A 72089-nucleotide genomic window follows, 5' to 3' on the forward strand; every position below is an offset into this window, starting at 1 on the left:
CATATCAGTTTTGGCTGACAGAAAAGAAATTGACTTAGCAGGGTTTGGAACTTTTCATGAAGACTAATAACAGTTATAATAGAGCATTAAAACTACAGCTTGAACATAATTGTTTCTACTTTATTCAGGCTCCTAGGAAGGAAAATCATGCAAAAGAACTGAAATAAAAAAAATGTGAAATAAATAATTCTATAGTAAAATAGAAATGTCAAATCATAGTTTTAATAAAAGAAAATAGTGAGTCTGTATTGAATATGAAATTAATTTGATCGAAAAAGCAATACAGAATTTTTTTTATCAATGATTAAAAGCATGTCAAAAGCAGAAAGTCCTTTTTAAGTCAGTATTATAATGACAAACTATAATTTAGAAGTATAGTTAATCCAAAATTTCTACTGTAGACTTACTTATATTACTAAATTTCTATAAAGTAAATATGATAGTTGAAATTTTATGATACACAAATAATAAAAAAATTCCTGTTAAGCAATCATTTTTTTTAACAAAATCTGACAGTGGAATTTATTTATATAGACTGTATTAAGTGGATTGATTTTTGTGTGTGTGTGTGGACTGTACTTAACCTTGAAGTCAAGGTAAAGTTACTCTCACTATAACTTAAAAATATGCCTTCGAATGTCTTATGTGACTTTGTTTCTGATACATAATAGTATAACTAGGCAAAAATATGTTAAGTATGATCTTATTCAATGAAGTGAAATGAAGAGATTTTCAGTGAAAACCAGCAAATCAATATGAAGGTAGTAATTATCCTAACTTATTTCCTAGAGAAGTTTTTTCCCTCATTCTATGCCTAGCACAAAATCCAAGCAAATTATTTCAAGATTGGAGACATGTATATGTGCAAGGAGAATAGCATGGAATACGCTCTTTCATTTTTATGCAGGTTAAAAGATCAGATAAAGCATTACCTTTGTGTTTGCTTCTCAACATGAAATCTAGAAGGATAGAATAAATCAGAAAAATTAAAAACATAGATATGCTTATATTGAGTAAACTAATACTAAAATTAAAAATTAAGAAGTTGATGCTAAATTTAACCAAAATACATGAATATGGTTTAGTAGTAAGACTGGAAATCCAGTTTCGAGTAGTCATAAACTATATGTAATCTGTATTTTTAAAACTTATTCCATACTACTTGATTTCAATAGTCATTTCTAGAGATAGACAAATATTAGTTACTTTGCAACTGAATCCAATAGACCCAAGAGTTTAAAGTGGTGGGGCAAATTAAAGATGTAATAAGAACAAAAATTTTACATTTCCACCATTCTTGTATCCCAAGCTTTGATTCATAATATTAAAAATGTTATAGATATATGTTAGATTCATTGTTCACCCAATTTCAAATCATTAGATAGCTAGTCAGACACGAGCGACAAGGGAAACAATGGAATAGGGGCCTGGCCTAGAGACCACCCAAAGATCACTCCAATGGTAGTAGAATTCTGGGTACGTGCATGCACACTAGGCAGAGTTATATAACAGTCAGATGTCAATAAAAATGACCTTATCTTTCCTTACCTAGAATGACTTTGGAACCACCCATCATGGCCCAAGTATGAGGCAAATATTCTAACTTCTAGGCTCATTTTTGTCTTCTTATTTTGTGGTTGTTATTACAGCATTCTGTTGCAGCTCTCATCACAGGGACCATGTGCCTCCTTGGGGCATGCTTTAGCTTTCTAAAATATATTTTTTAAAAAATTATTGAATGGAAGAACTGAAGGATCATCCTAACTACACTTTTGTACAGCCATTATCCCTCTCCCTCCCGCCTGCCATTGGGGTAACCCCGAACTCAGATCGGCCCCAACAGGTGACAAAATTATAAAGTTATCTCAGGTATTTATAATGATCATCAGTAGAAGAGAACAGGAATAAGCATTTACTCTTTTTTTTTTCTCCCTCTGGCAGTTGAATAAATGTATGTGCATGTACACTTGGGTATACACATATGAAAATATGCACACACACACACCACTATCCTATAGCCTTTATGCAATTTTGAAAGGGGTGATCTCTACTAGTGGTTATAGCCTTGCAAAAGCATGCCTAGTGAATAGATGAACGCTTTTTGCAAAGAAAATGTCCTGCATTCACATAGTGTCACAGTACATGTCTGCCCTTAATCATTCCCTCAGCTGGGTACCTTTGTAGAGTGCACAAATTGCACTATTATAGGTAGATGCACAGATGCAATAGTATGAAGATAAGTCAGTTCCTTTTTTCAGGGTTAGTGATATCATATTAAATTTAACGAAAGGACAAGATGGGGTAAGGAACTGGAAAGTCAGGACATTTTCTAGTCCAGCAAACTTGTACTAGCACAGGAGCAAATTACTACTTAGGCATTAGCAGTATTCCCAAATATATGTTCCCACAGTTAGCAGAAAGGTATTGGCTGTGCTAGCAATTCCACTCCCCCTGTCCTCCTGACTTGACAGTGAGACTCTGTCTTTGCTAATTGTCCTTGTATTGCTTTTCCCCTCACTATCATTCCCCATCTTAATTCCTCGACTTTTTAAAATGTTCTGTTTTCTGCATGAGGAAAAGGAGGGGGCTTTAGATTCTCATGATGGAAAAGAGGAGATGGGCCATCTGCATTCAAACTGACCATTTGCTTCTTATTTAAGACATAGATAGAGCTGTAGTTATTCATATAGCTCCATTTACATACACAGACATATTCTACTCAAAGAATTTGAAATATTAAAAATTTAATTTTCCAGGTGCCAGCTTTATTATGGTAAAAAAAAAGTCTTCTTAAACTTGTGTTTTACAATAATGGTCTTTTTAATAGCCTTCAGAGGAACTATACAGAATTTCCTCTTTTTAATTCTCATTTGCTTACTTTGGAGGTGAAACATGACTTCACTTTTCTAATGGATTCCTTGACTACTTTCAGAGACAGGTGCCTGTGTAAGCCAGTTCTACTGTGTGTTGCATTAACAAGGGCACTAACTAGCCACAGGAAAAATAGTCTAATTAGGATACTAGCCAGTCATACGATAAATAAGATAATTGACTGTCCACTGTTCTCTACATGAACCTACTATGCTTTTCCACTTCAAAAACAGTGCTAAGTCTGATTAAGGAAAATAGAGAATGCAAATGACCAGTTAGATTATAGTGCAGACATTACTATTAACCTAAAGAAATTAAACGGATTATTAGATATAGTTGTCAATAATTTTATGTTAACAAATTAGATAGCTTATATGAAACAGACTACTTGTTAGAAACACAAAATTATCACCGTGACTCAAGAAGAAATGGAAAATGTCAACAGACCTAAAACAAGCAAATAAATTGAATCAGTACTGAAAAAAATCTCCCAACAAAAAATAGCCTAGTGCCAGGTAATTTCACTATTAAATTCTACCAAATACTTAAAGAAGAATAAACTCTAACTCTTCTTAAACTCTTTCAAAAAAATAGAATAGAAGTAAGGACTTTCTAACTCATTCTATGAAGTCATTATTACTCTGATATCAAAGTCAGATAAAAGCATCATGAGAAAACTACAGATCAATACTTCTTATGAAAATAAATGCAAAGATCTCCAAAACTATACTAGCTAACTGAATCCAACAGTATATTAAAAGAATTATACATCATAACCAAGTTGGATATATCTTAGCACTGGAATTTAGAATCCCTGTGGTTCTAAGTAAAGAAATTAATCAATATAACACACTTTAGTATAATGAAGAAAAGAAACCATGTGGTCATCTCAATTGATGCAGAAAAAAATTTGACAAATACAACACGATTAAAAAAAAAAACCAGAAACATAGAAATAGAGGGACACATGCCCAAGTAGAAAAGAGTATTTATAAAAAATCTATAGTTGACATTATTCTCAATGGTAAAAGACCAAAAAATTTTCTCCCTAATATCAGAAACTTGACAAGGATCTTTCAACATTGTATTTTAAGTTCAAAGCACAAAAATATAAATAAAAATAAAAAGCATCCAGAGAAAATGTTTGTGACATTGGATTAAGCAAAGTTTTCTTAGATATAACAACAAAGTTATGATTCATAAAAGAATAACTTGGATAGTTGACTTCATGAAAAGAAAACAAACAAAATAACATAAACTTTTTTCTTCGAAAGACATTGTTAAAGGAATGAATAGACAAGTTATAAACTGGAAAAAATATTTTCAAATTATGTATCTGGCAAAGAAACTTTACCCAGTTTAAAAGAAAGAACTCCCAAAAGTTAATAATAATAATAAATACACCAACATAAAAATGGCTCAGATATTTGAACAGACACTATACAAAGATATATGAATAACTAACATATACATAGATGACTACAGAAAAATATGCATATTAATAGTAGTTAAAGAAATGTAAATTATAAGAAATGAGAGGATATAGAAAAACTGCTTCTTTCATACCTTTCTGATGAGAACGTGAAAAGTACAACTAACTATTTTGGAAACTGTCAGTTTGTATAAACTGGTTAGACATGCATGCACTTTATGATCTAGATATTCTAATCCTAGATATTTATTGAAAAGAAAAGCAAATAATCCATATAAAAATAGGTACATAAATGTTTATAGCCTCTTTGTTTTTAATAGCCCCAAGCTGGAAACAATTTAAATATCCATCAAAAGATAAATGTTGTCAAGAACTGTGAAGATTCTAAATTTTTACCCTACTTTGAAGTTGAAAATTTACCTGCAAGAGTATCATGAATGTTGGCCAAAGACATGAAACTTCTGGGTCAGAGACAATGGACATCATAACCCAGAACACAGAAAGCAGCATAAATTTCATGTTCACATCTATTTTCCAGATGCAAATTTAACCTGTCTTTGTTTAAGTTAGCTGGATCACTAGCTGGATCACTAGCGATACAAAAATAATATTGAAAGTAGTATTCCTAATCTATTGTATGGGCTGACTTGAGAAATACTAGGATCAATGAAATTCTTTCATCATAATTAAGAACTTGGTAGTCATTAATTTTGGTTTTATTAGCTTTTTTTTTTTTGAGAGATAGAATTCAGAGCAGTTTAGTACTACTATTCCTTTAAAAGAAAACCTATGCAAAGAAATCATAAGTGAATTTTACCATCTACTTATACTATTTTACAGAACTATGTTATAATAATTCAAAACAGAAATAGTAAAAGAAGTAAAAGCACATTGCTAAATGATGCATCAACCACTAGAAACCTGAAACATAAGATCTGAACTGTGAACCTTTGAATATGGGAGGTTCAAGATTAGTTGATTGGCAACGCATTGATATTACCAGGCAAAAATATTTGTCATTGATTAAAGTATTATATGGAAGTATAAAATGAATATCTCAATAACAATCAAATATTGAGGCTCATAGGAGAATGTTATTGGCCATGTATCATGTGAAGAGACAGTAGGAAAAGTAATGGAATAAGTGAGAAATAAGGGAAAATAAATATAGTGATAAAATATGATGCACAGGAGGGTTCTGACAATTTCAATGTCCACAGATTCACTAAATGAGTGTTAAAATAGTTTATTGGCTACAATCTTGCCTCAGGGTAGATTTTTATATCAATGGAAGAAAAACACTATAGATATTTCTCCTATTCTTCCCACCCTACTACCTCTTCAATACTCTATTCTAGTGCTCACAAGCATAAACATGTGAACATCATAAATTTGCCATCTAGCTAGGGAAATGAAAATAGTTTGTGGTTTTAAATATGATTTTAAAAATAAAGAATCTAAAGGGAAGATAAAGGTAATATTCAAATAATAGTGTCTCCAAAGCACTAAGAAAGACATGTGTAACCTTCAACATTTCAGTAGAGAGAAGCTATAGTTATATTATTAAATTTACTAAATGCAGTTCAAAACATAATTGTCTTACTAATCAATTTTTACTCAGGATTATGTGGTAATTAATTTGTATTATCTTAAAACATATGAACTGACAGTAGATGTGTCTGAGAAGCATATTGGATGAGATCTTAAGAATCCATTGTGAGTTTGAATATTTACTGTGAAATAATATGTATGCAATTTCTTGATATATAATGATCTATAAAACAAGATGATGTGGGTCTACCTTACTGAACATAAAAAAAAAACAGTTGAAACTTATTCTCATAATATTAATTCCTAATGTTCTCCCTGAGGCTGATATACTGGTTCTCATGTTGCCAGAGTCTTCCTCGCTTCCAGGCTGTCAGGTTATCTTAATAGATTTATTCCCTGACTTTTCTTTAATATATTTGTAAATTCTAGCACATGAAGTTAAAAATAAACATTATAATGTTTTAAATACTAATGAACAAGACTAAAGTACCTATTATAAACAAAGTAATAATGAAAACATTTCTCCAAGGCGATGTAACACGTTATGACACAAAATTATACCAATTAAAAAAACTTTATACATTTTAAATGTTTATTTTTATACTCTTCTTACATTATCTTCATACAATTTTTAAATAAACTTACCAATTTTATACTAGTTTTATATTTATTTGAGAACTGAGATCTAAACATATTTCTAGAGAAATAATTTAAGAAGCAGTGAGGAATCTATGCCCCCAGTAGTTCATTGAAATGGCATTTATATATAAAAAGTATGTGATATGTTTTCAATAATAGAATATTAAAAAACATCAAAATACTTCAATAAAAAGAAAATTTGCTATAATAACAAAAATATATTTATCAGACTTTTAATTGACATCTACATGTTTTCAATAGAAAATGTAAATATTTAAAAATGAATAAAGATTGTGTATACTTATGGAATTGATTATACCAATTATATGTAACATATTGCAGAGGATAAGAGCCTATAGCTGCTACAGCCAGGTTGCTCATGTTTGAATCTAGGATAAACTACCTATGAATGCTAAATAATCTAATTCAACTTTCTATGTTTCCATTTCCTCATCCATAAAATATAGTTAATAATAGCACAGATTTCATGGATGTGTTGTGAGCATTAAATGAATTATTACTATTAAATTCTTATAATAAAGATTCTGGTATAGTAATTGATCAGAGACTGTATATATAGTTATCAATAACAATTTCATATGTTTAGTCATTATTTGCAAATAAAGTAAATGTCTTTACATATGTCTTATGGATTTCTGCATTCATAAATTTTCAGAAATGACCAGAGATTTTTTGTTTCAATTATATTTGCTACAATTACTGTTTTTATCATGTTTTAGATACATTTAATTCAATTATTAATATATTATAATATTTATTTATTTATTTTATAGGTAAAAACACAGAATAATTATTTGCAAATTATGATTCTTAAGTTATATGTTTAAGAATTCACTCAATGAGGACTGGAATCTTATAATGTTGTTATCTAAATCCTGTTTTTCTTACTGTGTAATTCTGCCTTGACAAACTTGGACAGGAGGAAAAAAATATAATAAATATATGATTAAAACTAGAAATTTAAAAAATGGCATCATCTATGAAATATAAAATTTATAAACTCTGCTATATTAACTGTAAAGGAAAATTCTTTTAGCTCACTTGTTGCAATATTTTTATTTTTATTATGTCTTATGAGGTCATGAGGCCACTCTTTTCTCAAGATCTCTTAGCAGCACCATCTCCTTTCTCAATTTTTAAAATTTCGGTTACTTAGGTCATAATTATAACTACTGTATTGAAGATACTATAAACTACCTCCACCCTGTTGTGATCAGTGGCCAAACCCTAGCCCAGAATAAAATTGTTTTTTTCTTCTCTGGGCCTGCGAAGGAGAAGCTTACAATTGTTGGTAAAAATCACACACTTGGCTAAAATAGTATTTATTTTATAATTTGTGATATCAAACTTAAATTGATGCTCCACTTTGCCAATGACATCACTACTTTTTCTTGTAGACTACTTTAACCAACACCTGCAAACTCCATACTCTACATTTTCCCTGCTCTTTTAATTACTCAGCTTCAGGTTGTGGCAATTGTTGTGTTTTTTTCCTATGATGTCTTTTTATATATTTTTCATCCTCCTTGGTCTGCCTGGAGTATGTTTTTCTTAAAGCCTTGGCAAAGGCATAAGAGGGCAAAAACAAAAATGCAAGACCTCTTATGCCCTGGGATCTGAATTAGCATACTTGTCCACCTAAATTCAATTGGTGAAAGCCAGAGCCAAAGAAGAGAAGGGACAACACATGTTTCACCACCAAGACAGGGCAAGGTGTGAAGGCAAGAAGGGGTGAGACATTGAGCCAATAGTTAAACCTATTAAATGTGTGGCATTTAACAATATTTTATTTTATACCTGCTGGGGGGAAAAAAGAAGAAAAAGAAAAAAGAAGAAAAATCAAAAAATCAAAAAGATTATAGTATTTTATAGTACATTTTTCAAAACCAAAATTAATTCACTTTAATAATCAGTTAAATACTATACTCTAACTCAATTCATAATACTTCTTTTCTGTTCTCATGAAGTGAACCAATTATGCTTCAGGCTATTTCCACACTTGGTTCCTTTTTTTCCAATATATTATAAACCAATCTTGGTAAAACAAAACAAAACAAAACAAAACTTCAATTTTTAGGTCATGAATTATGTACAACTAGCTTCTTTGTTAGTACTGTTAGTACTGTTATGTAAAACTAGCTTCTTTGTTAGTACTTTGTTAATGTTGTTAGTATATATATTTAACGTTACTTTAGATATTTCAGTTTGAAGCCATAGATAATAAAGATTTCAACACAAATCTACCAAAACAACTACCATGGCATCATTTTCATCTTCCTTGGTTATCCTGGTAAAACTTCCTACTGGGAAGTTAGGGTCGAAAGGCTAACTTGGCTAAAATTTAGATGTCATTTATTTCCAAATTGATTCTCATGAACAGCATCTATACAAAATCCCTATAGAATGTATGTAAGAAAAAATACAGAAATAGACAAAATACTTTAAAAAGTCATAGTTGTTACTTTTATTTCTATAATGCTTTCAACTTGTTTTTTATTTAAAAATAGTTGAAATGAATAAACCATTTCATTGAGATTTGTTCCACTGATATTTTAAAATAATTTTATACAAAAAAAAATCTGTATTAAGAAAGCATTTTTAAATTTAAAGTCACAGTAAACATTTTCATTGTTTTCAATTAATTTTTATACATTATAAAATAAACAGAATAAAATTGACATCTATCTGATTTTAATCTGCTGTGGATTACAAGCAAAATATTTGAACTCTCATAGAAGAAGACAAAGAGAATACATAAAAATAACATGATTAAGGATGACATCTTAGACGCAGTCTTAAGAAAAAATTTGAGAAAAAGCCTATTTTTAGAAGTTGAAATTACATCATATTTTTCTAAAATAAAATAGAGACTTGAAAAACAAGGGGGAAACATTTGAATTATTTTATGTATTCTGAATTTCTCTAATGTGTCATTTATATCATTTGACAAAATGCCAAAAAGTTAACATTCTGGGAGATCATTTTTTATATCGATCCTACAAATATATGCTAGACCATTTGCACCATCTGCTTTGTAAGCTTCTGCAAAGAGAAGGACAATAGACGTTTCTGGACATCCGTGTTAAAATGCAATTCAAAGGGATATACTGTATCGAAATGAGAGAAAACAAAATAGAGCAGAGAGAAGGTTATAGTCAGAACAGGTTGGGAAAAGAATGAAAGCTGAATCTTTTCATCATACCTTATCTTCGATGTGTTTGGAAATATTTCTAAAGAAAGCTAATATTCCTTAATGATATCAAATAAAATAAATCTTCATCAAATTATTCTTCAGAATGACTAATAGATTAAAAAATGTATTGTTGGGCCTCATTCATAATTAAATATATTGTGGATATTCCCATCTTTTAAGAAATTAAAATTGATTAAAGAAGTATTGTGTTTATTTAAGTATTTGTAAAAACAAATAGTTTAAAAGTATTAAACTGCTAATTTATAAAATATGTGCTATGTTCTTTACATACAGACCGGTTGTTATCAACTTATTTATGTCAGGAGTCCAGTATGGTTTTAAATAATAGTGCAGCGATAATATTCTTATTTCTTTAATAATCTCTCTGTTAATGAGTTTAGCTCTCTTTCTTAAGATATATGTCAATTCCTAGGTTAGTAAATACACATACACACACACACACACACACACACACACACACACACACACACACATCACCTTCAGAAATTCTTTCTTATTCTAGGGAAGTGCTTTTTTTTCTCCTTAACTGACTTCAGTACATGATTGTGAAACATTATCTGGAAGAGTATAAGATCTCTAGCTGAGCTCATCAGCTCTTACCTTGAACTTGTGAATTCCCATGTTCTCTCATGGAAACTGGAAATTCATTTCTTCAATTCTTTAGATTTTTTTTAATTTAGGAAAACTAAGTAAATATAAATTTCTTTGGCTATATGAATGAACATAAAAAGTATAAAACTATCATAATAATTTGAGTTAAAATACTCCTGCTTTCATATCCAGAGATTCGTAATATTTGTTTTAATTATGCTATAAGTACTTCAGAGTTTATTTTTAACTCTGAATATTTAGCATGTATGTACCCATGTGAGCTTAATTATAGCCCTCCAAATGATATTTCTACATTCTAATCACGAAAATCTGACTATTACCTTAGATGGCAAAAGATTTGATAGAGTTAAGAATTTTGAGAGGAGGATATTATCCTGATATTATACAGATAGACCTTAAATCCAATGAGCCCTCCTTTTACTAGGGAGGCAGAAGGTGATTTCATAGAGACACATGGAGGAGGATGCGATATGGCTACAAGGTTAATAATTAAGAGTGATATGGCTGTAAGTCAAGAAATGCTGATAGTCACTGGAAACTGGAAGAGGCAAAGAACAAATTTTTTCTTATAGCCCTCCAGAGAGTGTGGCCCTGCCAGATTTCAGAATTCTAACTTAACAGAATTGTGAGAGAATAAATTCTGTTGTTTAAAGCTACCAAGTTTGAGGTAATTTGTTATGGTAGCCTCAGGAATATAACACACTACACTTAGAAAATGAAAATTTTAAAAAGACTGAAATTTTCACACATTTGAAAAGCGTAGCATAGAATACAAAGGTACTAAATGTACTAAAAAGTTCAAAAATTAGTATTTACAACTCACAAACATTTATCGAACAGATATTATGCTCTAAGCTCTATGACAGCTACCATAAAGATATATAAACATGACCTCTCCTCCAGGATTTCATAATTCAGTGGTGTGCCCCACTTATACCTTATGTAAAAACTACTACACTATATATACTATCTTTGCCATTTTTGCCCTCCCAGATCTTGCACCTGCCAAAGACCTCTACATTTTACAAGTAACAAAAAGAAAGCTCCTAAACATGGAAATGAAACAAGATGAGCACGTAATTGCGGCTGAATAATAGTCTCCAAAATATATACATGCCCTAATTCCCAGAACCTATAAATATTACCTCACATGGAAAAAAATAATTTTGCACATGTGGTTAAGTCAAGGACCTTGAGATAGGGAGATTATCCTGGTGGGCCCGATATAATAACAGTAGTCCTTGTAAAAAGATAATATAATGGAATAGAGTGAGGAGCTTTAAAGATGGAGGAAGAGGCCACAAGCCAACAGCCATTAGAAGCTGAATAAGGTGAGAGAATGGATTGTTCCCCCAGAACCTCCAGAAAGTACCATCCCTATTGACACCTTGACTTTAGCCTGGTGAAAGTGATTTCAGACTTCTACTGTCCAGAACTGTAAGAGAATAAACTTATATTGTTTTCACTTTGTAGAAATTTGTCACAGCAGTAACAGGAAACTAATACAGTAATGGTAAAAATTAATTCCAGGTTGATGACTACACCACTAACAGCAAGTCAAAAGGTGTTCACTATACCCTCATAAAAGCACCTGACCCAGCACACATAGTATAGGGGCAGTATTTTTTAATATTCAATTTCATTCTTTTGGCAAATACTAAAAGAAATTTGATGGTCTATGATGAAGAGTTTTGCTTCTTTAAGTCAGCCTAAGACCAGATATTTGTTTCTCATTTTCAAAGGCAAGCCAAATCCTTGCTTACAGCCTTTGAGGGAAGCATTTCTTGGGCCCTTTATATTCAATTTTGGTTCCCTCACATAATAGGCAAGTAGCCAGTAGCCCAGAAATACACTGCTCGGTGATCTGGCAGAAGCATTGCTTACCCTCTTTAAGGAAGCCCAAGAAAGTTGTTGTGTTTTTAGTAAATAAACCTGATTATAGAACATTATGTTCTGATACAAAGAGAGTTGTTTCTTGCCAATGAGACCGGCTTAGCTCATTCAAATGAGAGAATATAGTTCTTTCCTCTTAATATGTTAATTAGAATTAATTTAAAAATTATATCTTAAAAGATAATTATATCTAACTAAAGCTACAGTCAGTATTATTATACTGTTTACCAAGTTCTCTCTCCTATTAGACCCAGAGCTAAGCTTGGACATATGCTATTAAATGCCTTGCAGATTCTCAGAAATCAAAAGCTAGTCTAAATAACAAATATACGTACATCCTCTAAAGTTCTTTCAAGTAAAAAATGGAGGGAACTGAGTGTATTGGTTATATCCCTGGAGCCAGATGCCTGGGATTTAATCTTTACTACCATGGATTCATTGTGCAATCTTCAGCAATCTACTTAGCCATTGCCTTATTTCTTCATTTATAAGATCAGCCAAAAATACTATTTCATAGGATTGTTATAAAAATTATATTATTCATAGTTTTAAAGGGCTTAGAACAGTGTCAGGATAGACCCTAGGATTATTAAAAATAAGTAAAGCCTGTAAAAAGTAAAGATTGATACAGTGGAAATTATAAAAAAGAGATCAGAATTATAGAAACTGTTAACTGGAATAAAATAAGTAGAGGTTATTGGCTATAAGAAACAGAAACTATTTCAATCCATAAGGGGATACCCAACAAAATCAAATGGCCAAAAATATAGTCATCAGAGCCTGAGGAAAAAAAAAATGGAAGATTGGAGTCAAAATATTTCTTTCTGAAATTTCATGGACTTTTTGTCTTTGGTTCTTTTAGTTTGATTTATATTTTCCCCTCAGCAGACTAGCTTTGCTTTGGTATATCCTTTACAGGAAATTACTATTCAATTTCAAGCTCTGCATGGCTCTACAGCACCCAAACAGAGTAACTAAAGTGACTATTTTGCAGGGAAAAACCTGTATTGCTCCAGCTGTGGTCAGGTTTTCACTTCAGTTTCATTAGCGTCTGGGTGCAGCAGGACAACGGGCCAGAGAGGTGTTCCTGCGGTGTCTACAGTAATTTATTATTCACGTTCGCAGATGTGAGATTTTGAATGTAACTTTTGATTGTCTTCAACTCATGTAAAATAATTTAGGTGTTTTAGGTGATAATATAGAAGAAATAGGATTTAGCCTCTAGTATAGTTATATAAGAATAAAACATTTGCATTTTCCAAAAAAAAAAAATCTTCATGTAATCAAAATTTCAATTATGTGAAATCACACACATAAAAATGAGCAGAAGAATTGGGGAAAAATGACTAAAACAAAAATATTAAATATGGTCTTGGAATTTACATGTAAGAATGTTTGATGTCCTTGGAGCATTTATTATTTGCTAACATGAAAGGCCTGATGAACTTGCCCAAATCTGCCTCCTGCTATCTTGCTAACTTTCTTCTCCAATCTGAGTAGTTTGAAAAAAATATCATCTCCTTATCTGCCCTTGGTCTTAGTATAAATCTCACCATAAGATTCATATTTTACCAGAATTAGGAGTAATAAGTTATGTTCATTATATTAAAAAAAATACCTTTATAAATAGTATAGCAAATATTTTCATTCATCAATATTTATGTAATGCTACTCTATGAAAGATATGGTCTATAAAATAGATTATCTGTGATTATTGCCCTCAAAGATCCCACAGATGACTAAGACAGGTGAAAATTTATAGCAATGGTTGCTGGTGATTAAGAATCTCAGAGATTTCTTATCACATTCAAATTTGCTAATCCAAGTGTTATCCCGATTAAGGAAGATAAAAATGGCATAGAATGTTAGAGGAGAGAAAAAAATACAGCTTTAGAACAAGCAATAGATAGTTTTATCATGGCTGAAACACTAAATATAAGGTGACTGGAATATATGTAGCAAACAGGCAGCAGCTGGTCAAGGAAGTTCTTACTCAACCTATTAAGGATTTTAGGTTTTAGGCCATAGACAATAAGGCTTTGGAAAGACTTAAAGCAGAAAATTGACAAAATTAGATACCATTATATAAATGACTTCTTCAAAATTTCTAGTTCAGTAATGTCAACAGGGTGGCTTTCATCTGGCTAATGATTAGAATTGGAGGATAAGATACAGAGTAGTATAGTGCAGGAAACACATTTCAGGATCCGATGATAGGGTGGGTATTATGGAGTCAAGGTGAGGTGTAGAGAATGTGAAGCAGTTTTGAGGAATAAGATGTCTTTTGTTTTTTTTCTTCTTCAGTTTTGACACATTGATTTTCACATAACTATATGCCATACTTGGTAAGTCAACAGATAGACACACTGGAATTCAAGAGCAATATCTTCTCATTGAAGGAAGATTTCTACGTCTGTCTTCTTTTAGATTGTATAGCTTTTCTTGCAACAGAATGAATGATAGAGAAAAGTGTCAACAAATTTGTGTGCAGAGTGTTTACTTGTCTTCTTTCAAAAATTATTGATAAGAAAATATATTATCTTTTTGCAGAGGAAACTTGTTGAAGTTATACCTCTCTATTTGCTATTGAAGTCTTAGAATGCCTTTGTACCACGTAGTTTACATGCAATAAATATGTATTTTCTAGCATTCATTTATTACTGAAGACAGCATGTGATTTCACATGCTTTCTGTGTATACCTTCAAATGTGTGAAAAGGCTCCTCTGAATTTCCATTGTAGGCAATCGTGTAGAATTAAATGTTTAACAACTAGTTCTCCAGGGCTACAAATTCTGATCTGTGGTCTCTGCCAGTCTGAGGGATATATAACACACCATTACTTATCTTATGCATCCAATGAGATGTCACTGCATACAAACTTGGGGAGAGATGTGTACAATTAGCTCCTGTAAGCAAGTGCTATTCTTTTCCAACAGTCTATAGGTTTTAGGACAAAAACATTCTCTTGGGCAGAAAATCAAGTTATATTGCAAAAAGTATAAAGAGAAGACTTCTCCTATTTTGCATACAAGCAATATGATTCCCTAGGGGAGAGGTGAAAAATGAAAAAAGTGCTGTATAATAAGAGTAAGTTAAACTTGCAAAAAATACACATATGTCTACATTTAATTTTACATTTAATATATGGAATTTTACCTTTAATACTGATGGTGGTTATATACATGTATTAAAAGTAAAATTAAATATCTTAGTATATTTATTCTAGTATACAGATATTCTATACATTTATTTTAGAATGTTAATAGTTGAATATAAATCAAGCTTATACTTTTATCCCAGTTACATAGTTAACAAATGTACAAGAAATAAATCACTTTGGACTCTTGATAAAATATAGTTGACATTAGTTAAATTGAACAAGTGTATATAAAGTCTGTGAGCCTCCTTTACCTATTTTTAGCTTAAGAAAAACAGAATAACTACTATAATAGAAAAAATATTATTTATAATTCTAATGCCAATTTTATTTGTGTAAAACTTTATAGTCTACAAAGCCCTTTTACTTATCATATTATGATGTAACCAAGACCTCTCAAAGCAGTCAAGCTATATAATTAATATTAAACTGTGCCTTACACTTAAGCCAAGGACCATTTTCAATGTCCTCAAAACTAAAATTTATAGTGTGTACTGAGTGCTTTTTCTAAAGATTTTAGAATGTTTTATACATTTTATATCATTAATTCTCTCAAAATGTTTGGCAGTTGGAAAAAAAAAGTTTCATCACTGTATACTGGAATAATAAGCTCAAAGAAGAGTTGTGACTAACCATGAGTTTAGATTGTGATACTCAAAATAAAATACTCAGTATTTTTGCCAGAATTTGTGGGATTTAGTGCCAGGAACAGATGAAACTAATAGAGGGAAAAAGCAAAATAAGTGCATGTCCTCTACAATGAGTGTATTGCACCAATCTGTCATATTGATGAGGACTGAGTACTCATTGTTACAAAAGAAAGTAAAAGCCAGCTCTTTGGAATTCATAGATAATCTGTTCATTAAAAAGCTAAAAATTATTAAATTAAATTAAATATATTCAGTTCAGAATTTGATTTTAGCAGTTAAAAATATTCATTTTGAAAATAGTAGAGTTATCTTCTTCCTTGCACATTCTCTACAGTTAAAAGTACATTTGTCAACTAATTACAAGAAAGATAAAGACACTACAAATAATTTATTGTTAGGTAGCTAATGTTTTTCCTTTCTATCTATCTATCTATCTATCTATCTATCTATCTATCTATCTATCTATCTATCTATCTTTTTATCATCACTTGATTAAAAGCAATCCTAAAATAAGTTTCCCTTATTTACCCTAAATAGACCAAAAAAAAAACCAAGCAAACAAAAAAATGATTCTAGCATCTTTTAAATATATTACTCAGTCTACTCCTCACAAGCATCTGACTAAGTTCTTTAACTAATAACCAGAAATTTTTCGATAAAAAGAGTAGTATCTGCTGACATCATTCTAACTCTAAAAGTGTACCATGCATATGGCAGATATTCACTGAAATTATGCATTTGAAAATTGTCTTAGTAAGGACTGCATCTGTATTTTAACCAGAAGATCTGTAAAAGCACTTTTAAATTATATGTTCTTTTTTCAAAAATGAGATATTAAGTGCATCCTGCCTAATATTGAATATTTTGCTCATATTTCTTAAAAAAAAGATATTTAAAGTAATATGTTCTTTTGAAAATGTCATTACTGAAGAAATTTTGTTCCTCTTATATTAACCTTTTGCAAAATAAGTCTAAGATTTAGTTCCACACAGAGTTGATTGGCCTTTGATATAATGAGGGGAAAATAATGAATAATAAATATTTATATGTAAAAGCAGGTAGCTGTGCCTATAAATTAACAGTTTGGGGTGACAATTGCAGCAATGAACACAGTAAATTCTCTGGAGCTATCATGCTCCACTAGGTGAGTAATCTTCTTTTGATGCCTCCCTAAATATGCATTTACATGAGTGATTGCAATGGCTATGAGGAGGCAATTATATCAAAGAAATCAATAATATACTTTATTAAAAGTCTTAATCTGGTAGAATGTATTATGTCAGCTTCTAAATTACAACTTTTTTCAAATTTTGTAAGTTTGAAAAAATAAATTGAAGAGTTCATTAGTTGTTTAGTTATGTCAGATATATTAATAACAGTATCCATTATCTGGCACAAAAAAAAAACTGTTGTTTTTTTAACGCTCTATAGTTAGTTTAGATTATTATATCAGTTATCAATTTCACTTTGCTTTTGTAGTTATAGTTTAAGTAATATTTTAATAAGAACTAATAATAGTGAGAGAATTTAAGAAAAGTGGTGATCAATTCATGTTTTAAAAGTACAAAAAGAGCTCCAGAATTAACATATCAACCAGACAGATGAGTAGATGAATGGATTTATAGACTTGTGATTGGAAACATGTAAATTTTGAGTCTACTTTTAGACTTCTTAAATAATAATACCCTTGGAACAACACTCTCTCCATGTTATAGGAAGCCCATAATAAATATGGACCCTGTGTTTGGAAGAAAATGAGCCAGGCTGCACTGCTCTTTGCTTTGGCTGTCGTGAGCATATTTTCACATATATGTTTGGGAACAGAAGCTAAATTTCAGAATCTTAGCTGAACTTATTTATCAGCATAACTTTGATAGCTTTTTTGTCTGTGTTGTGATAATTACTTTTTTCAAAATTGTTAACACTTAAAGCATGATGATTAATTGTTTTCAATTATTTTCAAGTAAAATAATGATGTCTTTTCAACTGTGTATTATCAGGGCCTATTATACCAACTGACACATAGGATGATCTATAATCATGTTTTCATTTCTAGTCTTATCTCTATAACTATTACAAATTCCAGAATAGTTGTATTTTGTTAGACAAGAGTATTATAGAGCAACATAAACAGAAAACTAAAATTACGTCATCAAAATAAAAATATTATCCTTAAAACCTATTACTACTAATAATGAAAGACTAAAAGTAATCCATTATATTATACAATCTTCATAAACTTGTGAGATGACATCATCATCTCCATTTCATGCATGTAAAAGTTAGAGCTCAGGAAGCTGAGGTAGATTATATACATCAAATAGCCAAGAAGTAAGTCATAATTTTGACTAAGGTCTTTTGACTTCCAAATGCTTGTTTTTTCAGATATGTCCAATTTGAATTTTATAATAGAAAACTTTTTTAATTGAATAATTTATATTAATATCTAAACTAAAATATTCCATTCGAGTAAAGTGATTAGTTTTATCTCTGACAAATTCATTTGGTCACCATCTGATCAGTTAATACATTTTCTCATCTTCACTAGATCAACATTTTTAAATGGCATTTTCAGTATAATTAAATAGTCTGCTTAGATTATTTTTGGAGCATAATTTTCATCTTTATGGACTATATCTATGTTTCTATACACTATAGTTAGAGGTCATTTCCAAAATGACTTTTACTACTTGTTCATTTTTAAATTTAAACAATTTTTTTTTATTCATGACTATTTTCTCATGATAGTTTGTCTGATTCAGCAAGTTTAAAAGAATAAAGTAATAGACATCACAAGTCCATGAGTCCATTATTAGCCTGTCCTGTAAAGCATCTGAAATCATTGTAAAACTTGAATATAGTTTTAATACTTGAAAGATGAACAAACCAGAGAATAGACCTTAAAGCTCAGTAAAAAATTGATTATATTTATCTATATATAATTTTACCCAAAATAACTATTTAAGTATTTTTATACATGCATACCATATACCACATATACTATTTATGTCAAAATAATGTTTTTCAATAAACTCTTGAAAGCAAATATTTGTTAAGGAATATTCCTTTTAAATGTCATTTTGTTTAAATTTGCAAATAAATATTGAAGCAATTGCCATCTTTTTGTCTGCAATGCTATTTGATGTGGGTGGAGTCATATTATCATAGAACATAGTCTTGAAACTGAAAGTCTTTTCTGGTAAGTACTTTTTCATATAAGCTGCCATTTGTAATCATTTTCACACTTAGCATTTTTGCATTCTGTCTTGCCTGAATGTTTTCTTTCAGAATTTCCTGGCTCTTTTCCAGGGAGGAAAAAAATCTAATTTTTGTTCTACTTTAAATGCTTCCTCTCATCTACATGCACGTCTATAATCATCAATAGGTCTGAATTTCACTTTCTAGGCCAATGAACTGCACCTCTCTGTCAGTTGGATCCATTAGAATTTAGGGAATGCGGATCAACACAGCAGACACACTCATCTGATAATTTCTCATTCAGCTTATACTCAGCTTTTAACTGATATCAGCATCATGTGGCAAAATTGCTTCCAAGTCATTTAAACAGCTGCACATTGGAACAGGGCTAAATGATGGGTTTTAGTAAGTTGGTGAAGCAAAAGTTTAAAGATGTATAAATTAACCTGGAGAAAAGCCAGTTTATCCTCCTAAACAAATATATTATTTCTCAGGGTGAAAACAATGGGTTAAAAAGGGAGACTGATGAATGATGCACAGTACACTTTTGTTCAACCATGTGGCTTGAACCTACAGGCCCTGATCTTCTTCTTCAGGGATCTCAGCCATTAGAATTGACCTTCTCTGTCTCGGGCATTTAAAAGAACTCTTTGCTACATTATTCTTATTTTCAGAATCATGCAGTGGCAATGCAACATCTACTACTGCTTCCTTTTCATAAATGTAAAACTCTTTTATTTTGTCTTTTTTTCTGCCATGAGTGATAATTCATACAGAATCCATTATCACTGTTAAAATTGTCATTTTCTAATCTTAATAGTACAGTATGTCTTTGCTCTCAAACCTCAGAAAAATACACTTACGTTGGAACAAATTCAAATCAGAGGAAATTAAGAAACTACTGAAAAGTCAATTTAGAACATCATTGTATTTTTTTATTTTTATTTTTATTTTTTTGGATAAAATCTGATCTCTCAACTTGCATATCGATTTGAGTAGCCTAAAAATAATTTTTGGCTGTAAAATAATCACAAAGTGTTGAAACGATGCTGTCAATACAAGTTTATGAAAATGTTCTTTTTGTCACACTTTTTATATCTTTTCCCCTTAAAATCTATGAAAAATCAAACAACAATTAAAAAAAAAAAAAATGCATTTTCTTCAAGAGCTCTCTGCAGTGCTAAATGCTCCATCTAGTGGCATAATTGAGCCCAGGCAAGACTTATTACACTTGAGACACCTTTTTTACTTTGTACTCAGTGAGGTTTGTTAGTGAGAAAAAGTGCTGAGAAATATAGTGCACTTTTGAAATATGTGAAATTTATACAGTTTTACTTAATATTTAGTTGACTTAATGCTTTTAAGGAGAGTCATCATATATTTCTATGAGTATTTGAAATAACTCATACAAAGTAGTAGATATTGTATAATATTTATATAGATTTAAAATTTTTAAATGAGTTAATGCAAAAATTTTAGGAATGACAGATATTTTAAATATTACATTTTCATTATCTTTAGCCATTTTTAAACTGAACTTTTAAAATAAAATATAAAAATAAATTAAAATTTGTTACTAGTTTAATTTTATTCATGACTTCATCACATAATTATCTAGATTAAGGCTTAACGAAACTTTTACTATGAAAAGACAGATAGTATTTTTTACTTTGTGAATTACATTATAAAATATATTCTCCCCCTCTCTTCCTTAATGGCTGATATATATATATTTCTTTTACACTTTAAAAATGTAAATAAATTCAAGAAAAAAAGAAACGGTTTAGTTTTTAAGCTGTAAAAAACAGACAATGGATAAGATTTGGCGCATAGGTACTAGTTTGTCACCTTCTGATATAGATTATTACATTTAGAACATAAGCACCTTTGTAATTTTTCACACAGATAATGATAAAGTGACATCACTTTTGCCTTTCATTTAGTTACTGTTTGGAAAACCATTGTTGGATGACTATGTAGTCAATGACATTAAGAAAGAAAATTTTAAAATTACATTCAACAGGGTATCTAAACTTTTAAATTTAGATCCATGATGTTACGTTGGGTCGCATAATAGAAAATTGTCAAACTCAAAAGAAAATTGGAGTAGATTTAAGTAAAGCTTAAAGTAATACCATGCTATTACAGAGAACGAAGAGTCTTATAATCAAAAACCAAGTATTTAATTGTGAATTCCATAAAGAAGTAATAATTCCTATTCTTTCTGGCTATTAGGGATAGTGTTGTCTTGATTCTGAGGTCAAGCATGACAATGTGAATTGCTTTGCCTGATGAAATATGAGAATTTAAATATGCCAATTCTGAATAGAAGCTGTCAGATAAAAAACAAATCCAGGTTCAGGAAGGAGAGATTTAATTTGAAAAAAAATTATTGTAAGGGGGATAGAAGGGACCATGACAAAAGGAGAAGGAATTATAGCAATGGAGGAAACATTCAGATCACAACTGCAAGAGTCTCAAAGTTTAGGCTAAAAGGATCCTTTTTTTTTTTTTTACAGGGAGAAGAAGGCTGAAGAGAAGTGAGTGTAGAGAAGAAGGATGAATTAGAGTGGCATGATTAGATGATAGATCAGAGAATGTTTTACCTTGAGGCTACTTTATTCTCCTGAGTGGCATTTAAGGAACGGCTATATTCTGACTCAGGCTGTGGGTGGGCCAAGGTTCAGGAGACTAGGGGAAGGAGAGAATCTTAACTAAAGTTTTGTTAATGAGCATTGAGCATTTTGTTTCAGAGGATCAGTGGGGACAAGCAGTTCAGCTAATCATTTATGAGGTGAAGATCGGGAATTTACGGTCTATGTCTGGGCTTGGCCTATTAAACAAGAGGGCATCCATGAATTTTACCTAAATCATGTGGAGAAAGATGTTTCTTTGTATTGAATTTTTCTGTAACACAAAGGATAGGAGATTCTTCAACTGTGAATGGTTTTTAGCATCACAGGGCTTGGATGAAATCCAACGTTGCCAAAGCATTTAATTATCAATGCCACAATAATTGTCAATTTTTTTTTTCCACAATTTACTTATCTAGTAGACTTTTATTCAATGATTCATGAATCAGGCAGCATCCACACTAGCAAATACAAAGGAGCTCCAAAGAGCTATACAAGGCAAGGGATTTTTGTGTATCTAATTGATGAGGAACAAGGAAGTTATACTAAGTATTTGCCAGTTGGTTAAAACATACTTTCCTTGTATGTAGCAAAGGGGAGTATCAGAGCTAGGTTAGGTAACCTGTGCTGAGCAGGCAAGCACTAATTGCTTGACATAGTCTTTCCTTTTCTTGGAGAGCCAAGAATAGAAAATTAGTTAAGTTTTGGTTTGCTGACATAGGGCTTAGTATGAGTGGCTCCATCTGGGGCCTAATCTAGTTACTTTAACATAATTACAGAAGCTTCTTTATTACAGTGGTTCTAAAAGTTTAAGGATGTCTGGCATGCTGAGTCAACACCTGAATGAGCATGCCTGAGTTAGCTCCCCAGGCTGGTAATCAAGTTTAAGTAACAGTACAATATACCTTGATTGTTCCAAGACACTGAAATTTGAGATCTTTCTTCTTACCCCTAGGTTTATATGTGCCAGGTTTATGTAATTTAGCATAATCTGATACATCCTAAGCCAATTCTTAAAAGTCAGTTATATGGAAAAATAAAGAGATTAACCAGTAGATACCATTGCTATTATGATTAGGATGATTATTTGATATATATAGCTGGCCATTCTACCTTATCTTCTTATTTTTGGATCAGAGAGGATTTGTTTATAAATCACAAAAAAAAGAAAAGAAAAAGAAAAAGAAAAGAAAATAAGAAAAAGCACTTAGATCCTAAAATACATTAGATAGCTTGAAAAAAATTCTGAAAACAGATAGAAAGTGCTCAAGAATTTTTTAGGTAGAACAACTTTCCTTTCTAAAGAGTTAAAATATGTGTTTTTGACAGAGGTTGTGATTACTCAGAGAAACTATAACACAAAATTAAACAATGATTCACTAAATTAGTGTGTGGGGATTATAGTTTATATAAAATTTCAAAAATAGAAAGGGATGACATTCTCCACTCTACTTAATTTTGTATTGTTAGGCAGAGAGTCTAATAATCTCCTTTTATTTTTTAATGTACCATTTATAAACATAGTTATGAATAATACTAATGAGGGACTTATAATTTTAAGACTAAGAAATAATTCAAATGTAAGCACTCTGGCCTTCTTTAAAATGGAGGATTTTATAGCCAAAAAACACTTTTACAAATATCTTTCTTTCATGGGAGAATATAAGTATAAAATTCTGTTTGAAGTTCATGAAACAAGAGTATTTACCCAATGATTTTTGGAATGCATATTTTACATTAAAAAGTTAAAGAAAGAAGGTACAATTTAGGCATAATCTGAATATTTACATTTTTTGGATAATTCTTGACTCAAAGATAATCACAATATCTCTATTTTTTTAAGATAAATCAATTGATTATGTGTGAGAGTAAAGATAAGATGCTTAAATATGTTACAAATCATTTAATGTGTTTATATATAACACGTAATTCAAGAACTCTAGCACAAATTTTTTTAAGAAGTCCATAAAACATTAATGTTTTAAAATAAGAAATATACTTTAAATAAGTAATTACAAATAATGCACTAAGATGATATAATAAAAGTGTGATGTAAGTACACATTTATTATTCTTTAATTAGATAATCTCAAAAATCAACACAATAAGATAAAAATTAATAAAATACTTCGAAATTACTTGGAAAAATAAACTTTTATAATTATACTGATGGCCTGGAATAGATAGGAAAAAATGTACCATGTATTTTCTTTTCCATAAGTGGGGATAGTTTGAAAATTAACTAGTTTCTCTTGTTATCAAGAGCAGACATTTGAATTATGCTCAGGTTTATGATTGAGTAAAATCTGTTGCATTAGGACACTTTCTATGAAGCTAACTGGCTTCCTGTAGAGATTGAAATCAGAACTTTGACCTCATTATCTCTGTACACAAATTGACAAAATTAACTGTTTATATCTGCCAAACAAAAATAACTATCACATTATTATTTTAAAATATAATAATAAGAAAAAAATTCTATACATAACACATTTAGCATTTTGCCTGATTTTAATGCACTTAGTGAATCATTTGACCATCAAAACCAGAGTGGTATGTAGTCTCTCCAATGTCACCTGCCTGCAACAGAGTTAGGGCAGAATCTTGGTCTTGATATTTTTTCCATGATTACTTACATTTTCTGGTGACTAAATTGGCCATAAGTTAATGTATTAAAATTCATTTCTATTTTCTGTGTGTCTAAGAAAGCTATTTTAGAGCAACATAAAAGATATTCTTTCAGGATTTAATAGCAAGTATGTGCTGTACTTTATCACTCATGAGTGATGTCTGTTTTCTGCCATGTATTCTAGCTTGTTTCGACGAGACAGCAATCTCATTCACCTTGTGCCAGGACATAGCATTGTCTTCTGGAGTGTGAATTGACACAAAAGAGTAATAATTCTGTAATTCCATGTAGATATGAATTAGTTCCCAGACACATAAAATAAGTCAACATAGTGAAACCACTAGAGACTGTATGTTTTGAGGTTGAAGTTTTGCAAACAATTGCTCTGATAGAAGTAGCAAGTAGTTTAAAAAGATTTTATCTTCAATTGGTCTTTTCAATAATTTACATATTATAAGGCAGATGTCAAGCTGTTTCACAGATGTACCAAAGAATCCAAATGTTCCCAGTTGTAGAATCCAAAATTCTTTGCAATAAAAGATTGTTTTACAATGAGGAACTACACGTCTTTAGGATTTATCTAATATAAAATGTTTAGAATCTGAGGTCGAAAAAGTTGACAATATAATCTTTGAAAGATACATCAGATGACTTCTTACAATAAATTAATTATATAGGTGAATATTGTACTTTATTTCTTTTGTTATTGAATATCTTCTGAACCATGCTAGATATTATAATAACATGTTAGAAGTAAGCCCTTACCTTCAAGTATTTTTTGTAGCTAGTTAAGGAAACAATATAGAGTCCCACCCGAAGACAATATAGAATACCATCATTAATGTGCTTAAAACTCATTCTTGAATTACTCTGCCAGTTTGGAATAAGTCCTTGAAGGTTCAATGTGACTTACTTATCTATCTCTGCTCTGTCCTATGCATATTTATTTGTTTGATAGACTTATAGCTCCTCATACAATTCTTACTGTTATGCACATCTATCTGCATCTTCTCATCACAATATTCCCTCTGACCGAAATGTTCTTCCCACAGAACTTAGACAAATTCTTCCTTATATCTTTAGGAATCATCACTATTGTCATCAGTTTGGGGAAAATCTTTGAAATTGTCCCAGTGTTTCTCTTTTGTGTTGAAATGGGTTTCTCTACATGTCTTAGTTCAGATTGCTATAACAAATTACCATAGATGAAGTGACCTCTAAACCCCAGAAATTTATCTCTCACAGTTCTAGGCTTGCAGAAGTCCAAGATCAGAGTTGATGTCTGGTGAGAACCCACTTTCTGGTTCGTAGATGGCTGTATTCTAGCTGTGTCTTCATATGGCAAAAGAGATGAGAGAGCTCTGTGTGGTCTCTTTAATAAAGGCACAATTCTCATTCATGGAGGCTTCACCATCATGACCTCCCAAAAGTCTACCTCCAAATACCACCATACTGAGTTTATGAATTTGGGAGAGACATAAACATTCAGTATATAGCCCTATCTAATACAGATTTAACTTATTAAACTGAAATTTCTGTGTATAAATTTAATTTTCTTCCTAGATTATTCATCTTCGTTCCTCTGTCTTCTAGCAAAGTGGTTGGCAAATGTTTGAGGATCAAAAATATTGGCTAAATTAATTTTGGAAATTTAGAGGAAAATAAAAGTCACTCTAGTCAGGCTCATGTGAATGTTTATGAACAAAATGGAATTATTTGCCTATAAAATATGCTATGTCCCGATCATTTTTTAGGCATGATTATTATCTATTTCAACATCAGGAAAGACTAACTGATTGGAAGTGAGAAAAAGGATTTTATAAGTCAGACTGACTGAACTGTGCAAATAAAAATTGGTGACACTAGGGTAATTTACTGGATCTAGAAGTGGTGATGCTCTCCAAGATGACCCTTTCTTTTATGGCCAAACCTGTTTTAGAAGTCATGTTACTAAAATCTATAAACTCAATATTTCTTAATCAATAACATAGAATGATGGAAAAGATGTATAGTCTTTAAATTTTGACCTGGAGTACCCCTCTCACAAAAATATATCAGGATGTAAAAAATATTTATAAAAAGCTGCATAAAAATAGTTGTTAGGAATTGTATTATTTGTTCAATAACTACAGGGCTGAGTTCAAACATAAACTGTCTTAATTACATCAAGGGCAGTGATTTGGAAGAGTTTTCAAACTTATAACTACAAAAGAAAGAAAAGTGGGTGAAACATAAAGGAATATGGTTTTAGAGACTGTTCTAATGTTCAGAATTTCTTTACTCTGGAGAAAATTCTCCAACACAATCTAGTGAATTCACAGTCACTAGAGATATTCAAGATTAGATGGACAAAATCTATTACAGATTCCATAGATAAGACTTAAGCATCTATTAATGGTTAGAGTACCTGACATTTAAATAAAATATCATTGAACTCTGATATTATTAGGATGTTTTTCATTTTTCTCACACATTTTGTGATCCAAAAGAATAGCATAAGAATGACATGTTGTCTGTTCAAGGAGTTCTAATGACAATGTCTCCCCGAATGTTAGTATTCTTTTTTTTTTTTTTTTTAAAGCACATCTAGTTCAACACTTAATAGTTCACACATTATGGAAAATATGAGGGTTGTCATGACAACTGTATGGAAAATTTAGTCAATGTAATTCATTCCACATAATGCAGTATTCTCTTCCAGCCTGTTTGTTTAAAAAATAATTTCATGTAAAATCTATAGTCTGAAATGAACTAGCCCGTAGTATGTCTGAAAATATGTACTGCAGAGTTAAATAAGACCTTAAAGAAAATTTATTTTTTCCTGTCAGATTCTGCCAATATTGTCCTAGTTTTACCTCTTCCTCTCCCAGGTCAAGCCAATGATCTGGACATTGAATGCAGTTAAATACTCCCAGGCTTTAAGTGAGCTCCGGAAGAATTCTTTCTTGACTTAGAGTTTAGTGAGCATAAAAAATGGGTTAATCCTATAGTAGCAAATTTGAAATACCAAAGTGAAGGACATAATTTAACTTATAACTTACATAGAGGGCAGACTGAGGCACCAGACAATGGAATAAAAGCCTGGAGTATTGGACCATAGAAAGGTCACAAAGAATATCTGGTTGTGGAAGTCTTTAATGAAATAAATAATGTAGAGGTCAGTTTAAAATAATTTTATTCTATTTGTTCCAGGAAAATACATAATGTGCCAAATATAACCCTATCACATTCATATCATATTACCTCGTATAAACATAGGTGACTTTATTAATGAAGCTAACAGCACATTTTTCTGATTACACTATTAAATATTTCTGATAGAAGTAAGCAGAAACCTAGATAATGAACAAATTTAATTTCTACTAGATTGGCATTCCTTTTACCTATTCTTCCAGTGAGCAAAATACAAATACTCAGTTAACCAGGAATGTAGATGTGTTCACATATATCTCAGTCTTTTATTAGAGGGAAAGTTAAAATTTTAGTTATAAAATTACATAAGTATTCTCATAAAAATTTATATTTAACTATTTATGAAAAACAGAGAAACATAAAGCTCTCCATAATTTATTCCAAACTTTTCAATTACTGCACTGTAATTCACCTCATCTTGCCTTTTTCTGACTAGAGAAAAGTAAATTTAATTAAGTAAATTGGCATCTGAAAAGGAATAAATATATAGGTTTTTATGAAAATTTTAGAGACACTTAAATGTCAATGGTAGATTATTAAACAGTGTACAGTCATTAAAAATTAGACTTGTAATTTGCTCTGTAGTGTTTCTGATAAATTTGATGAATTTTATTAGAACCAAAAAGTTAGAAGGACATACCATTGTTTTCAATGGAGTTTTTTTTTTTCTTAAGAAATCATGTAATTTAGTGATAAAATACCAGACTTCCAATCCCAAACTTGATTTTAATGTTTGTTTAATTATCACGTAGATACACTATCTTAGTCAAGTTATATGTCTTTGTACCGCACTTTCCTCTTTGACCAATATCTTAATGTCGATCTCTGAATGTTACTTTGAATATTAAATAAGCTAATATATTTAAAACACTTAGCCAAAGTTTTCAAGGCACTAAAATAAAGGTTGATTTTCATATTTATCTTTATCATGTGTTTTACATCAGTACCATATGCGCTGAAGATAAGAGTTAGAAAAGTTTTCATCTATAAATCCTGACCATTGTTTAAAATTTAAGAATATTTATATTTCCTTAAAATTTCTAAAATAGATAGTCCAAAGTTCTGTTAAGTACCTTATAGGTTTTAAGAACTGAGGTGCTTTTGACCATTCTATTTCACATCTACAGATCACTCGCTTTCAAAACTCATGTCTGTCAACTTGTGGTTGCAAAAAGGCATCAGAACATACACTAGTATCCAAATTGAAAACAGTATCACAAAAACAAAGCCTTCCTCTAACCTAGGGAGGAAAATCTTCCTAGAAGCTACCAAAATAAACCTTCTTACATCACAATGCCCGATGGAATAGAATAACCCATACATATTCAGACCAATGATAATTTGGGGGGCGAATAAGTGACTTAAGGTACCTAACATTAAGATACCTCCACCTGTTTCCTAAAAAAAATCAAGGCATTGTTAGCATGAAAGAAGAAGAGAAAATGGTCACTTTGTAAGCAAATAACATCTACCACACAGGATATTCAGAAGATTGACCCACAGGATCTTGTCTCCACTATTGCAGTTCCTCTCCCATCAGTGCTTTATGAGTCTATTATTCTTTTATGTATACATCTGTGAAGTACTTGTACTTACTGTGGCAATATTCTGAGGAATAATCTAAAGAGAACAATTTTTGGTGAAGAAATAATGCATAATATTTTAAATTATAACAGATTTAATGAGTTTAAAATGAAAACAATGCCCCAGAAAGGTATTGCCAAGAAAAAAAAATAAATAAATAAATAAAATAAACTGGGTTAAAGATTGTCACTCACTTTACCTGTTTCTCTCAATCAATTACATATAGTGTCGGATTTGTTTAGATATTCAGGTCAAGTTCATTTTTTACTCTAAAAATAGCCTCTTAATCATAAATTTTATAATTACATAAAAATAATGAGGCACTCTGGAGTCAAGGAGTTGGCAGAAAGTTAAAGAGTCCATGCCAGTAGTTCTCAACCTGTATGCTGCAAACCACTGGGGATACTGCCAGAGGCAGACGGTGTGTAAAATTTGTTTTTGTTACAGCTGAATACATATACACTTATGGCACTCTCTGTCAAACGATATATTTCAATGAGTATTTTGACATGTAATCTAATTCATAATCCATCCTGTACATGCAAACCTTTCATGGCATAATGTTATGATTTATGCGTTGTGTGCATGTTTATGCATGTATGTATATATGTATTTTGGTTGCTCTCCGAATCCAGCATGTTAAAAGGAAAAGACAAATTTCTGGCTCACTCAGATAAGAGCTGGTCACAGGTCCGCACCAAATGTCAATTTGGCTAGGAAATAGCCCTAGCTAATAGAGTCTCTAACTAGGAAGTCATTTTCCAAAACAAAGTTATTTACAAAAAGAGAAGTATGAATTTGTAGTAGAATAACTAACTTACCACACCAGTCCATGTTCAAATCTCTTTCCTCCAATGGAATGGTAATTGCCACTTAACTTTTCAGCTAGCTACATCATTAGTTCCAGACTTAAGTGGACTCTCCCACACTAGTGGACACCAAGTAATTTTTTATAAATTCAGCAAATTTTTTGAGTATTTATGATGTGCTAAGAATGTGTTAAGCTAATTATATCAAGGTAAATAGTGTATAAATCATGATGTCCACTCTAGTCCAGGGCATAGCTTGATTTCTTTATTATTTCAATACTACAGTATTTGGTGGAATTATCTAGTATTTTAATATTTCAAGAAAGAAAATATATACATCTACTCTCATTTTTGTTTCAGTGTTGAAACCCAAAATCTGAATATTACATTGTAATTATATCAGTTTGAAAAACATTATAGAATTTTAGTGGTTAATTAATTTAATTTTATCTTTCATTATTCTTAATGGACATTAAATTGGTGTGAAATAAATGTAAGATAAAATTTGGGTTCTGTTTCTTGCACTTGGGTTTCACAAAGTACTCTCACACCACATTAGGTATGTCATTTTGATTAAACTTTGGGTTACTGTTTTCTGTTATAGAACAAACTCATTTTTTCTTTGAAAGGATAAATATGCATTTTAAGACCTTTCTAGAAAGCTCATGATTACTTCTACCAACAATATTTTAACAATTTTATGGTTTATATATGACTGTACTGAAATTAACATGTATAGACATGAAGAAATTTATGAGAAAAAAACAGACAATACAAAAATTTAAAGTGGACATCGAGTGTTGAAATCCTAATATAGTACAGAAATCCATTAAGTAGCATGTTTTTTACTTCTTGAAGTATAATTTATTGAAATAATAATATATTTTTAAAGAATATAACTCAAATTAATACACTAATTGGTATTCCTCAGGGTAGCACTTTTCATGGTTCTTTCAGAGCATACACAGGCTTTTACAATAACTTTTTTTTTAATTTCATAGATCAACATATGTTTTCTTACTCATTGTTTTAAATCTATATGGAGTCAACTGAGTTAACCTGGTACTAAGTTTTCTAATTCCATATCTTTAGACCATCATGGACCACAAGAGACATTTTGTGTGGGATTTGGAAAACAAAAGTGAAGCAGCATCCAAGTTTTTTTTAAGCTTAGAGGGGCAGTGCAAAGCCAGGTGCTGTTGAAGTTCATGCATATAGTTGCAGATATGTTGGCCTGGGACCACAGCCAGGCCCATAGCTCCACCAGATCTTTATTTTCTGCAACTCCTGGGCACCAGTTTCTCTAGCATGTCACTTTCATGATCAAAACAAGAGACAGAGAGACCAGTGCAAATTACAGCTGTTTTTCATGGGTTCTAGTTTGCTCTTAAGTCTCTCATTTCACATCCATCTTTCCTTTCTGACAAACTATCCTGCTCTTCATGCTCAGCACCAAAGTCAAAAGCAACAAGTGTACATAAACTATAATTAGTATCTACAATTGTATAAATTCAAATATTTTGTACAAATGTCACACTATCATTTCTAAAGGTTTTATTTCTATGATTGAATTCTGCATGATAGACTTACTATTTTGAATTGTTGTTGTTCTCAGTTTTATTAAGCAACACTTAAATTTGCCAAACATAATTTTGTTTTAAGATGCTTTTATTTGGCATTACATTTTATACTAAAAAGCAAACTAATAAATAGTAGTTCATTCGTCATTGGGTGAATTTTTCATAGCATCAATTTTTTTTTAATAAAAAGCAATGGATTTTGCATTTCAAAATGTAAAATGTGTACTGAAAAGCATAAGAGGCTACTTCTAATATTTTATTACATTAAGTGTTCAGTAAGAGAGTCAGAAGAGTACTTTTTAAAAAACAATGTGAACATAGTGGCTGATACAGCTTGAACACACACCCCTAATTAATTTCTATAATGTATCCTTCTTTGAAATAACTCAGAAAAAAATATTTATAAACATGCTTGTTTAGCTTAGAAAATATGCCTAGGGTCTCCATTATTCTGGTTAAATTCCAGGGGATGGTCCTCATTCTCTATAACACCATGAGAGAACTGGAAAACAACCAACAAATCATGAGGAGAGGTCTGTATATTTCATGACAAATTAGGATACTCCATCTATACTATCCACTTGAATAATCTGTGGAGAGAATCCTCAGTCCTGCTGTAATTAGGATCCAAAGGAGCGCAAGCACTGAAAGACTAAATTATTCATTTCATGAGAAGGGAAGCAGATAGCCTCTTACATCCTGAGGACCTTTAACAAGGGCTTTTTCTATGCATCTCAGCTCAAAGGAAACCATGTCCTTAACCCTCTAATGTTACACTGCTCAAACATACACCTCCCCTACTTGTTTATTTACCATTGTCTTAGGGACTCTAAAAGACTAATCTGGAATCATGGGAACTATAAAAAAAAAAAATATAGCTTCTTCAAAACAAATTAGTCATATGAAAGAACAAGACCATGATCAACAACACTGAAATCGTACTAAACAAAGAGAGATGAGAATATTAATTAAAAGTAATGACAATCCTCAAGGAGTTACTATTGAAGGAAAAAAAGGAAAAAAAAAAAAAACCTTTCGAGACATAAAACTTGATTTCCAGATTTAAAAAAATAGTGATTCACACTATTTAATCGGTTGTTAGTAATGAAAAATAAGATCAAGTTGAATATTTTACCAAATAAAGCAGAGATGCAAAGAGGAATAATCACAAGAGAAGCTGTATAAAGAAAACTAACATGAAAATAATAACCTCAAAGAAAAACAAGACACTAAAGAATCACAACCCAGTAATAAAAGAGGGTGTGTCTAAGACACCAAGACCAAAGATTGAGCGATAATCCAGACTGCCTGGCTCTACTACTTATCAGCTGTGTAAATTTGGGTTTATGCCTCAGTTACTTCAACTCTGGAATTTAAAGAATCCTATCAATAATAACTATCTTATGGGATGTTACTCTTTAATGGTGTGGATTAAATATATAATTATTTGTGATATGTAGAACAGTACTCGGCACTGAATTTGTGCATTATGAATAAGTGATTTTTATTATTTTTAAGCCAGATTTAACAGTTAATATTATTATTAATGTACATTATTAAACTTGAGCACTTACGTGAAACCAACAATTTCCTAGTAAATAAAAAAAATTACTAAAACTGACGAGAATAGAAATCATTAACAAATCCACTTAAAAATACAGTAATATACTCTTTACCTTGATATTTCAGTAATCAATTTTAATTAGAAAATTCACAAAAAAAAAAATGAATGACAGCCATAACAGGAAAACGATGACTTATGGCTCACCGAATGATGTAAAGAGGAAGAAAGACATTCATATACCCCATATTTAACAATCAGAAAGACACATCAGGAGATAAGCAATCTGACTGGTAGTTCAGATAGCTTCAGGATGACTAAAAAGCTCACAGGATAATGTAAAATATTTGTGTGTTCTGGTTACTAATTAGAGGAATAATATTGAAGGGAATCAAAATTTTGCCACCTTGAAACTGCTTTTTTGGGATATTAATTTTAAACTGGTTATTTAAAAGCAAGATTCAGAAAGAACCTTTGACCCTCTCCCCTTTCCTGCCTAAGAGACTGAGAGTGAGAAACCTGCTGTTTAGGAAGGGAGCTTGGGCTTGATCACCTTAAAAATTTTCACCCCAGAGTTACTCAGACTCCAAGCCTGCTAGCTAAATAACCCTGTGTCCCGTGTTTGTGAGTTGCCTAGCATGTGTTCCGCTCTTTCTCAACTGTCTGTGCATGGTCTATTCTTATTTCTGAAATCTAGTACCCCATTCCACTCCTTTCTCTTTTGTCTAAAATCTCTTACATAGCCAATGTTGCTACATTGCCTTTGAAATTTTCATGCTTACATGAATTCCCCATGCACATGTATTAAAAATTTGATTTTCTCCTGTTAATCTGTCTCTGTTAATATGATTATTAGCCCAGATAGAAGAATGTAAAAGGTGGGAGGAAAAGTATTAATTTTTTTCAGCCCCTACAATATGGTCAATAAAATGAATATATCATGGACTTTGGCATTGTGAATCAGTTAGAACACAACAGTTACAATTAATAGAATAGAAAAAAAAATAAAAACTGAAGATCTAAATTATTTATATTTCTCCAGGGTAAGTAAAGTAAGCACATTCTACTTTGTCTTTCCCAATGAAGGTAACTATAAAATTTGGACAGAATGCATGGATCAGCTATTTGAAACTGAAAAATGAATAATAGCTGTCAGTTTGGAGAAAAAGATGAGAACTCTAAATGCTACAAAACCATCAGTAACTTTACCACTCCCCATCCCACCCCGGTATTTTTTAGCTAGAATGCAAAAACAATATGAAATCACAAAGTTAGCATGAACATGAATAGAGAATGCTCTGGGAGAAGCCTCCTGTCCAGGAGTAGTAGGACAAGAGATTGTGTAGGAATACCTGCATTTCTTTCTCTCTCTCTGTCTCTCTTATCTTTCATGCCCTGCCAAGCAATCCCTTGGCAATGTGATCAGACACTTCAATGCAATGGAAGTCTACAGGAGCCTAAGCCCTGAGGGAGAGAAAACACCTCTGACAAGTGGTGCTCCGATATCCAAGGATGGGCCAACTCCCTTGATTTTGTTTTTCTCTCTCTGTATCCCATTGCTTGGTCTTGAATGCAGGAGATACTGCAAAAGTATGCAACAGAATGAGATAATTAAGCTTCAGCTTTCCTATTGGAGGAACAAAAAAGATCTGCAATAATTGAAAACTACATAGAGCTTGGTATTTGGAATATAATCTTATACGTTTGTATGTGATCTTAAACTTCATCTCAAAGCTATGCATACAAGAATTTGACCCTAACTAGAAAGCCAATGACTTTGAGAACTAAACTAACAGAGACCGCCACTCAGGTCTCAAAGTCATTGGGTAGTACACGCCAGAGACAGATCCAAATGACACTGCAAAGTCTTTGAAAACTAAACTGATATTGGACCTACAGTCTACAGAAGTTGGATTGTAATTTTGTAGGCTGAAGCTAACAAGGTCAATTGCATGACTAAAGAAAAAATACTAACATTTTCCATATGATTTAAACAAGATAAAAGATCTCATAACAAAATATTCAAAATTTCCAGTATACTATCCAAAATTATTCAGTATATAAAGAACCAGGAAATACTTTAGAAGCATGGGGCAAGACAACTAAGAAAGAAAAATGTCAAAATAAAAGATGTTAGAATTAACTGTCAAAGATTTTAGAGTTATTCTTATAGTAAAGTTTCGGTAAGAAATTGTAAACACTCTTGAAAAAATTTAAAGTAGAAAGACTTGGTAAATGAACAAAACGTAAAGAAAAAATATATAATAATGAAGTAAAAAAAAAGAACAATCACACAGGATGGGTTCATTTGTACTTTGTAGATGACAGAAAATATTTTGAAGAAAGAACAATAGAAATCATCTAATCTGACAACAGAAAATTCTTTAAAAAGATTGAAAAAATAAAATAATTAGGGATCTTTGGAAATATAACAAGAGAATTAACATTCATTTAAATAGATTCTAAAGAGAGAAATGAACTTCAATACTATTTTAATAAATATTGCCTGAAAACTTCCTAAGTTTTGGGAAAGTATACACCAACAGATTTAAGTACAAAAAACTGAAACAGTATAAACTTAAAAAAAAAGAAAAAAACTTCATTCCTTGTCATATCACAATCAAACAGTTTGAAGAGAAAAAAAAATTCTTGAAACAACCAGAGAAAAATCAAAGCATTATTTATAAAAGAACAATGATTCAAATGACTAGATATTTCATCAGAATTCACATAGACCACAAGGAAGTAGGGAAAAATAATTAATATGCAGAAATAAAGAATAATTAATACAGAATTACATATCCAGTGGAAATAACGTTTGAGAAAGAAGGTGAAATAAACACATTTCACAGATGAAGGAAATCTAGAATAATTTGTTGCCCATAGAATGTCTCTAAAAAATTTGCTAAAGAAATTTGTTTAGAAAGAAGTTAAATTATTCTAAAAGTAAGCCTCATGAAACATCAAAATGAAGAAAGATCAACAGAAATGGTATCTATATGGACAGAAATATATGCAAGGCTATTGTATTTTAGACTTCTTAAAATTATATTTGTTGCTTATAATCAAAATTTATAACCGACATGCTTTTTTATGTATGTAACTACAATATATGACAACTATTATAAAAAGAGTAAAGGAATCTATATGACAATAAGCTTTCTAAATTTCACTTTAAGTGGTAAAATGTTGATCCAAGTAGACAGAAATGTTAATCGTACATACTATAGTCTCTAAAGCAAGCAATAAAATTTATACAAAAATATGTAATAAAAAAAATGGATAAATTAAAATGGAATTTTTCAAATAGCTCAAAAGAAAGCAGGAAAGAGTAAACATAGGAACAAAAACAACAACAAGAAATAAACATGGAGGGAATAAACAAAAGACAAATAATAAAATAGTAAATCTAAATCTAAACATGTCAATAAATACATTAAATGTATATGGTATAAACACATTAATTAAAAGACAAAGATTGTCAGAATGAATAAAAACAAACAACCGAAACAAAACAAAAACAATAAAAAAAAAACCAAGACATTGCCCTTTGATATTCTGTATCCTGGAAATTCATTTAAAATGTAACAATAGGTAGGTTTAACATAAAAAATAAAAAAAGTTATGCCATTCAAACATTAATCAAAGAAAGCTGCAGTGATTATAAATCAAACAAAGTAGATGTCAGAGCAAATAAAATTTCTAGGTATAAAAATGGACACTACATATTGATAAAATAGTCAATTCATCCGGAAGGCATAACAATCTTACATGGATATGACTCTGACAATAGAGGCTAAAAATATTTGAAGCAAGAATTGACAGAACTGAACAGAAAAATCATGACTGGTTTCTTTCACTTAGCATATTGCTTTGAAATTCATCCATATTATAGCATGTGTCAGTACTTTTCCTGTTTTGGTTGAATAATATTCCATTGTGTATGGATTTTTTTCCCAAAATACATCCAAAATTTGTTTATTCATTTATCTGTTGATGGACATTGTGTTGTTTCCTTTTATTGGTTATTGTGAATAGTGCCACCATGAACATGCAAGTACATGTACTTGTTTGAATACTTGCCTTCAATTCTTTTGGGTAGATACATAGGAGAGTAATTATGGAGTAATATGATAAATACATTTTAAACTTTTCTAGGAACTGCCAAATTGTTTTCCACCACAGCTGAACCATTTTACATTCCCTAAAAGGAATGTTTAAGTGTTCAGATTTTTCCATTTCCTTATCAATATTTATTTTTATTTTACAAATAAAAATTTTATTATAGCCATTCTAATAAGTATAAAGTGGTACTTCACTGTGGTTTTGATTTGTATTTCTCTAATTACTAATAATATTGAACACGTTTTCATGTGAGTTTGGGTCATTTGTATGTATTATATGGAGAAATATCTATTCATGTCTTTTGCCCACGTTTTAATGAGGTTGCTTATCTTTTTGTTATAGAGTTTTAAAAGTTCTTATGGACAATATAAGTAACAGAGAGATTCTGTAATTTAATATAAAATATTGCAATCCACAATTGCATTGTAATACACAAAAAGAGAGGAAATGAAAGGTAAATAAAAAAATGAAAAGAAAAAAGGAAGGGAGAAGGAAGGAAATGAGGGAGAGAGAGAGAGGAAAAAGGAAGAAGAAAGAAAGCTTATTTGTCACTATGAGAATTGATTGATTTTTATATCAGCTCTGCCTGATAAAAGAAAGAATAATTAAAGGGAAGAGATTTAATATTCACTGTTTTTTAAAAAGACGAAATTTAGTTTATTTTCAATTTTTTTAAATATTTTTCTTCAAAATTGATAATGGTAGCTAATAAATGGACAATGAATGAGTGATATAATTAGAAAACAACCCCCTACACAATCCTGTTATTACTAAGAATCATGAAGGAAAAGAAAGCATTATGACGAAAACAGTATAACAGCCACAACAATTAAAAATCTAGAGCTATCTTCCTTCTGGAAATTATTTTATACCAACTATAAAGAATATAGAACATCATACTTTATCTAAAATGTGGCAATTAAGCACAGACATGAAACAGCCTTAAACTATCGCTATTTTGTTCTTTCATCCAAATCTTATACAATTAAAATGTGTAATATCAAGGTAGATTGAGCATTCATTTAGCTATTATTTCTTGCTTTAATTTTCACTTAGCAAAGAATATCTTAGAAACTCTTAGCATGTACAAATCTGCATGCAGGACAGTAAATACTAGAGTCCCCTATTGCTCTCAAAACAATTGAAAGGAAGCATCTTGTTCCTTAAATATGTGTTTACTGTAAAGGTGTAGGACAATTTGAAATTTTTTGGAGGACATAGTATGTACTAAAAAAAAGCATACACACATTATTTTATTCATTTTGTTTATAACAAATTTTTGAATGTGGTATATTTCAGTTTTCTCATATTTTACATTTGCATTTTACACATCTGCTTAAAAAAGTCAAGAATTTGAGAAATGAATAAGTGTATTTAAAATTTTAAAAATGGATTACTTCATTTGTTTTCAGCAGTTTAGGCTATTATTTTTTGCTTCTAGTACATGTGCTGTTTGTGTTCCACCCCTTGATTCTCTCCTCATCCATTTTCGCACTCTCTTTAGTTCCCAGATACTAACACAGTCAATATAAATGCTACCTAATGCAGAGCAGTGAACAGAGTCACTGTGTTCAGGAACATCAACTTTGAATATTGTACTGGCACATGTTTCAGAAAAGAAGAAACATTTTCCAGGTGGCTTACACTGTGATTAATATGTGACTTTTTCCCCCTTCTTTTCCTCCACAAGCCAAAGTTCTGAGTTCAATTTCCTCATATAATATATAAAAAAAATTCATTTCCTTAATGTTCATCTTAATATCCATCATAATTTATGTGGCCCATCAAATCTTATTACTTTAGTTAAAATTTTCCCAAATATAAGTTATCTGAATGTAAATGCAATTATTTTGTTTTGGGGGCACAATTACTTACAAATAATTATTTATAGCACTGTAAAAAATTTCAAATCATAGGAAGCAAGGGACTTTTTATGTATATAATATGAATGCGCAATATATATTTGATTTTCCCAGTAAATTATCTCTATTTTTAAAGAGTAAAATATCAAACTCACTTGTGAAAAAAAATAAAACAGACTTAGGAATTTTCATGTAGCTGAAAAATGTGATTTATTGTCAAACAGAACTTGAAAGGAAAAAACTGAAATTGCTATTTGGAGTATTCAGTTAGTTGAAGTTTGTACTGTTCGTAGGTGATTTCAGATTTAATTATATGTATTATAAACAGAGCTTTATGTATAATATCACATGTGTGATACATGTATACATATATACATGCATACATATTTATAATGCAGAGCCTAGTCAGATAACCTTTGTGTGGCAGGGTACATTTATAGCCTTTATTCCATATCATCACCATTCATTCTATGTTTTTAGAGCTGCTTCTAATCTCTTTTCATTTTAGTGTCTTTCTCCTTAAAGAGATGCATTTCACCAGACAATCTAAAAGATTCTTTTTTGTATGGTTCTACAGCAATATCATCCAATGAGTTGTAATCATAAACAAATAATTCTTGACCCTTTATAAAGAAAGTCTTCTAATATCTAATATTAGATATTAACCAATGATGATTCAGAATATTTTGTTGACAGAGCATGGTGGGTAGTCTCTTGAAGAGTATTATCTAAGCAGTCTGAATAAAAGAAATTAGAAATTATATCTCTTTTTTGTTCACCCAATGTCCAGTTGATATGTTATTTCATTTTATCAATGGTAGGTTCTAAACTCAGGCAGATTTAGAGATGTGACTTAACTGCTAAATAGTCTGAACTCACCTTGCTCTGTGATTCTTAAGGCCAAGATTTTTATTTTTTTTTTACATTTTTTTATGGCTCTGACTCAGGAATTATAATGTCAGTTACTTCATTAAACCTCTAAGTTTTATTTCTAAACCTCTACTGAAGCCCCAATCCAATGCCTCTTGCCATTGCTTTAGAGAAAGATAAAGACTTTATCTTCAAAAGAAAAGTCAAAATTAAAAAAAAAAAAGATACAATCTCTAAAGGAAGATATTTAGTAGAAGCTATTAAAGCTATTTTTGATAGTGTCATAAAGTCTGTAAATCACATAAAAATGCCACAGTTTGGAAGGAAAAAATAAAGAGAGATTATAGTTAGGTGATTTAGAAGTGAGTAAAGCAGTAGTACATAAGAGTAGATAATCTAGAATTTTATAATAAAGAGCCCTTATAGATTAAGAATAAAAGTTTTATTTTTGTTTTGTAGGAAACCAGAAAAGTATAATCATATTTAAGAGGAAAAAATATGAGGTATTCTTCAGTGTTCATGAATGGTGATTTTCTTTTTACAAAAGCATTTTAGATATAATTACGTAATAATTCAGACAGAAGAGAAACACAGTATAACTTTAACTATTAATGTCTATATTTAAAGAATACTTTGACTTTTAGTTGGTGTGCTCATTCTACAAAATCCCTTTCACTGCCTTCCACAATATTGAATACATATTTGGTAAAGAATGTTAAGGATAATTGTTTGAAGCTAATAAAAATAATATTGTAATATGATGTCAAAATTAACTCATTTTGACTACACATACATGTAAATTGCAATGAAGAACTTTGATAATTTATAAGGGATGAATGGAGTATTGACATAGTTGGGAAAGGTATGGGTTGTAAGTATGTGGGAAAGATATGAGTTGTAAGTATGTGTATGTAAACAGTATGGCTATTCATTCTTTATATACTACAAAAAACAATGGTCACACATTACAAGCAATACTCAGGTTCCAGTCACCATCATCACTCACCTAGATTCATGAAGTTGACTCTTCACTCTCAACCCACTTGTGCTTGCTTACCTTCCACAGTCTCAAAACAACAGCTAAAATGGTTCTTTTAAAATGTAAGTCGGATCATAAAACACCTCTGCACAAGACTTACCATAAGTTAAAAACTTTACAAGCCCTACACAAACCAGTCTCATTACATTTGTGACCTCATCTCCTTTCAATCTTCACCATAATCTCTTTGCTGATTATTGAATCTTTGTACTTGTTATTTCTTCTGCCTTGTACTCCTCCCCTACCCGAACTCAGATATATATAGGACTATCTTCTCAACTGACATCGTATCTTTGCTCAAATGTTACATTCTCCCCAAGGCCTTTTCAGCTACCCTACTTAACTTTTTAAACTCAAAAATCCCCTCTAGAGCAATGTCAATCCCAATTCCCTGGTTGATATGCAAATTGGTTTGGTGGAGCGCTACAGTAGTCTCCCGTTATCTGCAAGGGATATGTTGTGAGACTCCCAGTGGATGCCTGAAACTGGATAATACCAAACCCTACAAATACTGTTGTTGTTTTTTTCCTATACATACATACGATAAAGTTTAATTCATACATTAGTCACAGTAAGAGATTAACAACAATAACTAATAATACAATAGAACAATTATAACGATATACTGTAATAAAAGTCACGTGACTGTAATATAGGAAAGAGGCATAAAAACTATGCAAAAATTGACTAAACATTAAACGAGGTTTGTATTCAGAGCCTGCTATGTGCTGCTAGACACAGGAATCTGGCGGATTAGCATATGGCCAGACTATGGGGAACCTACAGGAAGACTCCTGCTGAGATTACTAACAACTATTTTTTCTTGCCTTTAATGTTGCACATCAGTACCTTGAAAGGAAAAACATATAAAACCAAATCCTCGAAAACTCGAGCTCTCATTTCTCTGGCTTTGAGAGGATACCATGTCTCTGTCTGTGAAGTATTATTCTTTCTTTAATAAGCTTTCCTTTTGTCTTTAACTCTGGCTCATGCTTGAATTCTCTCCTGTGCAGAGTTAAGGACCCTCTCTTAGTGTAGGACTTGAGTCCCTACTTGGGGGGATTCACCACGCCCTGCATCAAATGTGGTCTTATACTCTCCCAAAATATCTTATTGTACTGTATGCACAGCATGGATATGCTGGAAGAGGGTGATTCACGTCCCGGGAAAGACAGAGTGAGATGGTGCAAAATTTCATCATGCTACTAAGAACGATGTGCAATTAAAAGTTATGAATTATTTATTTCTGGAATTAAAAAAAAATCTTTTTGGACCTAGGTTGACTATAGGTAATTGAAATTGCAAAAAGCAAAAGTGCAGATAAGGGGAGAACTATTGTATTTAATTTCATTGGTGTTTCTCTCTCTCATTATAATATCATAGTGTTTAAGATACTGTGAATGGGAATTTTTTTTTGGTCATTTTTTCCTAACTTACAGGGTACTTTTTGTTTGCACGTTTGCTTTTGATTTGTTGTTGTATCTTGTTAGTCCCTTATCCACCATTTAGAATGTGGTCTTATAATGGTCAATCAAGATTTTTAACCCAAGGTTGTCTTGGAAACATTGCAGGTCTAGTCAGAGAATTATAAATGGCTATCTTCACTTCCTGGTTTTAATTCTATGCCTATATTTTTAGTCCTTCCTAGACCCAGAAATGTAAATATATTTATTTACTCTTGCCTCTTGACAAGAATGACAGATCAATCCAAAGGATGCTCCTAAGACCTCCCAGAAATTTTTTTTTTTTTTCAATTAACAGTATTCCTACATCTTGGAGTACAAGAAAATAAATGACCATAATGTAGCAACTAGTTTAGTCCAGCCACAATGCTTGCACCATAAGGAGTGCTCTGACCTTCTTTTCACTTCAGCCTCATTATACCATCATTATAATATCGTACATCATGAATCTAATTATAACAGACTGAATTCTGGGTAACTACATGCACAGTAGGCAGAGAGTTACATAACAGCCAACTATCAACCAAAATGACCTCGTGCCACCCTCGTAACCTCCCATCACAATCCAGATTTAAGACGGATCTCCCCGCCTCTACGAGGTTACAGCCCCCTCCAGTGTAGCCATTTCTCTCTTGAAACATACTTCAATAATCTTAGTTTTTCTAAATTTTGCTGACCTGTAGTTCTTTACTGTGTTGGTAGAAAGAATTGAGCCCCCCACCCCCCTGGTGTCACAGGGGCAACAATGGCTTTATATCACCCCCAATGGTAACATAGGAATGTTTGGTATTTTTGAACCCAGACATGTTGTTTATTTTATCTTTTTCATATTTTTCTACCCTTTATATGTATTTGAAGAGATTCATGGGTGAACATACTACACTGTCTCTGCTACTGTTTGGGGGCGATTTGATAATGACCTAGAAGTTTAATTAGCCTTTTTCCTCGGTTCTTCTCCACTGATGCAGCAAAGAATCATAGGTCAATGAGATTTTAAAAAGATTTGTTAAAGGTAATTTTAGAAAGACAGAGCATACACCAAGGGAGGAACAAAGTTTCAGTGAACAGAGCGCTGTAACCCCCCAGAAGTGGGAAGGTCTCAATTATATTTGAGCCATGATGAGTGGTTACAAAGGCATTCTGAGGTGATTGGCACATGAGGTTGTTTTGACTGCCACTTGGCTGCTATATAATTCTTTGCCTAGTGCACATGTGCATACCTAGAATTTGGTCTGTTATAAGTAGATTCATGAACTTCCAGGCATAAGCGTAATATTATAATGAAGCTTAAATCATAGGCAAATTAGGGTAGTACCTTCTGCACAGGTGTCTGTAGCTTATGACCCTCCCGTCCTTTGTCTCTAGGGATGCAGGAGGAATTCTCTAACTATTAATAGGGTGTTCTTTGGGCGGCCTCTATTCCTTTGTTCTCCTGTTGCTCATTTCTGACCAGCTACTTCACATCTTGACCAAAAGTTCTTTTCTTTAGAGGCTAAAATTTTTAAGGCATATGCTGAAACCCAAGTTAAGTTATAGAAATATTTGTTTATTTTAAGAATAGATTACAAATTCAACTTCCTTAAGGGATATTTCTTCAAGAATGCCATACAAATTATCAAATGTAAGACAGCTCTGAATAAAATGAATTTTTGTTAATAGATCTCTGCAATGGAAATGAGGTTTGATAGTTGGTTAAGAGTTTATCATGAGATCTATGAGTCATCCAAAGCGTCAGTTTCCAAGGAACTGGTGCTAAAATAAAGATCATTACTCATCCACCCTCACTAGAAAAAAAAAAAAAAAATCCTTAGACTAATTTCCCCTTGGGATAAGAAAAGAGACTAATCAATGAATCAGAGATTCTTTTACTCTGAGGTATAACATTAATGAGCAATCTTTTACTAATAGTATTTTAAATTTGTAATTAATAGTAGAAGAAAACACCTTTCTGAGGTTATCTTGACACAACTCATGAAACAGTGGGGGAAAATGTAAGCTCTTTGTATCCATATATTTGTGGCAGTCTCTTGTCTCAAATATTGTAATCTGAAGCCAGAAGAGAAATTTCAGCTCTCTTCGACTCATCCTAAGTTTCAAATTCAGTAGACTAATTACAGGAGGGTTTTGTTCCTGAAACAGTTTTAAAACTTTTGCATTAAAACCAATATGGATAAGAATTCGAAATTCACATTACATTTCATGCTAGTGCCCTAGATTTTGCCCATTCCACGAGTTTAGGATGGATATTCTTAGGCAAAGTCTCTAGCTTTACCCTAGGAAAAAGGTGAGTCTTTTCTGTTGATATGGATATTAACAAACAAGCATTTGAAGGGGAGCAGAGTTTGCTACCCCCAAATATACTTCTTTGGGATAGTGATTATTTAAGGCTGGTTAACTTTAAGGAATGGCAGACATGGGAGAAACTATGAAAACCATATGGAAGTTGTCCTTTGTAAAAGAACATTTACATTTGCACAGGAAATCTCCATCTGTAGGGATAATTCCCTCACTGTTCCAGCCTTGCCTTCATTATCAAAGGAGAAGGCTGGGACTTAAGTCTGCATAACAACCGTACCCTTGTTCCTTGTGCTTTTCCTGTTAACCTCCCATAATTGACTCTACTCTCAGTTATCTTTTGTCTTTAACAGAAGGTAGTATTTAAGGTGATGTCTTTTCCCTTTTTAGTGAGTTATTCAGTTTTCCTGAGTATACAAGAGGTATTCATGTTACTAAACTTTTTTTTTCTCTTACTTATCTGTCTTATGTCACTTTGTTTATTAGACTAGCTAGAAGAACATAGAAAGGCAGATAAAATGTTTCCCTCCTAATTTATCTGAGCAGATATATGCTATGCAGGGCTTTTCTATCTACCTGATTACATCTGAAAAAGAGCAGGTAGGCATTTAACAATGTTTTCTTAATATTTACTCGCCAGTTCTTTAAAATATAGACCCAAGCCTATATACAGATATACTTAATATATATCTATATAATTAACATACAAATATTTAAAAACCTAGTTAGGTAATGCAAAAGGCAAAAAATATAACTATCAGTGAGTGACTTCTTGTTACTCAGAAGGCATCAAGGGAATACTGGTTGTTAACTGAAATTATGTTATAGATTTTAGTAAGTTTCTAACTATCTTTTAACTATATAAATAAAACAATATCCACTTGCCTAATTTGAGATTAAGCACTCAATATTTATATAATTTTTGATTAACTATCCCAATTCACAAACAAAATAGCACGTCTTAAAAATGTAGAAAGAATTATACGATGAGAATGTTAGGTAACTAGTCAGATATGACTGACAGGGGAACAAAGCAATAAGGGCCCAGCCTAGAGACCATCCAAAGAACACCCTGATGGTAGTAGAATTCTAGGTAAGTACATGCGCACTAGGCAAAAAATTATATAACAGCCAAGTGTCAATCAAAATGACCTCACGTGCCAATCACCTAAGACCGCCTTTGTAACCACCCATCATGGCCCTAAATATAATGCAGAGCTCCTCCTTCCTCATGGTGGTTATTATTGGTTTTTGTGGTTACAGTGCTCTATTATAGCTGTCATTGCTAAGGCCATGTGCCTCCTTGGGGTGTGCTTTGTCTTTCTAAAATATACTTTTAATAAATCTTTTCTAAATCTATCTTCCCTGTGATTCTTCACTGTGTCAATGAGGAAGAACAGAGGAAAAATGCTAACTACACTTCTGCACCATTTTTGACCCTCCTGCTGTTGAGACAACACCAAAGTTCAAGTCGCTCCAACAGTACAAGAAAAAATTTAACAGGATCCAGGATTAGTTGAGTTTTGAGACCAAGCCTTGACACTTGGTAGATGTAGACGTTGTGCAAGTCTTTCACTCCCATTGATATTTAAAGGCTAAAGTTGGTAAAGAGATAATAATATTTCATGTTACCAAACTCAAGGGGTTTGTTGTGCCTGCATACGTCAAAGCTAAAAGAGACACAAACAGTAGTTTGCAGCAAAGAAAATAGAGGTTTATTTAAGGAGATGGCAACATTCCTGGAGACATGGGTGAGCTAGCACTCAAAGACCCAGGGGGTAGATTATATAGTGGAGGACTCATTAGTCATGGTAGCTAAGAGAGTTAGGGTCTTTGGCTCAGCTGATTGGTAGGGGTAGGATAAAAAGCAGCTGATCACTGCATCAGGTCCTAATATCAGTCATGATGTAGTTCTGTCTGATTTGGAAGGGATGCCTGTAGGGTCCTTCTGTCTTCGTGGGTGTGGAGCTGCAAGACGTTATCTTTAATTTGAGCAAAACTCTGTTTTTTGTTGCCAACAGAAATGAGGCTTTGTTCCTAAGACTGTTTGATGCCTATAACAGTAGTACTGGTAGTCTTTTTATCTGATCTTGGGGCAAAGAATGGATAGATGCTCCATGTGAATCGAGCTTTGGAAGAAACTTACAAGTGGGTGACCAAATGTGGCCCAGGAAGGAGAATCATAGAAGAAATAAAGAGAAAATTGAAATGGGCCAACAACTTTCTACCTGAAAACAATACTGTGAATTATTTATTGTATTCTTTTTCTATGTTGCATACGAAATAACCACAGTCTTGGCAGCCTAAAACCACAAACATTAATTATCTCACAGATTCCATTAGTCATAACTATGGATATGATTTAATGGGGTTTTCTGCTTAGAGTATTAGAAGTCTGCAATCAAGGGTTGGCTGGTTCTGGGTTTTCATCTGAATTTTGACCTGAGAAGAATCTGCTTCTTAGATCTCCAAGAGTTCTGGCAGAATTAATTTCCTTGCAGCTAGAATTCATGTCATTTCCTTCTTCAAAACCAACAGTAGAGAGATTCTAGCAGAACGGATACTTTAGTCTTACGTAATCATTCACATGCAATCATGTACCTATGTACCATCATTTTTGCTGCATTCTATTGCTTAGAAAAAAGTCACAAGTCCAACCTGTACTCAAGCAGTGACCATCACACAAAATCACAAATATCAGGAAGTGAAGTTCACAGCGACCACCTTAAAGTGAATATGCCACACTTACAACTTTGTAAAGATTCAGAGAAGGAAACTTTTATAATAAATTATTTGTTAAATGCTCATACGTTCAATTTATTATACTGAAATCTAAAAAATAAAAACTTTTCTACTACGCACTAGAGTTTATACAATTCATTCACATGCATCATCACATAGCATCTTATGAGATTGACAAGGCAGGTGGTATTTCATCCTCATTTCAGGATGAAAAATAAATATTCGGTTTAGAAAATGTAAATGACTGACACAAAAGAACATAGCTTATAAATGATGAGGTCAGAATGTCCAACAATGTCTTCTGGATATAATTTCAAATACACAGTTCAGTATTGGATACATTAAGGCTTCACCTGGGAGAATATTAAGCAAATACAAGTCTCATCTTATTTTTTCTTCTTTTAAAAGTGACATTTCTATTTTATTTAGAATTGCTTAGTGAACTACCAATTTCTTGTATACCTTACTAAAATTATTTTATATATTAATCATAACTGCATATTTGTTTTAAACATGCTATTTAAATAAAATAATAAGAATAATAAGAATGTCTATTGGAAAAGATCTTCAGTGTATCCTTCAGAATATATTCTACATGACAATTGAATCATAGGACATTTTTGACAAGGGCATATTCAGCTTCCTTTTTGAAAATAAGGTGCAAGGTTAGATATAGAAACAAAGACATTTATAGTTTCCAATACAAATTAATTATGTAATACCTTTCTGGCATGAGCTGAACTTGTTTAGAGGTTATTTATGTTAACATGTTTACATGGTCTACCTCTTGGGGTGCATTGAATTAGATGTGTGCTATTGAAAATTCCAATTGTTTAAACATTCAAGGACAAAAAACAATCATAAACATTTTTAGAAGATAAGATGCTTTTTGTAGCCATACTTAACATCTATTTACATGAGTTTCCATAACTATTTTTGGTTATTTTTTTTCTTTCCAAGCATTTTAGCGAATCTTGTATGCTTGATACTTTAGAAGCAATTTAATAAAAACATTTAGGTAGATTTTTCTACTTAAAATATTAAATTAGGGCTCACTTTGTGCCTCAAGTTTTAGTGTTTGAGAAAAAATTATGTTGAAATCAAGTCAACTGCTTTAATGCTTTTGACCAAAGAAACTTGTCACTGAGGGGAAGATTTCAAGTTCAGATGGTATGTTCCATCTCTGCCACTTTCCTCCAATGCCTTCCTTAAACTTTGCTTCTTCCAAGGTCAGTATCATTCAGTGGGTTTCATTCAAATTTTTCCATAAAAATTTGTGACTTGAAATAGTACATCCACTTTTAACATATTTTATCATTATAGAGCCATAAACAAAAATCAATTATGTTATATCAGAGTTTCTTAACCTTGGCTCATCCAACATTTTGAACAAGATAATGTTTTGTTACTGTGAGGAGACTGCTTTGTACATTGTAGGTTATTTTCCAAGATCCTTGGCTTTTACTTATTAGATGTTAGTAGTGCTCCTCAGTTATGACAACCAAAAAAGTTTCCAGACATTGTCAAATGTCTCCTGTGGGGCAAATCCACCTGAAGTTTGCAAACCATTGTGCTAAACAGTTATGTCTAAGAAAGATAAAAATAAATGGAAAGGGCTAGTGGTGGGAAAAATTACTTTAATACATTGAAATGGTTGAGATAACATGAATAATGCATATAAAATTGTCTAATGCAATACTAATGGTCAAATAATAAAGATTCAATCTATATTACTTTAGTTATACAAATATGAATATTATAAGGATGAACAATATCTGGAAATGTTAAAATAAACCATTAAAAATAATAAAATACAAAATGGTTTGTCCAAAATTACTATTCTTTCAATTTTCCTATATGTTTGAAAATTTTCAAAATATAAAGCTCATAAAGTAAAATAACAATAATGATGATGATGATGATGATAGTAATAGAATTATAGAGTAAAATGAAGCAATGATAATGAGAGTCATGGGCTGCAGCCTAGTGAATCCTTAACAGAGGGAGAATGTGCTGGTTTACTCATATTTCATGATGAAGTAAATACACATACTCATAGAAACTCTTTTAATTGTTGTTTCCATTGATTGACTTTCCAAGCAAGACAGATACTTTTTGCTCATGTAGATAATGTATCAGGAGAAGCTTCTCTTCATTTGTTGCTGCTTTAGCTCGAGTATATGAAGACTTTGTTTCATAGCAAATTTTAAATAGCTATCTTGTAGAATTTATGTCTTTGAGTGTTAGATTTTTTTGCGGGGGAGAGTCAACAGAGAAAAAGAAATTTTTCTTGATATAATTATTCTTTTCTTTGAACATTGATGATAATTTGGGGATATTTGAATCATCTTTCAGAGTACTTGTTTACTAAATGGTGAAAATTGATCATAAAGATATATGTATTGCATTAGTAGCAAACTGATATCAATTAGTCATTACAATAATGGATATATGTAATATATAAAATATATACATATTATTTGTATTAATAGTAAAATATTGATGAGAGTCAAGCTTTTAATTTTGTCAGAGACAGAAAACAAAACCATACGTTATGTTAAAAATATACTCTCATTTTATTTCCTAAATTTAGGTCATCTTAAAAACATAAAAAAGATATTTCTCAATTTAAAATGAATTATGCTAGGACATTTATTATCATCTTGAGGAAATTTATCATACACATTATTTCAAGAAGATAAGTAAGAATTTCCACAGATTTGCAATCTGGACAAAAGTATCTGTATTTCTTGTTTAAGTCAGATTTGGAGACTGTGTATAAATTATGTGCTTGAAATGTTTTTCAAAGATCGACAACCTTCACCTTCCTTTGTAACTTTCTCCTCAAATATTTTTCTTCTTCAATATAATACTTCTATCAATTGTCTTTTTAAAAAAATATTTTTATTAAAATAATACTTGTGTATAATTTTAAAAATTAGACAATTCTCAATATTCTAAGAAACAAAACAAAACGAAACAGTAATTGTTTGTCCTACACTTTCCTATTCTTGATACAACAATTTTTCGTCTTAGCTGTTTCATTTAATACCTACCAACATGTTACTTTAGAAGACTGTTTATATTACTGGGTCTTCATTTTCTGATTTAGTTATTTAGTATTTGCCTATCATGGAAAATAACGACTTAACTCTTTTTCCCTCATTTCTTCCAAAAGTTTCTAAAATGTTTTATCACAATGATTCATAAAATTACTAGAAAATAATTACATTTATGACTCAACATATAATAGTCACAGATGAAGCATGTGATGTACATTTCCTCTTGAGCTCAACTTTTACTTTATCTTTGAGATATTATCTTGTTTTTAACTTACTTTATACAGATATTCATCCACACAACTCTGACAAAGGGTAATTTTCCTTTAAGAAATCCAAATATATAAGAAAATATATCCGTTTTATTTATTTGTTTGTTTAACCTGTGGACGACACTTTAGAACTCAAATATTTCTCTTCCAGTCTGGAGTGTATCATCTCTAAATTGGCTTCTGACTGTTTTTCAGATCTTTCTCTTTATCGCTACCTCCTACATTACCTTCGGGTCTTTCTATTGTTGGAACTCACTTGTTCCTCTTTATTACATAGCTGTCAATTTTGCAGAGCACACAAATCGCCAGCTCCCAGAGACTTTGTGTGTCTGAAAAGGACTTTATTCTAACTTTCAACTATATTTCACACGTTTGTTAATGTTCATTTGTTTGCTACTCTCTAGAAGCTTTAGATCTGTAAACCAGTGCACTAAGGCTCACATTTCCATTTCCAATCTATTTGTTCTACCAGGCATTTCATGAATCATATAAGTCATCATTCCACTCTGGGAATTTTCTAATATCATTACTTTTATAATTTATTTTTCCCTTATATTTATAATTTATTTTTCCTTTATATTTATTTTCGGTTTAGCTGGAATCCATATGTTTTGGATTATGAATTCATATTTTTTGGCTGGAATCCATATTTTTTGGATTATGAATCCATATTTTTTTGGATTATTATTAGCTCCTTGATCTAATCACTTACACACATATATGTATATATTTCTTTGTTATGTTCAACTTTTTATCTTTTGATTTTTTATTTTATTTTCTGGAAGAATTTCTAAATTTTCTCTTCCAGTGCATATATTGATTTTGTTTCAATTTATGTTATTTTATCTCTCAGAGGATATTAATTATATATATTTCAAGACAAAATATTCTTCTACTCCATTAGTTCTTTTTCCTTTGTGTTCTCTTTTCATTCTTAGTTTTCATGTATCATTTTCTTGATCTATTTCATTTAAGAATCTACTTCCAAATATCTGATAATCTATATATTCATATATATATGAGTATTATATGTAGAAATGTGCATATGTGTGTGTATATAGAGAAATATCCAAATGTTACTGAATAACATAAAACAGATATGCAAATTATAATGGTACAGTTCACAATATTTTAACAAATAGCATAATCATGTAGCCGGCACTCAGAGAAATAGAATTTTACTAGCATCCTTGAAACCTTCCTCATCTTTATAAAATGGAATTATGCAATATGTATTCTTTCTGTGTCTGGTTTCCTTTGTTCAATATTATACTTATCAGTTCCATTTATACTCTTGCATATAATTCTAGAGTGTTTGTTCTCATTGTTGCATTGCAATATATGAATATACTATGATTATTTTATCTATTTAGTTGATGGCTGGAAGTCAAGTAGTCTCCACTTAGTGCTATTACCAATATTTTTGTAAATCTTTTTGTGCACATATGCACATATTTTTATTGGTATGATATACATAATGTCAGTTATTCAACGTGGTTATAGCAATTTAGACTCCATCACTAATGTATGAAGTTTTATTTGTTTGTTTGTTTTTGTTTTTTAATTCTATATCCTTGCCAATACTTGCCAATTTCAGAAAATTTTACTTTAGTCATTCTGGTGGATGACTTGTGGTATTTTAATATTGTTTCCATTTCTATTTCCGTGATTACTAATGATACTGAACATCTTTCATACATGTGTTGGTCATTTGTTACATCTCTTTTGTAAAATCTGTTTAAGGTTTAATTTTTGGTACAAATTTTAGAATATTCCCATAGAAGTGTAAGAAGATCTCTGCCTGTTTCTTATATAATAAGATGCCCAGAGCATCTTTAGTTACCATTCTCCTCCATGAAAGCATAGAAATCTTTCTCTATTCCGAAGTAGCTTCTTCAAATATTCTTTAAGGATTAATTTCAGTATGTAAAAGAATTTTCAAAAGATATCATAGAATCCAAACATTTTGATGACGATGATATTATAGAAAGATACATAAATGTAATACATTAGAAGAAATTATTTTAATGAAAAAGTAATTCTAGAGATGCATCTAAAAGAATGTTAAATATTTTATATCAAAGAGATTTCTTTGGGGAACTCTCCTTATCTGTATAATAACCAACATAAAGTTTTATTTATAAAATAAACACAATGAGTGTGAAAGGAAAATTATGAATATGATTTTATTTCTTACTTATATTTATTCCAAATATTCACTTTAAAGTCACTTTGAAATCCTGCATATCTCATATGAGGTATAAAATATTTTTATTAAATGACTACTTGAAATCTCTTTAGAGACACTAAATATGTTCTTGTGTAGACACTGAAAGCAACATCACCATACCTTTATATGTGACACCCGTTTTCCTCACGCACTATTTGTACATTTCATATTAAATATTATGAATATTTATTATATTTGTTTATTTATGCATTTTATATATTTATTAGGGTCATTTACCTTGCACCTCCAGAACTATGACAATGCAATTGGTGACAAGCTAGGATAGATAAATCCTAAATTTGGAATAAACGTAGCATAAAAGAAAGACCACATGACTAAGTGGGGTGTATTTTAATTCAGTTCTGGATCCACGAGCTCATCTCCTCCTTGCCCTTCACAAAAGGAATCAATCAACATGACCCCTCGAGTTCCCAGATCTAAATAATGTGACCATCCTGAAAACAGCTGCAATGGAAGATATCTACTTAAGACATATTTCTTTTAAAACGTTAATCTACTAGAAGTGTGGAGAGAAATAAAGACAAGAAAGACTCTAGATGGGATAGATATCATTGTCAATTGCAATATGGATTATAACTAGAAAGCTTGCAAGGTAAATGGGAGAGAAGAAATAGAAATAATAGTTATCATGAAGGAATTATCAACACATTTGAATAACCACTTAAAACAATAATAGTTATTAAGGCCATCTTTTGCCAGTGTAATTTTTACTCTATAAATGAGTAAACGGTGTTTGTCATATTTATTTGTGCTGTTATTTGGAGTATCCTTAAGAATTTATCATTCTAAATAATTTGAAATGCAGTTCTGGGTTTGCATCTTCAAAGCAATGTTTGCTATAACACAGATCAATTTTTGGAATAATTTTTTCTTGTTCTTTGAAGGAACACTCATCTAGAATGCCTCCTTGTTGGTAGTTTTCAAACACTGTGTCAGGTTTATGCACACTCAATAGTTCCTAATCAATTTAAAGTATTAATCAAATAAAACATTTACTATTATAAAGAAATAAACATAAATTTCACTTTTGAGTTAAATATTTGAAGAGAATATATGCTTACCTTCCTAGGTAAATCTTCGGGCCTGTCACTTTTATTTCTATAGGCTAAAAGAATAGGAAGAATAAATTCTCTCAGGATTGTTATGTGCATTATATGAGAAAATCTATTTAAGGTATTCAACACATCATCCTAGCACATAACAAATGCTTATTAATTACATAAATGGTTTATGATTATTGAAAATCAACATATATTCTACAGTAACATTTCAAAAAGAGTTTTTACACAGAATGTTGATATGAATTTAAGAATGATTAAAGAAAAATTCCACAGTCAAATAAATTTTAGTTTGAATAAAGCTAATCAGAATTTAGAAAAAAAAAGAAAAACCTAAGAAGATTTCCAGAATCACTAACATGCTTCAGGTATCATGGTCATCATAGAAGAATTTTTATTTACACTATTTATTAAACTTATTTGACCATTTAACATTGGTGAGGAGGGAGAAGCAATATACTAGGGGAATTGCATGCCATAGGTTAATACTTCAGAAAATGCTGCTTCATAGTCATTATCCTCACCTCTTAGTCTTAGGTTTATTTCCAATCGCTAGTTTAATCAAATGTCACTTCAACTCATGATGCCTAATGATATAGCTATTTAATTCGTCATACGTATTTTAGTCACATTAGGTTAATTTTATATGTAGCTTTTTTAGTCATTTTGGTCTATTTATATAAAAATTGACATCCTTATTTATTTCTTGATAAATTTAGTTGTTACTTTTCATCATTTTTAAAACATAAATATTATTTTAAGACAGTCAAAATAGGAATAATATTATATAATATATAAAAAATTACTTCTGATTCCTAACTAGAATTGTATATTAAAAATTATTTTTATAAAGAAAACCTAAAAAAGATATAATTGTTCTCTTTATGAATCATATTTATTTACTAAATGTCTTACTTGATTATACCAACAACTCTTTTAACCTTTCAACCTTATTTCAAACCTCAAAACTATTTATCTTTTATATGAGCACTAAGAGAACTGCAATGAAATCACATCTTTAAAACCAAGAGCCAATAATAAATTCCGAGATGCTTAATTTGTCAAATGAAAGCAGCGATTTAACTATAAAAACATAACTAAACAAGATGAATTAACTTAGTTGTGAAGAACTTTCTTAGGGGCAGGAAAGTGATTATGATGTTAAATTAGCATTTCAAATATAAATGATTTATGAGAGTCTTCCATACAACAATAAAAAAATAAGTCTAATTTCCAGAAAAATATGCAGTTTTTAAAATGCTAATATAATCCTTAATCCTTTGTACTTAGTCCAAAATTGTTCCCTAAGGTGAGTTCTTTTTCTTTTTTTTTTGAAATGGCAGGTTGGTGCTTAAAAAGAGAAAAAAAAGAATGGTAAAAATAAACTGGTTTTGACCCCGTATCTCCACCATTTACAAATCTATTTGTTCTTGGCATTTAATCTGATCTCTAAAAGCATTTTATCTGATCTCTAAAACCATGTACACTATAATGTGGTTAGGAGGTTTAAATAAAATGATTTAGAAAAATGCCTAACAAAAAATGTATTTCTCGAAAAAAAATAATGTTCTTTGCGAAAATTTGGGCATAAACATTTTAGTTTTTAATTGGTTTAATTATTTATATCTTTGACTTAAAAATTACATTCATGAAGAGAGGTCAATTCTTTAAAAGGTATTGAATAACTGTTTATGTTAGTAAAATTCAAATTTAGATTTTTTGTTTTGAATGCTAGATATGAGATTTTGTTTGAAAGAGGTTGTAAATCAAAATTTTATTTATGTTAATTGCTTTAGAAGAATATTTTCAAGATTTACTAAGCTAATTTTTTTATTTATAGATTTTGCCTTTGAACTATTTAACTTTCTTAAACAGTGAAGAATTGAGTGCTTATAATTCATGTCATAGAGTATTTAATTAAGTCGACACCTAGATTAGATTGAACAAGTATTCCCTTCTTACATTTACCATTTGTTGTTGAATAAATTCCATTCCTACACTGCTCATTTTGTGTTTATTATAAATTTTTTATTTTAAAAAATAATATAAACAATGTCATTAAGTGAAATAAATGGATTTTAATAAAAATTAATTGTAAATTTTTAAATAACTGTATTATTACTGTATTAATAAGTGCTATTTTTCAAAATAGAAATTTTTTTAAATCCACCATACTAATAATACCATATTTATGCTGATTTTATATTTATTTTAAGTGAATTTATTTAGATAAGAAACATTGGTAATTTTGAATTATGTAATACCTTTATATCCCATTTATTCAGTGGATTAGTCAAGGATGAGCCTCGTAATTATTTTTGTTTATTCTTTTTCTTTTTCTTTTTAATTGAGGATTATGTTGAAACCCATTGTTTGAGATATCATGCTGTATATTTAAATGTATTTTTGATTTTCTATAAAGAAAAGATGAATACATAATATGTCCGTAAGCATTATCAAATTTTTATTTGTGTACTTTCTTTTTTAGGTAATTCAGTGCAACTGTTAGGCAGCTAGTCCGACATGAGCAACAGGGGGGACAAAGAAATAGAGGCCCAGCTTAAAGACTACTCAGAGAACAAACACCTCGTTGGTAGTTAGAGAATCCCTCCTGCATCCCCAGAAACAAAGTACAGGAGAGCCATAATACATAGCTTGTCTAATATGGCTACAGACGTCTGTGTAAAAGGTACTACCCTAATTTGCCTTCAATTTAAGTGTCATTGTAATACTATGTTTATGCCTGGAAGTTCATGAACCTAATTATAACAGACTGAATTTTAGGTACGCACATGAGCACTAGGTAAAGAATTATATAGCAGCCAAGTGTCAGTCAAAATAACCTCATGTGCCAATCACTTTGGAATGTCTTTGGAACCACCCATCATGGTCCACATATAAGGCAGACATTCCCACTTGCGGGCCTTTTTGCCCTCCTAGGCTGTCTCTTTTTGTGGCCTTTTTGTGTTGGTTACAGTGCTAAGACCATGTACCTCTTTGGGGCATGCTTTGTCTGTAACCATGCGCCTCCTTGGGAGCATTCTTTGTCTCTCAAAAATATACTTTTAATAAAACTATTAAATCTCAATGACCTGTGATTCTTCACTGCCACCATTTGAGGAAGAACTGAGGGAAAATGCTAACTACACTTCTGTACCATCGTTATCCCTCTCCCTCCTCTCTACCATTGGGGCGACCGAACTTTGATTGGCCTCAGTGCTGACATAACTATAATTTTAATACAAATTGTTTCTAAATCGTTAGTATTTTAATAATTACATTTTTCAAATTGTGCTCCAACTGCTTGTCACTATAGTCATTCACACCTGTGTACTGTAATGGAGGGGTAAAAAATGCCATGTATATTAATTTTTTATGTATATATTTGATAATCTAGTTTCTTTTAAATCTGTATTTTGTGGAGCATGCACAGTCACAAAAACAATCATAGATATTAGTTTTTATAACTAGAGTTTCTTTGAAGCCACAGAACATCTCAGAGAGAAACAACTTACATAATTTAGCTATAATGACAAATCTCTTTTATTCAATAATTAAATACTATGGTTCAAAACTTTTATTAGTTTTATCATAATTCAAACTTTAATAGAAGTTCTCATTGATTGCAACTTTTTAAATCTTTATTTTTTTAATTCTTCAATATGATTTTACCTATGCTGAATCTCTGACTCAAAAGTAAAACAAATAGAAGTCAAGACCACTATTTGTTCTTAAGCAATGACTACTCTAATAAATAATAAGCAGTGTAAAACACAGTCCCCTAGAACATTATATTTCAGTAGATGAGATCTTTGTGGGTCTGAGGAAATGGATAGAAACACAAAGTTTGATTCACTAAAATCCCTGTGCTTAAAAAAAAAAAAGTTATCTTAGAGGCTGTCACGAATACTCTGGTTCAAATTCTCTGCACATTAGAGAATCTCTTAGAGATTAAGATCTGAGCCTTCTAAGAAGTCCACATCTTCAGGACTCCTGAGATTCTTTCAAAAAATCAATTTATATTTCTGTACTGTATGTTTGAGAGACTGTGCATCTGCATGTAACCCTATTCTTTCTTCCTGGAATTATTTTTTCCCTCAGTACTCTTTTTCTGTCTGGAGAACTCTTATCTTTCACAGCTTGTTTCTCACATCCCTTTAACTGGAGCTTCTTTCTCACCTTCCTCATGGATACTTAGTCTCCTGAGTATTTTCCTTGGCATTTAGTTCATAACTACAATATCACTTGGCACATTGAAAAGTAATGATCTGTTTTATAGGTTTATTTCTTACTCACACCCCCTAATTGTGTTTGCATTAAAAATACAGACTGCACTTTGCACTTTGCACTTTATTATCTATATCATCTAGCAGAGGGCCTGATATACAATTGGAATTCAAATTATATTCGCTGCAGAAGAAATCAACTATTCACGTATCCTGTGATGCTGTTTATATTATTTTAAAGTGGAATCCTTTGAGGGGAATTATTTTTTCAGCCAGTTTGATAATATTCTTCATATTTTTTTTTCTTTTTTTCACTGAATACCTACAGAAAAGATCAACTACAATGTAAATTGGGTCTTACTCTCGATAGCATCAGAACTCAAACTCTTTACTTTCTGACAGTTAACAAGAGGGAAAAGGAGGAAGGAGGTATAAAAATGCCAAATATTTATACATGATGATTTTAAACAAAATAGTATGAAGATAGTGGATGTAAACATATTAATTTAGCAATATAAATACTTTAGGGAAATAATATTATTTAGTGTTAATTAAAGGCAATGAAAACTTCAAAACCAAAATGCCTGGTGTTCATGAATAGTATATCTTATATTACCTTTCTTCTTAAGGTACATTATATTCAGTCACTAGTATGCAATTTTATCCAAATACACTAATATGAATATCAGACTTGACCACTGTTAATGCTTCATTATTAGTAATTTCATAGAGCAAAAGGCTATCATGGCATTCCTAAAGAATTCCAATCTGAATATCAAATGCCAATATGGATATAGAGTAGAAGAATCTGATAACAGCTGTGCAGATTGGGGTCACCTTAAAGTTTTGGGGGTTTTAATTAATTTGTTGTTATGCTTCTGGATAAATAACATTTATATGATTTTTAAATACATGATCACTTTTCAGTCAACTTTGTCACCTCTGTGACTCCAATCAAAAGAGAATTACATTTCTATAATTCGTATATATAAATATCACTTTCTTCATTCTCCGAAAAGTGAATGCCTTCAACTATGTTTTTTTTTCCTCAAAATTTAAAGGTACTCCAAATTTTATAGATATGCTAGCAGCATTTATAATCACAATTCTCCAGCATTTGTAATATCTTATCAGCAGTTACATAGGAGACAAGGCCACAGGTCTTTTTAATTTCACTAACTGCTTGTTTCTTGGTCCAGTGATTCCTCAAGTTTGTATCATCAGCAAACATTACATTCTAACGTTAATTAAATTATAAAGAGCAGACCATTTAGGATAAGAAACAGGGACATTATTTAGTGTTTCTTTAGCCCAAAATAATGTTTTGTGGATTCAGTTTAATATGTATTTTATTGAATAATTTCTTTCACTCTTAGAAACTTAGCAGTGATAGTGCAATATAGAATTTTAATCTAGAATATATGGTGTAAGAATTTCATTTTGTTGAATAATTTCCACAATCTCTTTTAGAATACTTCCTTGAAGACATAGTGAATCTGAGGTTTTCTAACTTTTGAGATAAATATAAATATCTTTGGAGATAAACTTAGTCTCCATTTTTTACAATGAAGAAATATCTCCAAGGGATATCTAGATAAACTAGAGGTTATCTCAAATAACCTCTAGATTTGTAAAATATATCTTTAGAATTAGCTCAGGGGTCTTTTAGGAGACTTACAGAATATTGTCACAAAGATGACCTCTTTTGTTCTCAAAGATAAGAAAATTCTTTCTCTTGCTTCGCTTTATGAAATGTGTGATATTTTATTCTAACTTTGTAGTCACTTTCATGCTAACTTATATGAAAATAAATCTGTCAATGCTAATCCAGTAATAAATTGTGTTTTCTCCCTCTTCCATGCTGGTATGAAAGTATCTTCTGTTGGCAGGATTGTTTTATTTCTCTGGCATACACACACATATGTATGCACACATGTACACATAGGAGGACATAAACATTTAAGACACATTTTAAATCCAAATATTATAGAACTTCATGCATAATTGCTAAAGGAACAGATTCAGTCTGTATAAATTTAAATCGGCAATTTCCAAATTCTGAGCCCAAGATGAAGAGAGTTAAAGTATTTCCATAGCTAAATTATATGAGGGAAAACTTGCTTTCCAACTTTCAGTCTATTTAAATTTTTACAAGATGCATTAGCATATTAATGTCTTTGCAATAAGGAAAAATACTGTTCATTTTTTATATTTATAAATATATGTACCTACTATTTATAAATATATGTACCTACTAACACTTTTTGTGTGTGTATTACCAATTATACACTCTAGGGATAACTTTCTCTGAATATTTTTTTGTAAAAAGCTGATCTTGCTAGATTAAATGAAGGAAGGTAGGTGACTGCAGGAAAATTTTGGAGAGTTTGAATATTAGAAAAGGTATGATGACAGTAAATGGATGGGATAGAGAATTGTGGGTAGACACAAAACTCTTGCCATCCCTGGGAGAGTGAAATAAGAAATATATATGCCTATATATACAGTGAGTATTATATTATGTTACATATTTTAACAAAGAGACTCATCCAGGAGAGAGTCAGATTAAATTATGAATAAGAAAAAATGTAGAAAGAGGGAAAGTCAAAGGATATTTTGAAGAAAAGAATAACTGAATAAACTATAAGTTGATGAATTTAAAAGAAAAATAACAAAAGAGAATTTCCAAATTCATCAGCACTGCTAATGACAATGCTTCGTCACCTAGAGAACAATCATATGTAATACATATTATTAACGAATTCATGCTAAGCATAGTATTTTTTCAATCATAGTCTAACTGAATACAATAATTAAGTAAAAATGGTAGCTGTAGAGAACTACAGGCTCATGCATTTAAACTATAAAAAAATAAAATATATATTGAAACTTCTTTTTTTTTAAATTGCAGTAGGAACACGATTTTATTATTACCCTCTTAACAATTTTTTAAAGTGCACAAAACAGTGTTGTTAAGAATAGGCACAAAGTAGTAGAGCAGATCTTTAGGATTTATCCATCTTACACAACTGAAACTTCATACCCAGTGAACAGTGAGCCCTCCCCTGCCCCCATCCTCTGGCAATCAACATTCTATTTTCCGTTTCTATGAGTTTGGCTATTTTAGATACCTCATATAAATTGAATCATGAAGTATTCGTTCTTCTGTGACTGGCTTATCCCACTTAGTGTAATGTCCTCCAGATTCATCCAAGTTTCTTACATGGCAGTATTTTCATCCTTTTTTTTTAAGCTAAACAATATTCCACATTTTCTTTATTCATTTATATATCAGAGAACATTTGGGTATTTCTACATCTTGGCTATTGGGAATAATGCTGTATTGAACATGGGAGTGTAGATACTTCTTTGAGATCCTAATTTCAATTATTTTGAATATATAACCAGAATTAGGATTGCCGAATCACGTTAGTTCCATTTTTAGTTTTTTGAGGAGTGTCCAAACTGTTTTCCAGAGAGGCCATGCCAATTTACATTGCCACCGACAGTATACAAGGATTTCAATTTCTCCACATCCTCACCAACATTATGTCTGTGTCTGTGTGTAGATTTAATAGGTAACCTAAAAAGTGTGACTAGATTCATCTTGTTTGTTTTGATTTTCATTTCCCTTATTATTAGTGATGGTGAGCATCTTTTTAGATAAATGTTTCCCTATTAATCATTTGTATGTCTTCTTTGGAAAAATGTCTGTCTATTCAATTTATTTACCCCTTTTTAAGTCAGGTCCTTTTTGTTGTTGTTGTTGTTGTTGTTGTTGTTATTGACATATGATCTCTTTATATATTTTAGATATTGAAACCTGATCAGATAACATAGTTTACAATTTTTCCCCTATTTCATAGGTTACATTTTCACTTGATTGATATAAAAGCTTCTTTTGCCATATAAAAACTTTATAGTTTGACATAGTTCCATTTGTCTACTTTTGCTTTTTGTTGCTGTTCTTTGGAGTCATTCAAAAAACTATTCCTAAGACCTCTGTCAAGAAACTTTTCCTTTCAGCTTTTTTTCTTAGGAGTTTTATAGTTTAAATTTTTACATTTGAGTCTTTAATCCATGTCGAGTTGAATTTTTGCATACGGTATAAGATTAGGATCTAATTTCATTCTTCTGCATGTGGAACACCATTTGTTAAAGAGACCAGCCTTTCTCCGTTGTATATTCTTGCCCCCTGTCAAGAATCAGTTGACTGTATCTATGTGGATATTTTCTGGGATTTCTATTCTATTCCATTGGTGTACATGACTGTTTTAATGCTGAAATTATACTGTTTCGCTTAGTATAGTTTTGTGTGATGTTTTGAAATCAGGAGGTGTGATGTCTCTTCTTTCCCAAGTATGTTTTGACTGTCTAGCATCTTCTGTAGTTTCATATGAATTTTAGGACCTCTATTTCCATAAAAAAAAAATGTCATTGGGATTTTATTAAGGATTCCATTGACTCTGTACATTTATTTGGGTCTTATGAACATTGTAACACTATTAAATCTTCCAAGCCATGCATATGAGATGTCTTTTCATTTATTTGTGTCTACTTTAATTTCTATTATCAATATTTTGTAATTTTCAGTGTACAAGTTTATTACCTCTTTGGTTAAATTTAATTCCAAATTTTTTATTCTTTTTGATGTTATTATAAATGAGATTTTTTAGTTAATTTCCTTTTCGATAGTTCATTGTTACAAATGCCATTGATTTTTGTTTGTTGGTTTTATATCCCTAAACCTGACTAAATTTGCTAGGTATATAATAAATTTGTGTCAACATAATAAAGTTTATATCTGAAAAGTTAATGAACATTATACTCAATGGTGAAAATCTGATAACTTTTTCTCTAAAATCAGGAAAAAGGCAAGGATGCTCACTCTTGCTACTTCTATTACAACATAGTACTATAAGTTCTAGGCAGAGCAATTAGGCAAGAAATGTAATAAAGGCATCCTGCCTGAAAGAAACAAGTAAAATTATCTCTGTTAGCTGGTGATATGATATATAGAAAGCCTTAAAGACTCCATGGGAACTATTAGAACTAAGAAAGTATTCTTATTCTCAGTACTTTTCTTTTTTGCATGTCCTGTGTAGTATCAATAGGGAGGACATGTAGTGTGGATCAGTCAGTTGAAAGAGCGAACAGCTCCTAAGCATTAGACTGGCTACTAAAACAAAGATCTCTAATTGTAAAGATCTCTACGGTTTAAGATATATTCACGGTAACTCCTAAAACAAATCAAATAGGAAATAGGTCAACATATGATTAAAAATTAAATAGAGAGTAGAAAAAAATACTTATCAATATATTAATTAGGTCATCTTTATCTTTAACCTTTTAAAAAGTGTTTAATTCTTTTAAATAATAGTTAATGTGATTGTTTATAACAGAATACTTGCTTCTCAATATTACCCAAGTAATAATTTCCAAAATTAAAAATATCTCAGGACAATTTACAATTTAATTGACTTTTAATTCGCAGTCACTAAATTTTATAAAAGTACATTTATATAAATATAGGCTATTACATTTAAAGTAATTTAAATTTATATAAAAATGTATTGCTCTATTAAATCTTAATAATTATATCTTTATTTTATTATATGCTCTTAATAAATTTTTGTAAATATGAAATTGGTAGTAAAATTTGTCATTTGAATTAATCAAAGTAGAAATAATATAGTACTTTCAATGCTTTTTATCAATACTCAATAAAGATAGAATGTTTTCAATTACATTAGAGTAAGGTAAAAGCTGAGAGATTTAAAAGCTTATTGGTTAATATTAAAATCCATTTACAATCTGTTTTTAAAATAATTGCTCACTAATGGGTGTCATCATTTATTCTTGAAGAGTGCTTGAAGAAAGTTTAAAATATGTAGTTTTTATTCAGTTTCCATATAATTTACTTTAAATTAAAGGTTATAACTTACTACTTTGCCCTCTTTTCATGCCCAGTTCACCAATGCCGCTCTTAATGCTTTCTGTGAACAAACCAATTTGTTCCATATGGAGTTGCTATTTATTCTTCTATTCTTCTCAAGATTATTTCTCCTTAAAACCTGCCCAGCAGTGAGTAGCAGAGGATAATTTAGTGGGTGGGAAGGAGAAACATCTAAATAGTAAAATTGAAGATATTAGTAGCAGGCTATTGAAAAAGAAGTTTGAAGATATATATCAGGCTTTCTAATTCCTTTTAGATTATTGGATATAGAGTACCACCAAATCTTCCAAGATTATAAGTGTCTTTTTAGGTCTGGGAAAAAATGGAAACTATAGTCAAATCAGGCACTCTTTATGTGACCTAATCCTCATGTTGGAGTGTTTAGAAAGTTTCTACCTGTTTGAAATTTTCTTTCATAGTAGATACGTACCATTGTCCTTGATTATCCCTTCTAAAATTCTTTGATTAGAAAACTCCTCATGGCTAAATTGTGAATATACATGAACATTTAGTTGTTAACAACCTTGCAAAGCAAACAAATAAGAAAAAATGCAATCTGTTTATCATAGAGATATTGTGCCAGAACTTTGCTAAATAATTCCCTGACTACTTAGTACATGGACACAAATATCCTCAAACAATATCTCTTTATAAATGCCCTTAAGACTAATTTGAACTTGGTAGGCAGCCTTAATGTGTACTGCTTAATTAGAAATCTAATTTCTTCTCCATACACATTTCCACATACAAGTCATAGTAATGGTCTAAAGCAATTAATGTGAAACCATACTGCAGACACACCCACTAAATACTCGAAAACCATGTGTAATTTTTTTACAGAGATGTAAGAATGATTAAAAGAATAGGTAGAATTTCGTTGCCCGAGGCAATATTATTTTTAGGAGAGTTTAAAGTGTTATATAAGAAAGTGGTCATTTGAGTGTGATGCTAACTGTAGAAGATATTTCTTGCAGAGTTCAAGCACAATGTCAAGAATTTCAGAAGATATGTAACTTCAATTCAAACTTTGAAAGAAAATTGAATAGTTCTTTATTATCTAAAATATGCTTCTTAACTACTGTTACTTTAAGAATGATTTAGTCATCACAGGCTACATTTTTTTTTTTTTTTTAGCAAATTAATTGATCTGAAGAGATCCCCTTTCAGTTAATTCAGCATGGTTTATTCATTGGTCATGGAATATTTCAAGAATAAATTTAGGAGAATAATCAGACCTTATGTTTAAAGTTTGGCTTAGGATCACAGCATATTAAAAATAGGAGGAGAGATAAGAATTTAGGCATTTCAATTCTATAATAGAAATGTAATATTTAATTTTATAACATTTAATATTGGAAAGCAATAAATGAAATTAACAGCAACCTACTAAAATAAACATAAAACTCTCAATCTAAATTCTGTGTAATATTAGTAAAATGCTTAGAAAGTGAAAGCGTCTTATTCATAATGAATTGGACTCTTCTTTTTAAAATATACATATAAGAAAGACTACATATAATGTTAATCTTGTTGTTGTCTTTAAATAAATTATACCCTAAAAATGGAAGATACATTTACAAATATTGAAGAATCTTGAGGACAGAGTCTAAAATTATAGCCCTCTTTTTGGCCAAGTTTTAAAGATGACATAAAATGAATCATAATATCATAATAATAGCATAATGGAATTTTTATATTATAAGGATATCATAATGGAAGTTTGGAGAAATATAAAAGATTTCATTTTCTCTTTTTTAAGAAGAGTTTTAAAATTAAAAAAAAAAAAAAACTTAGAAAATGCAATGCTTTGCCATTACACACATACAACACACACACTCATACTCGCACAGACATAACTTTATCAAAATGTTAGTTTTGCTTGTTTGTTTGTTTTGTTTTTTTAGAGTTAGCTTTTATTAAGAATCACCCACCCAACACCATCAACAGAAAATACCTGAGTTAATGTAAGAAATTGAATTATTTAAAATGTAGTCATAAATAAATTTTAAAAATATTTTACCTTTAATTTGATATGTATAATCATTATCCAACTATTACAAAAATCTCTTTGCTGATAGATTATTGTTTTTCATAAAATTATTCTTCTTGTCTCTTTTCCATAATCATTATTTTCAAGATTGGCATACATTGATAAAATGCTTTCAGTTTAAATATTACTTTTGAATGTAAGATGTTTCTTTGTTTTTCTTATAAAATAATTTGTAAGCCATCTTAAACACTAATTTCAGTGTAGGCTTAAAATAATATTAACTTTATATTTATGAGCATATCACAATGAGAAAGCTGATAAAATTTGAAGGAATAATACTGAACATACAGCTGGTAGCAATGATGCTACTAAATACATGATGCATCGTTAAGTTAGGTTTATCACAAAAAATATGTGTGTCCCTCCTCATATAAATTGTCCCCAATTTGGTGCTACAGTGGTCACTCTTGCAACATTTCTCCAAATTGGAAATTCAAGAGTCTCAATAAAAGAAAAAAAAAAAAAATCAGGGCTGGCTTTCATTAGGACCTTATCGAAGTTTATATGATCAAATTAATTTCATACGACTAAATCTATATAACCAAATCAAACCATAGGAAGAAAAGGGCAATGACAGGATGGGCAGGTTGTTCAACAGGGAGTCTTTTCGACAGTTTTCTTAGTTTAAAAGACATAAAACCAAATTAATCTTATTGCCTATTAGTGTCACAAAGTTTAGTACAAGTTTGTAAATGAGAGGTCAATCATGGGAAGGTTTACTTTTGGGTGTACAAGAAACATTTCTGAAAATTTCAACCAATGTTTATTTGGTAACATTTTTTCTCATAATATACTTTACCTTATTCAATGGTTTCCACTCTAATTTGGTGCTACATGAGCCTGGTATGCAAGAGGTCTGGGTCTTTGACTAAATTAAACTCTGGTATGTTTCAAAATGTAGAATTTTTTCTAGAGTACGGTGAGTCAGAGTCTGGTCTCCTACTTATGCTATGACTGGTGACTTGATTTGAACATTTTCTCATAAAAGCAATAACATATAGATTTAAAAAGAGTCTTCCAGTTTACCTCAAAATAAATCCAGACACCAAACACACACTTATACATATCCAGCTCCTTCACCACTAGGTGATTCATCCTCATCATCAGTTCCAAGTTATCAAGGCAAAGTGAATATACTATTTGTGACTTTAGATCCTTTCACTGGTGCTTGTGATGTTAATTCTAACCAAATAACTCAAAATTTACATGTATGTATATGTGTGTGTTGATAAATATGTTATGTATGTCTATCTAGACCATATATATACTAATTATATATATATATATATATAATTACACTTTATTATATTTTTTAATTTATTATTTGCTGGGTTTGATGGTCAATGTGTAGGAGAGACAGGGAACCCCAAATTCTGTGATTAATCTTACATCTGGCAACATTAAACCAGTTAGGGATAATTCTGTCTAGTTGTGTTTGTAAAGAAAAGTCATTGGCTTTGATTTTATTTGTTCTCCAATTCAAAAATCATTTTTCCATCTAGTCATGCTGAAGATATTTTTTTCTTAATTTTGATTATGTTCTTTTTTGGAGCTGAGATAAATCCCACATCCCCTTAAGAGCTGACCAATTCTTTCAGAATTATATTATCTCATTAATGATCTGATCTTCTGGTAATCTATATGAAAGTGTTAATTCCCAAAATGGACACTTTGAAATGCCTGCAACACAAAAAGTGACCCTGTAATTAAGATATAATTTATAATTTTTTATGCTTATTTTTAGGGCAACCAGTTAACCCATTTTTTATTAAGATAAAACACATTAATGTTAACAGTAGCAAAATATTTCAAATTCATCCTTTCGCCTTCCCACAAATAAGGCAACAAATTGTGGTTCCTAGAGTATGTTAGCTCTATAAAGATACAAAAAATCTGTCACAGAGATACAGAGATAACTGGAAAGGGGAATTTGCCATAACTGTCCAACTACTTAATTTTTTTTTTTCTGGTAGATACTAAATTTCAAAAAAATACAAAAAATAAAAACTATTAATTATTTACTGACAATTCCTCTCTTTCAAATGGTTTAATGGCATATCTGCCTGAATTTTGAAATTAACAAAATTCTCTTTAATGTATCTTTAACATTATGAGTTTCCACAATAAGAGCAAATGAAAATGTGTTAAGTTCTCAAGAAATAAAATTTTCTCAAGAAAATTATTAAAATGATTATTATTAAAATCATAAACTCATATATAGAACTTTTGATTGAAGAAACAGAATTTAACTGCATCTGCGTATTGTACTTTACATTTTTCTGTTTCTAATTTTTAGTTTGCTTAATCATTCTTTTTATTTTTATAGTAAAAACATAGCCCTCATATTATCAGTACAGGCTAACTTGCACAGATTAAAATCATACTGTTGAAGAAATATTTTTATTTGCTCTTAAAAATAAGTAAGCAGGATTGTATTCCTTTTACATTGAGCATTTTTCAATACATTGACATATTTTCAATGGCACTGCAAAGCTTGGGATGAAAAATAACTGCAGAAAATAAAGAACTTTCAGTATAGCAATTATAATACTCAATGACAGAGAAATACAGGGACAGTGGAAATTGTATAATACTAGAAATGTTGGTAATTGCTAGACTATGCTTAATTCTGCATATTTATTTGTTCAAAAACACCAAGTACCAAGTAAAATATTATCTGACTATCCAAAGGAAGGATCTACATTGTAAAGTGATTTAAGTCAACATTACAAATTTCATGAATTCACCCCCCACTTATTTTTTTCTTCACATAACAGAGCTTCGAATTGTCATATACACAGAGCATATCAAGAAAAGAGAAAAAAATACTTTTTAAAAAATATCAACAAATTTTATTCCTCGATATTCCATCTGTTGTATTATAAATATAACGTTTACATATTTTTCTTCTTTATGATTCTTTTAAAGTGTGGCTACAGTTTCAATGTGCAAGAAAATTCATTAAAGAAATTTGATTTGCTTATTGTGTACTTTTAAATAATTCATAGTAACTTGTAGAAATGAAAAAAAAAATCCTAAAATGAATATAGAATCTTAAGGGACCCTGAAAAACCAAAACTATCTCAAAAAATATCAAAGTTGAAATACTCACACTTCCTGATTTCAAAGCTTACTGCAACTTTAAAGTAATCGACACAGTGTGGTACTGGCATAAGACTAGACCTATAGACGAAGTAGAATAGAGAATCCAAATAAGCCCTCACATACATGGGCAAATGATTTTTGATAAGTGTGCAAGGAGCAGTCAGTGGTGAAAGGGATGGTCTTTTCAACAAATGGTGTTGGGATAAATGAATATCCACATGTAAAAGAATGATTTAAAATTTTGTTTTTGTATATTTAAAGAACCAGAATTGATTTTATAGAGTTTTTAAGTTGCTTTTGGTTCTCTATTTTATTGACTTCTGCTCTGACCTTTCTTTTCCTTGCCATCGGTTTCATTTGCTCTTTTTTTTTTTTTTAGTTTTTTAAAAAATGTAGATTAAGGTCAATGACTTTTCTTCTTTTAACATTGTTTTGGTTATCTGGGATCCCTTAAATCCTATATTTGTGTGTGTGTGTGTAATCCAGGATTATATAGCTTCTCTGGTGAACTCTACCAGACATTTAATAATGAAATAATATTAATTCTGCACAATCTCTTCTAAACACATTTTAAAAAGGAAATATACTTTTTGATACATTGTATGAGTCCACCATTATTCCAAGTCCAAAGCTAGACAAACTCATTGCAAAAAAAAAAAAACAAAACACAGACCTATATTCTTCATAAAAATATAAAAATATTCTAACCAAAAGTGAAGCTATCAAATATAAAACTGCATAAAAAGGATACTTCATCATGACCAACTTAGCTTTAGATTAAGAATGCAGGTGGTGTTTACTATTTAAAAATCAATCAATGCAATTTAGCAAATCATCAAAATAAAAGAAAGACCATATGATACTCCTATAAAATGCTGATAAGGATGAGTTTTAAAACTCTCATAAAAATAGAAAAAAACTTCTTTTACAAATGGCATCTATGAAAAACCTAGAGCTAATGTTATATTTAATAGTGAAATGCTAAATGCTTTCCCCTAATATCAACAATAAAACAGAAGCGTTTGCTGTTACTAATTCAACATTTTACTGGAGGTTTTTATTCATGTGATAAGGTAGGAAAATAGAATTAAAAGCAACCAGATTGTAAGAGAATAGCTAAAACTGTTTTAATTACAGACAACATGAACATCTATAATAGAATAGACAATGAAATCTACTAAAATATTAGTAACCCAACAGTATGCTTATCAAGGTTGCAGGATATAAGCATGCAAAAAATAAACACATAGATCATTTGTATGTTTTGCTCTTCGCATCAAGAAGCTGGAAATTAAATTAATAAACTATTGCCATTTTAAGATATATACAAATATGAAATATTTAGGGATAAATCAGAAGTAAGGCATGCAAGACCTTGACACTGACCACTACAAAATATTGCTGAGAGAAATTGCAGGAGTATTAAATAAATTGAGGCAAACTATGTTCATGGATTGGAACACTCAATATAGTTATCAATTTTCTCAAAATGATCTAAAAATCCAGTGCATTCCAAATCAAAATCTAAGCTGGTACTTTAGGTAGAAATTGACAACTTGACTCATTGACTCAACTTGACTCGTACAATTCATATGAATATACAAGAAATCTAGGATAGCCAAAATAACTTTGAAGAGCAAAGTTAAATGACTTTACTTTAAAACTACCTTACTTAATTAATTATTAAGCTACAGTTACCAAGAAAATGTAGTATTGGCATCAAAATAGATAAATAGATCAAGAGAATAAAACAGAGATTCCAGAAACAGGCCCACACTTATTTGGACAACAAATTTTTAATAAAAGTAGAAAGACCAGTAGTAAAACTTAAGACTTTTCAGCCAATGATGCTGGAATAATTGGATAATATGTGCAAAAACAAAACAAAGCAAAAAAGGTGGACCCTAATATTGCATGATATGTAGAAATTAATTTAGAATGGACTCAAGTCCTAAATTTAAAAAATAATACTATACAGCTTTTAATAAAAGTTGTAAGAGAATATTGTTGTGACCTGAGTTGAGAAAATATAATTTAAATATGTCAACAAAAGCATGATACATAGAAGAAAAAGTATGTTAAATTCACTATAAGAGAAGTATAATATAAATCAAAGAATGTGAAAAAATATTTATAAATCACATAGTGGATAAAGTTTTTTTATCAAGAATATTTAAAGTTTCAAAACTTAATAAAACAAAAAATAACCAAACATAAAAGGGCAAAAGCGGAGGTTTTTAACAAGTTTCCACCAAAGGAGATATACAGATTCAAATTAAGAAAAGATTCTCTACAATATTATTCATTAGAGAAATGCAATGAAAAGCACAACAAAACAAAATAACACACCTATTAGAAAGTATAAAAGTAAAGATTGTTCATTTCAACTGTTGACAAGGATGTGGAGTTATTGGGACTCTAATATACCATACTGAGAATAAAAAATGGTACAACTATAATTTGACAGTTCTTAACAAGTTAAACATATAT

Source organism: Pteropus alecto, unplaced genomic scaffold (genome assembly GCF_000325575.1).
Source record: "Pteropus alecto unplaced genomic scaffold, ASM32557v1 scaffold7, whole genome shotgun sequence".
Classification (NCBI taxonomy): domain Eukaryota; kingdom Metazoa; phylum Chordata; class Mammalia; order Chiroptera; family Pteropodidae; genus Pteropus; species Pteropus alecto.